This window comes from Emys orbicularis, chromosome 2 (assembly GCF_028017835.1).
Source record: "Emys orbicularis isolate rEmyOrb1 chromosome 2, rEmyOrb1.hap1, whole genome shotgun sequence".
Taxonomy (NCBI): Eukaryota; Metazoa; Chordata; order Testudines; family Emydidae; genus Emys; species Emys orbicularis.
Window position 1 is genome coordinate 235,594,664 of NC_088684.1, and position 72,089 is coordinate 235,666,752.

The 72,089-nt window shown below is 43.1% G+C and overlaps 1 protein-coding gene across 1 annotated transcript; it reads right to left on the reverse strand.

The window, feature by feature from the left end:
- Nucleotides 1-3,225: 3,225 nt before the first annotated feature.
- KLHL7 (kelch like family member 7) lies at nt 3,226-46,783 on the reverse strand. The gene is made up of 11 exons (XM_065398983.1): nt 46,659-46,783; nt 36,680-36,782; nt 34,158-34,251; nt 32,685-32,809; nt 31,597-31,772; nt 27,806-27,980; nt 24,877-25,019; nt 10,253-10,493; nt 6,825-7,026; nt 6,432-6,529; nt 3,226-3,641 (listed from the first exon to the last, which is right to left on the reverse strand). The coding sequence occupies exons 1-11, from the start codon at nt 46,776-46,778 to the stop codon at nt 3,358-3,360; spliced, it is 1,761 nt and encodes a 586-aa protein (XP_065255055.1). The 5' UTR covers nt 46,779-46,783; the 3' UTR covers nt 3,226-3,357.
- Nucleotides 46,784-72,089: the final 25,306 nt, after the last annotated feature.

Consider the following 72,089-nt stretch of genomic DNA (forward strand, 5'->3'; position numbering starts at 1 on the left):
AAAATTAGAGAAATGTGCTTCGGAATTTTACAAACATACTAGCAGTTATAAAGATCAGCCTGTTGAACCCAGAAAGTGTAGGATTTAATCCAGTCTATGAGAGTATATGTGATACTTTAGCCCCCAGAGATTCTTGAAAGGTAATGAGATCTGGAAGCTGGGATTTTACCAAATTTATATCGAACTTGGAGCAGAGCATCTTTTGGACATCCCATTTTCCTTTTGGCAGAGTATCCATTAAAAATGTAATTTTTTTTTTTTTATTAAAGTCATTGCTATCTTGATAGTCTAGCAGGGATGGGTCTGAAAAGGATAGGAGGTTATAGAAAACTCATGAACTAACTGAACTAATGTGCACAGCAGTACAAACTTATGCATACAAGTCTGTAGTTTTTCAAAGTGGGATAGTGTATACAGTATTGACTTTGATAAGTGTACGAGAGGTTAGCTGACAAGCATTAACACTTTAGCTTATTTGTCTTGTAAACTGAAGCATGGGGGAACTGGAAGATTATATTGTTGCCATGTTTACAGTGAAGTTTTTGATGATTTCGATACACTTACAGTACTGTATGCTTATAGTCCACAGATTTTTCAAAATCTTTTCCAACTTTATAAGTCTCTATAAAATTATTGTAAGGAATTTTATACAGTCAATTCCAATAGGAAGAAAGTCAATATAACTATCTTACTACTTTTCCACCCCAAATCTTCACAAATGGGTTGGCTTCCACAGTGCTTACAGCACATTTGAATGGGAAAACAGATTGGGAATTGATCCCAAGTGCCCAATCTGATAGTACAGAGCACTATTATTGTGAGGAATGAAATATGCAATCAAACTTCAAGATTCTGAGTTTTGTGATAATTTAGAGGTCTTTTTGTATAAGGCCCTCAAAGTGCCAAATCAAATATCTAGGCATCAATGTTTCTGTAATGTACATATGGCCTGTCTAATATTTAAAATCAGTATGCACTGAAATGATCATGAAGGTGAGGTATGAACAGCATGGGAATAAACCAGCCGTAGTACAGACAGGCGCTGTGCAAGTTATCTGTACATCACTCCTAATCCATTATTATACCCCTTGTGTTGCAAGGCTGGATACTTACAGTTATATAAGTAGAATCGTAGTTGTGCAATGTGCATCAATGAGAAAGGGAACAGTATGAGCAAATTCATTTTTGCTTGTGACCCAAGCTATATTCACTCACCTTTGGTAGCAGGAGAATCTCTGTGTCTGAGCTGTAGAAATTTCATAAGAACGTAAGAATGGCCATACTGGGTCAGACCCAAGGTCCACCTAGCCCAGTAAACTGTCTTCCAACAGTGGCCAATGCCAGGTGCTTCAGAGGGAATGACCAGAACAGGTAATCATCAAGTGATCCATCCCCAGTTGCTCATTCCCAGCTTCTGGCAAACAGAGGCTAGGGACACCATCCCTGCCCATCCCGGCTAATAGTCATTGATGGACCTATCCTTAAGACGATGTTTTAGTCATGGGTATTTTTAGTAAAAGTCATGGACAGGTCACGGGCAGTAAAAAAAAATTCACAGCCCGTGACCTGTCCATGACTTGTACCCCTAATTAAAACTTGGGCTGGGGGGCTGCAGGTGCTCGGGGTGGTGGTGGTCTGGGGGTGCCATGGGTGCTGGGGTGTGTGGCCCAGGACCCCTGCTGGTGCTGGGGGGTAGGCGGCGGCACGCAGACTGGGACCTCGGTTGGTGCCGTGGAGGAAGAGAGGGGCGAACAGCCTGGGTCCCCTGCTGGTGCTGGGGGAGGGGGGTGTTGGCGGGGCTGGCAGACTCCCTACCCGACTCCGCATGTCCCTGCAGCTCCCAATGGGGGAGGGAAGGCCACAGGGGCTCCCCATGCTGCCCCCACCACGAGCTCCGACTCTGCAGCTCCCATTGGCAGGGAATCGCAGCCAATGGGAGCTGCGGGGGCAGCACCTGCGAGCGCGGGAAGCGCGCAGAGCCCCCTGACCCTTCCACCTACGAGCTGCAGGGATGTGTCAGTCGCTTCCAGGGAGCCCCCCCCAGATAAGCGCCGCCCTGCACCCCAAGCTCTGCCACAGCCCTGAGCCCTCTCCTACACCCAAACTGCCCCAGCAGCAGCCGGTGCGGCTGGCACAGGGGCTGCCTGATCTGCTTGGGCAGCTCTGGAGCTAGCTGCACCGGCCGCTGCAAAAGTCACGGAATTTGTGATTTCCGTGATCTCTGTGACAGACACGTAGCCTTACCTATCCTCCATGAATTTATCTAGTTCTTTTTTGAACCCTGTTATAGTCTTGGCCTTCACAACATCCTCAACATCCACAGGTTGACTGTGTGTTGTGTGAAGAAATACCTCCTTTTGTTTAAACCCGCTGCCTATTAATTTCATTTGGTGACCCCTAGTACTTGTGTTATGAGGAGTAAATAACATTTCCATATTTACTTTCTCCACATCCGTCATGATTTTATAGACTATCATATCCCCCTTAGTCATCTTTTTTTCAGGCTGAAGAGTTCCAGTCTTATTACTTTCTTCTCATATGGAAACTGTTCCATACCCCTAATCATTTTTGTTGCCTTTTCTGAACCTTTTCCAATTCCAATATATCTTTTTTGAGATGGGGCAACCACATCTGCACGAGTATTCAAGATATGGGTGAACCATGGCTTTATATAGAGGCAATATGATATTTTCTGTCTTATTATCTATCCCTTTCTTAATGATTCCCAACATTTTATTAGCTTTTTTGACTGCTGCTGCACATTGAGTGGATGTTTTCAGAGAACTATCCATAATGACTCCAAGAGCTCTTTCTTGAGTGGTAACAGTCCACTTAGACCCCATCATTTTATATGTATAGCTGAGATTATGTTTTCCAATGTGCATTACTTTGCATTTATCAACATTGAATTTCATCTGCCGTTTTGTTGCCCAGCCACCCAGTTTTATGAGATCCCTTTGTTACTCTTCACAGTCTGCTTTTCACTTAACTAAAGTAAAGTAAAGATGAGATTTAGGCTAAACTACATCAAATGCACTAACATTTTCTAAGTAACTGGGTTGAGTGGTGTGGGGTGAGGGTGGAGGTTGTCTGTTTTTTGGCAAAGCCACCCAAAAAAAATATTTTCAAGAGAACTTGTCATGTGTTCTCAACTATGTTAGTGGAATCTTGAAATGCATCCCATCTTTTAAAACAAACTGTAAAAATTAAACTGGCACATACTGTATATACAAATGTGAGGACTGCATCTCAGTTTTTCAGATTATTCAGTTTAACAAGAATCAATAAAAGAAGCAAAGCACCAATGGCCATCTTTTCCAAGTCTCTGAAAAATGTCCTGACCTCTCCTTGAGGCCTTCATGTCTCTAACGTCTCTTCATTTGCTCCACAAGTATCAACAACACAGATTAAACAACTCGTCACTGGGAAAGCACGGACTTTGGAGTTGGCTACCCACTTGTCTGTTTCAGTATTATATTCAAGGATGTGCCCTAATCGGCCCACACCCTGAAAGCCAGCCAGGACATAGACTATAGAGCCCACAGCAGCACACTTCACTGTTACACCCTTCCACGGCATTGGTGACACCATCTTCCATTCATTCATCTTAATATCATAATATTCCACGTTGTCTAGGCCACCTTGAAATGAATCAAACAAGTAACAATTAACAGCAATATGAAAACGGCCACCACTTACATAAAAATCTCACAGAAAATGCCTTTGACCGATAGTAGTAGAAGGCTCTTTAATCTATCATACATCTTCTCCCTGTGGGAGTATTTATAGGACACACATATTTGTGTAGAGTGTGCATAACCACACATGTGGGTAATGTTTGTGCTGCTGGAGTTCCAGTTGTGTAACATTTCCAATTATAAATTGCTATTTAATGATTCTTCATTAAAACTTTCACTCTGGGCTGAAACTTGACATCCAATTTTTTTTTTTAAATTAAAATCAACCCCCTCCCCCCGTTTCTTAGAAGGCAACATGTTCTTTAATTGGGATTAGTTGTTTTTTCTTTCAAAAGAGGGAAGGGGACAGGGGAAGCGATGAAAAGCAGTTACAAGACCCCAAACATGAATGTATAGCATCTCATCCAAAAATCTTAAAAAGCACTTTACAAACAGTGCCTCAACACTATCACCCACAAGGCAGAAAGGAGTATTGATTCCCAGTCCCAAATTCTAACTGTTTAGATACACGGGATTTTAAGAACACATTATGACCTGAAGAGATATGGAATCCATGACCATGGCACTGTTATTATACCACAGTGACTGCACTGAAAGGAAGTAATTAGTCAATCAGGCCAATTTTCACTGAACAAAAAGTCAACTGCAAAATAGTATTTTGGCCTACTGGGTAAGTGGTGTATGTTTTCAAATTGGGTGTTCAACTAGTAGGCTCAAAGGGTGGAGTTTCTAACTCTGATTGTCTCATTGTGTGCACGTAAGATGCACCTACATATACCTCTTTGCGTTGGAAACTACCCATTACGTTGGAATACCGTTAGTAAATATTTTGGGAAAGTTTATAATTTGCCATTTAATTAGCATTAATCTGAAACAAAATATTCCAGTTGTTAGCATGAATAAGTAATAATAAGTTTAGCATTTGAGTAATTTTCATCTTCAAAGCACTTTAGAAACATTACCTAATTAACTTTCATCACTTCTGTGAGGTAGGTAAGTATTATTATTTCTGTTTTACAGGTGGGGAGACAAACAGAGGACAAGAGACTTGCCCAAGACTGCCCAGCAAATCCTATGTTACGTATTCAGGGCAGTCAAAACAGGTAGTTTCACCCTTTTTAATTATTGATTTGTAATAATCCTTTAGACTGTAAGTTCCTCAGGGGAGTGACTGTATCTTTCTCTCTCTCATAGAGCTAAGCACACCGTTGCCAGTTCTCAAAAATATCTAATGAAGAGTAATGAAGTTACCCTCTTGTCAAATGACAAGTTAATCCAGTTAACCCTGTTCTAGAATAGTTTCATTTAACAGTGGGAACAAGCTTCCCCAAAGTACTTACTACTGGCAGTTCCACCAGATCCAATTTCAAGTAGGAAAGTTTGGGAAGTATCTAGGATACAAGGAGGCAGAAAGAAGGGAGGCAACAGTGGAGGGAGGAGAGTATGTGTTTGCTGTCACCCCAAAAGCAAAGAAATGGAGATCAATATCATAAAAATGCAGTTTCTGACACTGCCAGTGTTCAAGAAGTTAAGCTACTAGAGAGCTTAGCAATTCTCCCAACCTAGCTGCAAGGGAAACCTTCCTCAGCTGGGAGGGAGGGAGGGGGGAACAGAGTGCTGAACAAAACAAATAGGTACATTAATTATTCTTAATGACTCAGTAATTCCAACATACCGCTAGGAAAGGAATTGAAAACAAGGGAAGAGGGTTTGTTGAAGAAGCTGCCATCTTTTGCATATGATGCAATAATGAGGGCCCTTAATAGCCTGAGGTTGTTCAGATCCCAGAGCTCTTTTCACATAAGAGGGGTGCTTACCCTTGTGTCCTGACTAAATTCCAATTTCAGCCTTTTAATAATACCTTTATGTGACTGCATGGTACCAGATTTCTACTAAGCATAAGGCACAATTCTAAACGATAGGTTCACTGTATCCTAATTTCTGACCTAGATCAGATTTTACAGTATGAGTATTCAAAAAAGGGAATATGATATAGATTCTGTTCTTATTTTGCATGAGTGCCATGCTGCCAAGCAATACATTCCAAAAATAGTAGATGTAGCTTTATCAAAAATTGTAGTGATTTGATGTATTAACAAAAACAAACTAACAAGTGGTCTTCCAAGTTACAAAGTAGCATAATACCAATTTTAACGTTCACGTTATCAAGATAACTCATCCACTAGTTTAGTTGGAAGACTGCAAACCAGTCTTTTACTCGTCTGCTCATAAGAGTCCTTCAGTTGCGTGAACATGACTGCAATGAACTTTCTCTGTCCAGTACTGATTAGCTGTTTGCTTCAACCTTCCTCCGACCTCACAGTCTCTTTACCTTAGCTTCACTCCACACCTGCCCCTTTAATCCTCTCCTGCCCCATCCTGATCCCTCCAGTTGATACCCTCTTAAGTAAATCCACCGCCCCAACCCCCAAAATTGTGGAACTTATATGCTGTTTACCACTATCACATTCTTCACTCTGCTAGTGTGTTTTACCTTTTCTCCCACCCTGTGTCTGTCTTGTCTATTTAGTTTGTAAGATATTCAGGACAAGGAGTATCTGTTACTCTGTTTGCTCGCTCAGTGTCTAGCACAATGGGGCCCTATTCCTGGTTGGTCTTTAGGTATTACTGTAATAAAACATGATTATTAATCATTAATAACTTGTATGTAAAAAAGAACATAGTCAGAAACAATATTTTGTGGATAAATTGAAGAGTTACAAAACTGAATACCTAAGCCATTTTGTCCACCCACAGCAAATATTTTGTCTTTTACAAACACCAGCCCATGATTCTTCCTGGCTTCTATCATTGGACACAGCTCAGTCCACCTGAAAAAAAGAAAAAAAATGAAGAGTTACTCACCTAGTTCTTGGTCATTTATTTACATTTCTTTCCCATCTTCTGGGATTGGGGAAAGGCAAGATATGGAGGAGGAAAGCTACCTAAAGCACAGACCTCCAGTTTGCAGCCAGTCAGTCAAATATCTTGGATTCCTATTCACTATTCCTGTCCTTTCTTCAGTAATTGCACAATTCTTCCTGGTTGTCTATAGTTTAGCTATTTGAAAATCGAGCAAGTCCACAAGAACTACTAGTGACAAAGGGCGTTAGCATTGGTACATACGTTTCTGTTGCTGGATCATAAACTTCACAGGAATTCAGGACCCTTCCAGAAACATTGTTTCCCAAGCTTCCTCCACATACGTAAATCAGGCCATTTGCCTCCACCATCCCATGACTGCAACGCTGAGTCAGCATGCTGGGCTTTGTGTGCCAGCTTTCTGTTCTTGTATCATAGCATTCAAATAAATACAGAGCAGAATTTCCTTCAAGAAAACAAAGTAATATTTACTTTAGCGGTTGTATTTGAAAAGAAAAACCTAACAATACTGAGTCAATACTTCAATCATTAGTTAAAGGGGAAAGCGGTTTTCTATCCCGTTCCTCTCTACCCCACCCCCCTAAAAACTAGCTGGCCTTAAACCTGGGATAAGTTTTGATATCTGTACTTTAAAATTTAATGAAAGTCATTTGAATAGCTCGGGGAGGTGGATTAAAAGAAGAAATGAACAGACACATGAGAGAGTACATTTACATGTAATTGATAAAATGATAGTTTATGTCAGCTTCATTATTTGAAATGTGCTGAACTCTTAGATGCCACAGTCAAATTGATAAAGACTTGTAAATTGTCTTTGCACAAATTCATACAAATCAACAGGATTCACATGACAATACATGGCTTGATTAATTCACTTCATAACGCTGGTCACAATGTATTATTTTTTGGAATGATGTGGTAGCTTACATCCATGTGATTAGTGACCATTTAACTACAAAGCTACCATCTGATATTGTACTTCTTTTCTGGGGGTGGCAAGATGGCATGTGCCTCTCACTTCCTAAAGGTCCCGTATCAGTGCCCTTCCCTTGAAAGGCCCAATCCAGTTCCTTCTGAAGTCAATAGAAAGAGTCCTATTGATTACAACAGTAATTCAATGATACTTTAGCATCAGCTTAGGTGCTTGTCTGAATCAAGGCCCAACTGAAGAAGGTTGGATATGGTTTCCTCTAGCTACTCTGTCATTTTAACTCTTCATTCCATCAGATATCATCACTCGACTGAAGGCAAGGTATTTCCCCCTCCTCTCTACCTCCAGGACTGAGCATGCTACTTCTGCAGAACTCCCAACCCTTGCCTGCCTTGGGAGGTAGGGATTCAAACCCTTGGAACCCATGTGGCAGAGCATTACATTTTCACTAGGCCATCAGGCCTGCATAGACTTCTATGAAACATACATGTATATTGTACATATTATCATCCGACTAGCCAAGCTGCACATTAACTAATTATGAAACAGGCTGTGTCACACTTTAGTTCCATTTAGCAGGGACAACATGGGATAATAAACAATCATAAAGCTAAACTACACACGGAATGGAGCATATTCTTCCTTTATATAAATACACACACATTAACGCTAATGGGAATTGTGCAAGTTAGCATTAACAGGAATGGCCATAGAACTTTATTTAAAAAAATCCGAAATACAACATCAGTTCTGAATACATTTTCAATACAATATAAAGGAATCTCTCTTTTTGTCCAAATAAAATAAAGAGTTCCATCACTTGCAACAGCTAACAAAAATTTTCAAGTTAAAACTAAAATGCACTCCCACCAAAGCAATAAGGGGGAAAGAGGCCATATTAGCCAAAGTATAGTCTACAGTGAATAAATAGAAATCAGCCAGTGAAATCCTCAACCTGGATTAAATTGGTACCATGTTTTTCAGACTCTTATCATAGCCAATCCAACAACACACAATAAGTTACTGACTTGTCGAGGAGTTTATTGAAAAATCTAGAATTTACAACTAAGTATTATAGGAAGATTAGGGAAAAAAACTTTAGACATAAGACAGGTAAAAATGTTACTTATTCACTTTGATCTTAAACAGGATGGTAAAAGTTTGTCACAGTTTGAATAAAAATATTCTTCTGGACAATTGGCCAATGTTTGTCAAAGATTCTAAAACACACTGCCAAAATTAATTCTAATAGAATAGTAAGAGGAGAACTAAATATCTTAAACGTTTATAGTGCTAAAAGGAGAACTATACATCTTATTTAACTGAAAACACATAAATCCTAGAACAGTTTCCTATTACAGGTGTATTAACTTCACGAGATGCTTGGCAAAAGAGCCTATGCAGTCAAAGTTTCGGACACACTACCTTCATGGACTGTTGTTTTGGACAGAGAAGGCTAGGCCTTACTCAGGTCTGAATATCACAGCATGAGATGAGTAAATGATTTGAAAGAGGGAAAACGGTTATTTCATATGTACAACACTAGATGGCAGCAATGAACTGTTGCCTTATCAATTGCAAAGACAAACCTGATGAAGTATTTTAAAATCAAATGCTATCTAAATATCACAACTTCTTATCAAGGTAGTAATATTTCAGTGTTAAGCACTGATGCTAATGGTTGTTTATCTTCTGCTTGCTTTATTCTGCAGCAAGGCAGAACTCAAAATGACTTGCTATGAATTGTACTGTCACAGCATTAGATATTTTGGCCGACTGCAGAGCTTTTAGCTCTCACAGCAATAATCTGTGAGATTCTACATACATTACATTGCAGCAATTGGTCTGATGAAGACCTTACTTACATCAGTGTAAATTAGGCATAAGACAATTGAAATAAATTGAGCTAATACTAAAGTGTGAAATCAGAACCAAGGCACTTGTGTTGGCAATAGTTTTATCTTCCTCTGTGGTTTACAGGATCTTTTTCACTGTTACACAGTCAAAAATCTGTTTCTGAAGGAGAAAGTTAGTTTCTGCCTCATTAACTGAAGTTAACAGAGAACGAGAGAAAAACAAACCAGCAAGAAGCAACTTTTTTCAACAAATAATCCTCCAAAATTGGGGGATAGGAAATCTTTCTTTCCATGAACAGTTAAGTAGGGTTTTCCCTCCCGTACAAATGGATAGCTTTTGAAAATACTATATAGTTACATTAAATGGCATTATTAAGATAGCTGATATTTGGGCTTCATATTTATTAGGCCCATTATAGTAAGACTATTAACAGAAATCTTATTCACACTAGCTACCCAAATGCAATGTCTTGGTGCTGCATTAGCTGTGACAAAAAAATCTTGGACTACATTCCGCTATTACTGAATCAAAAGTCAGTGGAATTCTCTGGGAGTTACACCAGTAAACAGAGAACAGAATTTGACCCCCAAAATGTATTTGCTTGCAGCTAATTTACTCCAGGCAGTTGTTGTAATTTCTTTATGATACAGATAAAAGATAGACTGTTCATTTTTACTCAGTAAAATAGCATCTAAAAATGCAATACAAATTGATAAAACCTCTCAGCATCTGGGAAAAGAGAGACCTAGTATTGAACAGAAGAACTTTATAGTCTAGTATTACAGCAACATGTATAGATTCTATTCAAACAAGGAAGTAATGGAACTAAAAAGCATTTAATGTATTTTTGGGTTTTTTAAAAAAAAAAAAGATTGTGTCTTACCCACTTCTGAACCACCAGATGTATAAATTTTGCCCTCCGCAGCACAGGCTGCAAGGCTATCTCGCGGCGTTGGAGGTCCCAGTTTGGAATACCAGCTGTCCTTCACCACATTGTAGCAGTCCATTCGCTTTATAGGGAAGAGTTGGGAGCCACCCAAAATATAAACTACATTATCCCAGAAGACACAAGCGGCATCTCTGCGCTTTTCAAAGGGACATCGGATGTCTGTCCAGCTGTAATCCTGCATTATAAAGAACAGGTAATGTCTACCTGGAGTGAGAGTTTTCAAACCAATATTTTCACAGAGATTTAGACATGATCAGTTTTAAGTTTCCTTTTCAAAACAAAACACCAGTACTGTGAATTGAAGAACGCTCCTCAGGCACATACGTTTTGAAAAATTCTCTTAGACACACATGCAGTTAGCTGCAACGAACCATGGCAGTACCGATTTCTGTTTTCTTATTCCTTTTGTGCACCCAAAACACCTTCCTGAGAACTGAGAATTTAATAAAAGCACAAAAAGTACAAAAAAAGATTTGACCTCCTACTACCATCATATCAGAAACTATACATGCTGTCCGTAAAATGGTTAAAGTTGTTTATTTTATGGGACTGGAAGAAGAGACATCTGATATAGAGAAAGAAGACATTACTACAGAATAAAAATATGCCCAGTTTTACAAAAGAGTGTTAAAAATTTGCATCTCACATAGAGCTCTAATTGCTGACAGCTAGGAGCTTGTTTACAGTTTTTAGCAACACGTTATACATAGCTATCCACAGTGGATAGCACTAATAAAAACTGATAATGCTGCTGGCAGAAATGTTAGCAGCCACACTGTCAGGGATCTGAGCTCTAACAGACTGCAAGAAGAAACAAGTACCAAACATGGGTGGTAATGAGCGGGGGACCTTCGCTGGGGAAGTCCTAGAAACGTCCAACCAAGGAGCTGACCGCACACTGTGATGGCATATAGTACAAGAGGCAGCTTTTAAACAGCTACATTTCAGAGCTTTAAAAGATTTTCACCAACAGCTTGAATTGCATCTAGTGGTGCACAGGGAGCCAGTGAAGAGATTTGAGCACAGGGATTACATGTGCATCACCCTACTCCATTCGGGTGGAGGGTGGCTGCGTTCTGCACTATCTAAAGTTGCTGGGTGGTCTTCAAGATAACTTTAAGTACATGTATTTCAAGGAGGTAGTATGAATGATACCTTGGTCAGACATGGAGAAAGAAATGTTACCAATATCTGGACTCAATGTAAAGGTAACAGAGCTAAGTAAAATCAATATACTGACGACTGCAGCCCAAAACAGCTTGCAATCTGCCTTAGAAGCATCTCACACATCAAGAAGGGTTGACAAGATGCATGAGGACCTTGGTGATAATGAGCAATGGGCTAACACTAATTTCTTGGGCTATGTGACAGGCTGGCTGGCCCCTCATGGGAAGTCAGGCTTAGCCTTGCCTGTGATGGATCAGTTCTCCCCCAGGTGGATCAGGTGGCTGAATTCAGTTTCAGACCCACCTGGGAAGGCATCAGATGAATTCCATAAACAAGCTGGGAGCATTCAGCTGGTGAGAAGAGCCGCAAGAGGAAAGTTCTGTCCTGTGACTGGCCCTGAAGGGAGAAAGTGGCAGGAAAGGAGGATCCTGTGGCAGGAAAGGAGGATGCTGTGGCAGGCCCTGGAAAGGGCCAAAACCCAGGCAGATGGCCAGGAGGGAGATTAGGAATCAGGATCCAGTCTGGTAAGAAAGGCTCCAGGGTCAGCAGCTTGGATCAGAGCTAGGCCTCTGGGGAAAAAATCTGTCAGTGCCCCACAAGAGTGGGGCAGAAGGGCCCCCCAAGGGTAGTGGAAGACCATTCTATTTTATGTCACCTTTGGGACTACTGTTTAAGTTATCAGTATGATGCTGTATGGAATTTGGGGGACACTTTAGGATATTATGAACATTAGTATTGTAAAATTGCAATGAGTTGTGCCAGATATGTCATGTAAGATATCTGCAAAAATGATATAATTTGCCAAATATGATAATCTCATTTATGTGTTTGCATCACCTTTGGGGTCAGAAGAACATTTTTGTATATGTGAGCAGAGTTTTTTAAATAACTTCTCACTGTACTGGACCTAGGTGCTGACTGAGAGCCAGAGAACTGGAATGCAATAAGGGGGCTGTGTGATTTCTTTTTTGCTTCTTGATAACCAGTGGGGGGGGGAAGGATCAGAAGCGCAGTCTGTGACTGGTTGGGGAGTTCAACTTCAATGTTACCCACAAGTCTTGGAAGCATCTGCTCTCCCTTTCGCAGCCTGCCCTGACCGTGGCATTTCCAGTGAGGGCTGCCCCAGGCACCCCGGGTCACAATCAGTAATGCCACATGAGGATGCTGTTTAGGTTGACCCTCCTGACAGCCTCCAGAGAAGGTATGCTACAGCACTGGAAGAAAACTAACCTTATCAAGGAATACTTAAACCTTAAGTTCTCTTGCTACTTTGTGTAAGATCATCCTGTTTTCTACCTGATTTCATTGCAAAAAGCTTCTCTCCCTCAACTGCAGAGGGGATCTAGTGGGTTTGACCCCCTTCAGCAGCCTCAATCCACAACTCCTATTTCCTCCAGAATCATGCTTCAGACCTTGTAGGGAAGCCCAGGGCCTTCCATGACCCTCCTCTGGGGTGACCTATTCGGCAGACTCATCATCCTCTAACTAGAAGCAAGCAAGGTCCTGTTCTGGCGATGAGGTACTGCTCCCCACTAATAGCCTGTGTCAGGCCTGGTTGGTTTTGGGGGTAAAGGAGAGTAAAAAAGGGAAGCCAGAAAGTTTGAACTCGATAGTTCAGGTTGTCAGAGAAAAAAAAGCAGACTCGGGGTAACGCATACAAGATTTGTGCTGACGGCTTAACAAGATGCCAAGATTGTTACCCATCTGTCATGCTATTCAGTAGCGTGGATTGGGAAGTAGTTTCCCCCCCCCCCCCTCCTGCACATGATTTAGATTTATTTTAAATGAAATATTGAAAACTGAAATATTTAATTAAAATGGTGCCATGGTGTCTCATGGAAGCTGTAGTTCAGATGCCTTATGCAATCATTCTCCTCTATGAGCTGAACTACATCTTCCATGATGCACCACTCTTTCCCCCTCTTAGTGAGGGAAAGGTATGCATCACAGGAGCCCTTAGCCATGGTGCATCTAGGAAAGCAGAATTTAACTTTAAAAAGGACACTTAATTGACTAGATAGCAAGTTGACAACAGGCAGAAATAGCTTCCAACCACTCCTCCTAATTTCTGTGCCAATGTGTGCAATCACATTTTTCTATTTTTAAATGGTTTTCCTCTTCCCTGTTTTATGACAAAGGGAAAAAAAACAACAACAGGAAAACCGACTAGCAGTCTGTACAGGAGAAAAATCTGCATTTGATGGCACTTTGTGTACTAAATAAACAACCTGAAAGAAATCTTTTGCACCCTGTTATTTACCATTGTTATTTGTAACACTAGTAGAGAAAACATTTTTAGGGAGACATGCAATTTTTGCAAGTTGATTGTGTCCCTTTAACTCTTAAGTTTCTTCACTTCTGTGGGATTTAAATTATATTTTATCTCCTACAATAGCAGATGTCATGCAACCACCATGTTGTTACTCTATAACATTTTTTTAGTATTCCTCCAAGGAGGATACTTAGTCTAGTTTGGAGAAGTATTATATAATCACAGCAAAGGATGAATCAGAGACATAGGGAAAGGCAGGACTTTCCAAGGTTAAACAGCAGCTAAATCCCAAAATAAGAGGATAGCAACATGGGACTTAATGATCCTTCTGTAACCTATAGAAGACTAACTGGTATCCCTGTGGGTTTATTTAATGATAACGCTCTAAGGCCCCAGTCCAGCAAAGCACTTAACCACCTGCTTTGCTGAATGAGGGCATTAATAATAGTGTTGGTTCCCACACAGAACTTAATTCCTTTGTGATCTGTCATCTGAAATTCCTTCCAAGTGGCGGTGGGTTTTTTTTGTTTTTGTTTTTAATATTGATGACAGGTTGAGGAGGATGATTAATCACCCTCTTTGAAGGCAATGCTCCTTCCCACCAAATAGCTTCCCCCTTCCAAATTACTGGATTGGAAACAACCTTTAGCAGTGTTTCTTCAATAGAAGTGTAGGAAACTCTCTACATTAAAGTTAAATATGAAGGACTACCTCTCTATCAAACCTGTGTGCAGCAGGCAGCATATAACTGAGTTTTATTCTTTACTAAGGCCCTGTAAAGATTTACATATGTGCTTAACTTTTTGTACTGTGAGCAGTCCTATGGATTTCAATGAGATCACTGGCAATACGTAAAATTAAGCATGTGCGCCAATCTTTGCGGGATTAGAGCCTTAGATGGTATATGCACACGGACACAGCATTTGCAACTCCAAGCACACTGGGGCCTTGATCCTTGCTCGGTGGCTTCTAGGCGATACCACAATATTAATTTAATAAAAGATTAATTACAGTGCTGCTTGAGAGACTTTTTAAAAGCTCTTTCAGTATTGTTGAGTAAATACAGAACTGCTCAACAACATATATCAAATGGAACATCTAATATATGGCTAGTTAGCAGCACAAGTGTATGAGCTCCAGCCAGTGTTTACAAAATGCTTTTACCCTGTCTTTGATTCTCAGATCCCCAATTACCCACTTGTCACTCCTCTTTACCGTCCCATCTTCAAGGCCATATAACTCAGGAGGAGTTCTTCTGACCAAGCAGGGCTGCACAAAGCTTCATCCAGAGTCAAATAATTCTGACCTTGTGATGGGCCAGAGTAGTTGTTGCAGAACATTGGAAAATTCAAAGGGCTCTTACTTGTAATATCTCATTTAGGTTTTGGTTGAAGATCACCTGACAGCAAACACAACCTTTCTTCAAGTTGCAAGTTATTGCCTTGCAGCACACACACATAGCATACATCAGGGGCTTTTACAAGATTAAGCCTTCAAAAAAATATCTAGGAATTTTGTACTAGTTTATATAGTTATTAATGGGTCTTCCCCCCTCTCCACTTTTACCTCAATTAACAGGAAGTACTTATCATGGAATTTAGCCTTTTTATTATTAGTTATGTTGGCAAAGAGACTGGATATACTCTAAGCCAGGGGTAGGCAACCTATGGCACGCGTGCCGAAGGTGGCACACGAGCTGATTTTCAGCGGCACTCTCACTGCCCGGGTCCTGGCCACTGGTCCGGGGGGCTCTGCATTTTAATTTAATTTTAAATGAAGCTTCTTAAACATTTTAAAAACCTTATTTACTTTACATACAACAATAGTTTAATTATATATTATAGACTTATAGGAAGAGACCGTCTAAAAACATTAAAATGTATTACTGGCACGTGAAACCTTAAATCAGAGTGAATACATGAAGACTCGGCACACCACTTCTGAAAGGTTGCTGACCCCTGCTCTAAGCCAAGATAACAGAACTACCAATTAATGACTGAAGCTGTAGTACTCAGAGCCAGTTTCCATTCTGCCTTAAAATAATTTCATACTTTATCTATGATCTGCGATTACGAGAAACAATTTGATCTAACACAGAGAGGTCAAAGCACATTTTAACAAGGCTGTGATGTATGCAATGTCAGAAAAAAATAACTGTTTGAAGAGGATGAATAGACTGATCAAAGATAGTAGGTATGTTTTCAAACATGGATTGCACCTCTCTGAACAACCTCTTGCTGGGAATTCATCATTTTACCCTGGAAATGATATCCTACCATACAAATCTCTACTCTGTTTCCTACAAAGACAGTGTTCATATATCTTTCTTTAGTATGTGAATCAAGTGATCAGAGAGGTAAAGTGCAATTAATTATTTAGGAATCCACAGTTCCTAACAGAATTCCATCTTTGGAGACAGAGAATTTAAGTGCTTTCTAAGAGCCAAGTGACAGATGCAGGTATAGGAAAGAGCAAGTCTGGTTACATTTTCCTGGATTTCAAGGGAGACTATCTGTGCACAAAAAGGAAGAGACATGGAATGAAATCCTAATCCTAGTGAAGTCAATGAGAATTTTGCCATTCGCTTCAAATGGAACCCAAGATTTTACCCATGGACTCCTACATTCTGAATCATAGGTTCTATGGCCTCAAATGGCCCGTCACAGTCCACCGAAAACACACACAGCATACAGCCATTTGAAACTGTAACACATATTTGATATGCCAATTTTACAGCAATACGTCTGGTATAGTATATTCCTTTGTGGTATTTTTATAAAAACACATCATATCACCCCAATTAATTTTTAAAATATATATCAATGTGTTTTAGGATTCGTGTGTGTGTTGGGGTGATAGTGGAAAGCATAGATAATCTTTCTGTAAGCAGCTGAGGTTACCAGAGTATATATACACTGCATACCATCTAAATTTACTCCCTTCCTGCTGTTTGGATTTATTAGTAACTGAAATTAAAAAATCTACATTATACCAAAAAAAAAAAAAAAAAAATCAATAAAGCACACGTTAAATGGATTAAGAACTGGCTAACGGATAATTCTCAAAAATTAGTCAAGGGAGAATCATCACTGAATGGGACGTTTCTAGTGGGATTCCACAGGGATCAGTACTAGGCCTCATGCTATTCCACATTTTCATCAATGATCTGGAAGTAAATATAAAATCACTGCTGATAACATTTTCTAATGATACTTAGATTGGTGGAATGGTATATGATGAGCACAGGGCAGTCACACAGAGCAACTTGGATTGCTTGGTAGGCTGGGTCCATTCAAACAAAATACACTTTAATACAGCCAAATGCAAAGTGATAAATGTAGGAACAAGGAAAGCAGGCTATACCTAGAGAATTGGGGACTGTATCCTGAAAGTCAGGGACTCTGAAGTGGACAACTTATCATGAGCTCCCAAAGTGACGCTGTGGCAAGCAGGGCTAATGCGATCCTTGGAGATGCATGCTGAGGAGTAGGAAGGCGATTTTAATTCTATACACAGCATTGGTGAGACTGTACTGTGTACAGTTCTGGTGTCCCTATTTTAAAAAGGCTGTTGAAAAACTGGAGAAGAGGGCCACAAAAATTATAAGGAGAAAATGTCTTACAGTGAGAGACTTAAAGAGCTCAATCTGTGTAGCTTATCAAAAAGAAGACTGGGAGGTACCTTGACAGGGACAAAATACGGGGTATTAAGGGCTCTTTAATTTAGTGGAGAAAGGCATAACAAGAACCAGAGGCTAGAAACTGAAGCCAGACAAATTCAGATTGGAAATAAGACACACATTTTAACAAGCAACAGAGAGTCCTGTGGCACCTTTAAGACTAACAGATGTATTGGAGCATAAGCTTTCGTGGGTGAATGCCCACTTCGTCAGATGCATGTAATGGAAATTTCCAGAGGCAGGTATAAATATGCAGACAAGAATCAGTCTGGAGATTTTAACAGTGAGGACAAACGACCAAGGGAAGCAGTGGATTCTCTCATCTCTTGAGGTCTTTAAATCACAACTGGTTGCCTTTCTGCAAGATGTGCTTCAGCCAAGAACAAGTTGTTGGGCTCAGTGCAGGCTTAACTGGGTGAAATTTAAGTGCCTACAATATACAGGAAGTCAGAATAGATGATCTAATGGTCCATTCTGGCCTCAGTCTTTGAATCTCCAAGTTTGGCTGGTTTTTAAGATTTTTAATTAAAGATCCTCTTCGGCCCAACAGTTAGTTCCCTGTGTTTCAGAAAGGCTCCCACTCCACTTAGATGCTGGCTAGAACTAACAAGATGCACCCACCACCGTGACTTAGGCCTGGTCTACACTAAGAGTTTATGTTGAATTTAGCACCGTTACATCGAATTAACTCTGCACCCGTCCACACAACGAAGCTATTTAGTTCGACATAGAGGTCTCTTAAATTCGACTTCTGTACTCCTCCACGAGGGGAGTAGCGCTAAATTCGACATGGCCATGTCGAATTAGGCTTGGTGTGGATGGAAATCAACGGTAATAGCTCCGGGAGCTATCCCACAGTGCACCACTCTGTTGACGTTCTGGACAGCAGTCCGAGCTCGCATGCTCTGACCAGCCACACAGGAAAAGCCCCGGGAAAATTTGAATTCCTTTTCCTGTCTGGCCAGTTTGAATCTCATTTCCTGTTTGGACATCGTGGCGAGCTCAGCTGCACTGGCAACGATGCAAAGCTCTCCAGCAGAGATGGCCATGCAATCTCAGAATAGAAAGAGGGCCCCAGCATGGACTGATCGGGAAGTCTTGGATCTGATCGCTGTGTGGGGCGATGAGTCCGTGCTTTCCGAGCTGCGATCGAAAAGACGGAATGCAAAGATCTACGAGAAGATCTCTAAAGCCATGGCAGAGAGAGGATACAGCCGGGATGCAACGCAGTGCTGCGTGAAAATCAAGGAGCTGAGACAAGGCTACCAGAAGACCAAAGAGGCAAACGGACGTTCCGGATCCCAGCCCCAGACATCCCGTTTCTACGAGGCACTGCATTCCATCCTAGGTGCGGCCGCCACCACTACCCCACCACTGACCGTGGACTCTGAGGATGGGATATTGTCGACGGCCGGTTCCTCGGACATGTTAGCGGACGGGGAAGATGAGGAAGGAGATGAGGAGGACGAGGCAGTCGACAGCGCTTACAACGCTGATTTCCCCGACAGCCAGGATCTCTTCATCACCCTTACAGAGATCCCCTACCAACTGTCCCCAGGCGTTAACCCGGACACAGAATCAGGGGAAGGATCAGTCGGTAAGTGTTTTAAACATGTAAACATTTATTTTTAACAGAACAGGAATATTAACAATATTAACAATGGGTTTTTCATGATTACTTTGCCCTAGGCGCTTAACGTTTCAGTCCTTGGCAGTGCAACTACTGAAAAAAAATCTAACAATGTCCGCTTTAGCATGATTGTTTTGCCCTAGGCGCTCTACTGTTTAGTCCCTGCCAGTGCAGCTACAGTAAAATCCGGTCTATATGTCCGGGGATAGAGCAGAAATCCTCCTGGGACATCTCCACGAAGCTCTCCTGGAGGTAATTGGAAAGCCTTTGCATCAGGTTCCTGGGGAGAGCGGCCTTATTGGGTCCTCCGTGGTAGGAAACGTTTCCGCGCCAGGAGACAATCAAGTACTCGGGTATCATTGCCTTGCAGAGCATGGCGGCATACGGCCCTGGTCTTTGCAGGCTTTCCCGAAGCATCCTTTCTTTCTCCGTCTCTGAAATCCTCATCAGAGTGATGTCGCTCATGGTGACCTGCTTTGAATTAGGTAGGGGAATGTTAGTATTGGGACTGCTTGCCTGTTCCTTTATAGAACTGTAACCGGCGGTTTACAACCACGCGGTGGAGGCGGGAGAGGAGCAGCATACAGGGATCTTTCCCTGGGACAGCCGCGAGGGGGTGGGACAGGGGCAGAGTTCATGCTTGCCGGATTGCTGGCAGCAGGGACTGGCATTGCTTTGAACGTGAAAGGAGGCCAGTGCTATTATTAAAGTTTTAAGCAGCCACAAGTCTACGGCTTACCATGTCAGCCTGTTACCCAAATTCCGCTGTCCTGTCCCGCTTGTCTGATCTGCACTGCAAGACCCCAGGCACTGAATGCGAAGGCCGAAAATTCGACCTTGTCCTGAGTGCGCATGTGATAGGTGCTGTGCATGGTCTTGTTCACAGAGAAAGACTATGTTCTTTGTTCACAACAAAATTTATCTTTCTGAGGAATTCACTCCCTTTTTCCCATCCCACAGCTGCGACTGTCTCCCGACCTACCCTGGCATCACACTCCCAGAGGCTAGCGCAGATTAGGCGTAGGAAGAAGAGGACACGGGAGGACATGTTCTTGGAACTTATGGGCTGCTCCTGAGCCCAGGCAGCCCAGCAGACCCAGTGGAGGGAGAACTTGTCCCAAATCCACCGATCACACATGGAACGGGAGGAGAGGTGGCGGCAGGAAGACCAGCAGGCGACTCAAACGCTGCTTGGACGAATGAGGGAGCAAACGGACACGCTCCGGCGCCTTGTGGATGTTCTGCAGGACTGGAGGCAGGAGGACAGAGCCCCGCTGCAGTCTATCTCTAACCGCCCTCCCCCACCACAAAGTCCCATACCCCCCTCACCCAAAGTCCCAAGAAGGAGGGGCGGCAGAGTCCGTGAAAACTCTCACTCCACCCCTGCAGACTGCTCAAGTACCAGAAGGCTCTCATTCCCCAAAATTTGGTAAGTCCTTTCCTTCCCGCCTCACCCAAGCCCCCGTCCCAGTTTCATCCCCCAGTTTCATGTGTAGTTGCTAATAAAAAATACGTTTCTGTTAATTACTGTTTCCATCATGTTCTTTTAGAGGAGAGTCTGTTTGAAGGGGGGGAAGGGGGTTGGTAATTGGACAGGACAGTCACCTTTACCAGGGTACAGACGCGGGGGCAGGTTCAGCAGCAGGGCACACACACATTGCAGTCACTAGTTACCCTGGTCAGTCTGGGAGGTGGTTTTCATGTTCTGTGTGTGTGTGTGTGTGTGTGTGTGTGTTCGGGGAGGGGGGGGTGGGGGATGCGGGCTGGCTATGTGACTTTGTGGCGGGGGAGGGCAGTTAGAGCTCTTATGCAGCGGTCCTTATCCTGGATCACAGAGCCACGCAGCAGGGGATCTGTAACTGTCCTCCCCCTGCCACAAAGTCACATAGCCCCCACACACAGAGTCCCGAACAGGAGGGGTGGCAGGCTCCGTTGAAACAACCAGTCCACCAGTGCGGAGCCTGTCATTCCTGGAGTTTAGAAGCGTCCTTTGCATCACTACACTACACCCGCTCCCCACCACAGTCTGCGTCCCAGGTTCAACACTTTACCGCGAAAACAGTAGTAAAGAAAACGGTGTTCATTAACAAATTTCAAGTGATTTTATTTTTAAACGTGTGTTGGAAGGGGGTGAATGGGGTATGTAACTGGAGAGGATAGTGAACATTTACTGGGTAAAGAAACGGGGGCAGGTTCAGCTTCTCTGTAAACAAACTTAATAGTCACAGGTTACCCTGCTCACTCAGGAACCTAGCTTTCAAAGCCTCCCGGATGCACAGCGCGTCCCGCTGGGCTCTTCTAATCGCCCGGCTGTCTGGCTGGGCGTAATCAGCAGCCAGGCTATTCGCCTCAACCTCCCACCCCGCCATAAAGGTCTCCCCCTTGCTCTCACACAGATTGTGGAGCACACAGCAAGCTGCAATAACAATGGGGATATTGGTTTCGCTGAGATCAGAGCGAGTCAGTAAGGTTCTCCATCTCCCCTTGAGATGTCCAAAAGCACACTCCACCACCATTCTGGACTTGTTCAGCCGGTAGTTGAAGAGTTCTTTTTCAGAGTCCAGGGCGCCTGTATAGGGCTTCATGAGCCAGGGCATTAGCGGGTAGGCTGGGTCCCCGAGGATGACTATAGGCATCTCCACATCCCCAAGAGTTATTTTGTGGTCCGGGAAGTAAATACCTTCCTGCAGCCGTCTAAACAGACCAGAGTTCCTAAAAACACGAGCGTCATGAACCTTGCCCGGCCATCCGACGTTGATGTTTGGAAAACGTCCCCTATGGTCCACCAGTGCTTGCAGCACCATTGAAAAGTAGCCCTTTCGGTTAATGTACTGGCTGGCCTGGTGATCCGGTCCCAGGATAGGGATGTGAGTTCCATCTATAGCCCCACCGCAGTTTGGGAATCCCATCGCGGCGAAGCCATCTATGATGACCTCCACGTTTCCCAGGGTCACTACCTTTGAGAGCAGTAGCTCAACGATTGCGTTGGCTACTTGCATCACAACAACCCCCACGGTAGATTTGCCCACGCCAAAGTGGTTCGCGACTGACCGGTAGCTGTCTGGCGTTGCAAGCTTCCAGAGGGCTATGGCCACTCGCTTCTGGACAGTCAGGGCTGCTCGCATCCGGGTGTCCTTGCGCTTCAGGGCAGGGGACAGCAACTCACAAAGTTCCAGGAAAGTCCCCTTCCGCATGGGAAAGTTTCGCAGCCACTGTGATTCATCCCAGACCTGCAGCACTATTCGGTCCCACCAGTCCGTGCTTGTTTCCCGGGCCCAGAATCGCCGTTCCACAACATCAACATGACCCATTGCCACCATGATGTCCTCGGCGCGGGGTCCCGTGCTTTGTGACAGGTCTGTGCCACTCTCAGACTTCAGGTCCTCACCGCGCTGCCGTAGCCTCCTCGCCCGATTTCTCAGCATCTGCCTCTGGGAAAGGTGGATGATAAGGTGCGAGGTGTTGACAACGGCCATAACTGCAGCGATGGTCGCAGCGGGCTCCATGCTCGCAGTGCTGTGGCGTCCGCGCTGTCACTGACCAGAAAAGTGTGCGAACTGATTTCCCGCCGGCGCTTTCAGGGAGGGAGGGCGGGAGTGACGGTTGGATGACGACAGTTACCCAAAACCACCCTCGACACATTTTTTTCCCCAGAAGGCATTGGGGGCTCGACCCAGAATTCCAATGGGCAGCGGGGACTGCGGGAACTGTGGGATAGCTGCCCACAGTGCACCGCTTCCAATGTCGACGCTTGCCCCATTAGTGTGGACTCACAAAGTCGAATTACTGTCCTTAGTGTGGACACACACGTTCGACTTTGTAATATCGATTCCACATATTCGATTTAAGTAAAATCGAACTACTCTCGTAGTGTAGACATACCCTAAGTAGTAATTACCTGTCATCTTCATGCAGAGCTCAAGCACCCGATATCAGAATGATGAACAAAAATCCTTGCATCGTGTAAAAGGGTTCTGGAATCTGCTGTGCTATCATACATGCAAACCTCTTAATTTACACTAAAAAGTATGCAGTTTTTAAATTTTTTATATCAAAGATTGATCAGTAAATGTGACAAGGTACAATTAATATGAATACAAAATTGGCTAAGAGACACCAACTTCAAATCTAGTCAATTTAAAAAAAAGCAGAGAAAAGTGCAATTTTTAAAATTGATGATGTCCCTTTATGATCTCTCCTCACACAACGTATTCCTACTTAATTACTTTATGCTAGTATTTCCTGGTATTTATCTGTTTCCAACAGGGATGGCATTGCTGATAAAGCTCTTGAATAAAGTTATATTAAATCAGTTTTATATCAAGTACTACAGAGAAATAAGTTTGGTACCATTAATAAAAATTAAGTACTGTATGTAAATAGGTAGTTTTAAGAATATCAAAGTTAACCTTCCTCTTTAAAAATTAAGTTCTTGGGGCCAGGACCATATTGTGACACTACACCCCATATTCTTCATAAAAATATTGTCATAATATGAATATGGCATAACTAAGATATGTTTTATGTAAGAGGGATCATGTGAGATATCATTGGAAAGGTTATGATTTACTGATGTGATTATCCAATTTGCATGCATGTATCATTTCTGTATCTGAAGTTAGGAATATTGACTATGTAGCAATTACAACTGAAACGCCCACCAGACAGTAGGCAATCAGCCTGGATGGTTTCATTAAGAAGGACAATAGAGCTTTGAAAATACTAATCTCCCACCTTCCTGAGAAGCTTCCTGGGATGCTGCTTTGACTCTACAAGGTCATGTGGTCATGTCACCTGGTACAGGGTCCCATCTTGAGCTGGTATTTTTCCACTGGAAAGGGGGTGGGCTAGGAAACAAAAGATTCCCGCCATATGTAAATCCTATTAAGGCTGAGGAGTGAGTTAATCTAGGCTTTTCTCGACTGCCTACCTGCCCAAGAAGGAAGACTGTTTCTTCAGGTGTTTTCAGCAAAGGAACTAGGCTGGGGGAGGTAGGGAGTGAGCCCAGGCGAGACAGATCAGCCTGTAAAAGGAATCCCTGGAGATTTAAGCTGCAAGCAGTGCAGTTTACCTTCAAGAAACTCTGCAACCTGCTTGAAACAACATTTAGGGTGAGAAATGATTATTTGTGGCCAGTACTCCTTAGTGTATTAAGCTTAGTTTGCGTGTTTGGTTTTATTTGCTCAGTAATCTGCTTTGATCTGTTTGCTATCCCTTGTACTCACTTAAAATTTACCTTTTGTAGTTAATAAACTCGTTTTTTGTTTATTCCAAAACCCATTTTGTACAATTCATAACTTGAGGGTTGGGGAGGAAGCTGTGCATAACTTCCTCCACACTGAGGGAGGGGGCGAATTTCATGAGCTTACGCTGTATACATTTCTATACAATACAGGACAAGACAATATAATTTTGGGTTAACACTCCAGAGGGTGTGTGCACCAGAGTGCTGGGCAATTCCCTGAGCTGAGCCCTCCACACACAGCGGGTTGCAGACTGTGTGAGATTCTACAGTTGGGTGTGTCCCCCATCCAGCACACTCACAGAGGTAGGGCTTGAGAGCCTGACACAGCAGCAAGAGTGGGGGGGGGACCCAGTCTGGTGGGACAGGTGGGCTCAGTGGGACACCAGCACATCAGGTGGGACCCCGGAAAGGGGGGTCCAACCTGTCACACATATCTTTCTCTGTATCTATCTGTACAGCACCAAGTAGGTCATCAGTGCTCAGTTAATACCACTACAACCACCACCACCACAACAAATGGAAATTACAACAGAGACACTGCATGTATTCTGACGCAATGGTTTACCTTTGGATTAAAGTATCTGCAAGACTGTGGCTGTGATCCTCCAAATAAGGCAATGCGGTAATCGTGTTTTTTCCTTCGTGGCCTCGTGCCCTCCACTAGCTCTTCTCTGTCCTCCGGAGACAGCAGATGATATCGCATTCCACCTACAAGGAAATCCATGCAGATTGGACAGAGAGGTATGTATGCATATGATAATTGTAGAGAAACAAATTTTAAGCTACATTTTCCAAATATCCAGCATTTTTCTTAAACCTACTTTTTTCACTCATGAAAATATTCATCAATTTTTTCCATTTAGGAGAGAATATATAGTAGAACAGGGATTCTCAACCTTTTTCTCTCTGAGGCCCCCCTCAACATGCTATAAAAACTCCAGGGCCCAGCGGGGGGTCGGGTGGGAGGCAGGGGCCTTGGGCATAGGTGTAGTTTGATTTCTATTGGGGGGGGGAGGCGCAGGGGCCAGGAGTCCAGGAAGGGAGTGCCACCCTCCACCCCCTGACTTACCTCAGCAGGCCATCCACCAGTCTGGGTTGGGGGGCAACCAAAAATTAGAACTCAAAGATGGGAGCTTAGCTCACAAAGTTTGAAAACAGCTTAGGGTGCAGGGAGGGAGTAGCTATGGGCTGTGTGCGGGCAGGGGGTAGCTCGAGGTGCAGAAAGAGGATAGCTGGGGCTGTGCACACAGGGGGTGGCTGTGGATGCAAGGAGGGGGGTAGCTGGTGCTGTGTGTGGGCAGGGGGTAGCTCAGGGTGCAGGGACAGGGGTAGCTGGGGCTGTGTGTGGGCAGGGGTAGCTCAGGGTGCAGGGACAGGGGTAGCTGGAGCTGTGTGCGGGCAGGGGGTAGCTCAGGGTGCAGGGACAGGGGTAGCTGGAGCTGTGTGCGGGCAGGGGGTAGCTCAGGGTGCAGGGAGGGGGGTAGCTGGGGCTGTGTGCAGGCAGGGGGTAGCTCAGGGTGCAGGGAGGGGGGTAGCTGGGGCTGTGTGCAGGCAGGGGGTAGCTCAGGGTGCAGGGAAGGGGGTACTAAGGGCTGTGTGCTGGGGGGTCCTGTTGCCAGAGGGGTCTGCCAGCCACGGAGTCGATTCTCCCCACCTGGGTGGCTCTTACTGGCTGCCTCTGCGGGAGCAAAGGGGGCTGGGATTTGGGAGATGAGGAGCAGCTTTAACCCGGGGCACCAGCAGGAGAGGAAGGAATGATGCGGCGGCCTGCTCCATGGCACCAGCCAGAGCAGCAGCTGCCACGCACTGCCTGTGTAATGGCAAAAACAACAGCCGGCACATTTTCCCACCAATAGCAGTTACCTACTGAGCATGCTCAGTACAACCTAAATAGGAAATTCTCCCAGGGAGCTCTTTGTGCCCCTATAGTGGTGGGGATCAGGACTTCAGCCCCCCATGGGGTGCCAGGGATTGGGACTTCAGCCCTGCACCTCCCAGCTTGAGCCCCACAGGGGGCGCTAGGCTCACGGTCTGGGTTTCAGCCATGGGGTCCTGCGGCCCCCTTGAAAGGGCTCGCGGACCCCCTGTTGAGAGAACCGCTGTAGTAGAACATAGGGATAGGACAGATGCCCAGTTTTAGGATCCATGTCAGACAGGTCTAGCAACGTCAAAATAGAACAAGGATAAAAGGTGCCTGCATGCTCTATTCGTTTAAAAATCTATCCATTTAGTTAAAGACATAACCGAAAGTTGCCACATGGAAACTGACAGAAGGAAACATGCATAGAAAAGGAAGTCCAAAGTAGAAGTATAAGGAAAGAGAAACCTGACCAGCAAAATTTAAATAGGGGATACAAGTATGCTAGGAAGACATTGACTTGTTTTTAGTCTCCAGCTAACACTACAGAGGAGAGGCAGCTGTTTGCGTTCCCCTTCTCATCAACAAAACCAAACCAAAACCTTAGTTTACCTGTGGCAACAGTATAAGACCTTTTCAAAGATAATCCAAGCACTTACTTTACTTTACTGTTTAGGAAATAGTCTGGTATGTCCAAAAATTTTACTAATATCAGCAGTGGTATAACTTGTCTCCTCAACCCTGCCCTGGGTTTATACCAAGAGCTCTAACCTCCATTTGGCTTTACTGAGAGTCAAGATCACTCAGCACCCTGCAGGATGAAGCCTTAAGTTTGTAAGAGTTAGGTTAGCAGGAAAAAAATGGCTGAGTGTTGCTTTTAAAGCAGTGCTATGTAGTTTATTCCAGCAGTAATTGAAAGGCTAAAATTAAATTTGGATTTTCTTTCCAAAAACCTGAATAATGTTTATGAATATCTGGATTCATCACTGGCATTTGATGAAGTTTTAAGGATTGCATTAGGAATACAGGTCAGGAAGGGGGCGTAGGAGGATTTGTCCCCTCCCTGTTTCATTTAAATAAACACAGACTATGTGAGAGATATTTCATTCAGCACCTTTAGAGTGCTGTATCTCTAGTCCCAATTGTCAGTCTGCATTAGTACCAGAGATGGGGAGCATAGGTTTAATTTTCTTAAGTCACCTAGGGAAGCTTCATAGACTCAGACATTTTGACATAAACATTTCTTATTAATTCCAATCTAAACCTGAGAAATATTAAAGTTATTAGCTAGTCTCAAAGGTACACTAACCCTCCCAATTATCCCTAATAATCTTGACAAGGAAGCCACATTTCATTACTTATCACTAAGTTGGGATCATTTATCGCTGACTTTCATTTCTTTTCTCATTATATCTGTTATTCTCTAATAGGTGCTATTTATTTGACAAGCAATTAATTAACTTCAGCTAAACTAGACACTCTAGAAGGCATACAGTTGTTGCCACATTTAAACTAAACTAAAATACAGTGAAAAATATTTTCATATTAGAGTAAGCAACAGTCAGAGAGCAAAAAAAGTTACGCATCTAAACTGATCGTATTTCATATTAAAATGTGCAACTCGGAGGCAACTTACTGATCACCATTTTAAGGCATTCAGGGTTATCCTGAATAAGTGGCTCAGCTTGTACGGTTTTACTTAAGAAGTTCTTCGATATAAGAGGAAATCTGACTTTAGCAAGGATGTCGACCATGTATGGCTGGCGGTTAGGTTCATCATACTTCAGCCACCTGACTGCTGCATCATAAACCTAAAACACAAAACCAAAACCCGGTAAAGTAGCTAAAGCTGCAAAACAGTTTTTCTTGTGTAGTTGAAATAGAGTTGCCAACTTGGTAATATTTAAAAAACGGACACTCCGGCAGGAGTGCTGGAACCTCCCCATCCCACCTCTTCCCCAGACTCTGTCCCCATCCACTCCTCTTTCCCTCTTCCCTCCCCCCACGTCGCTCGCTGCTTTTCCCCTCCCCCCCGCCCAGGTCAGGGGGGGGATTAGCCTGCAGAGCCAAGGTTGGGAGCTGGAGCAGCCCGACGCAGGAAGGTGGTGGCCCCGGCTGAGTAGAGGATGGCACGGGTGATGACCCAGCGCCTCCCCGCCAGCAGTAACCAGACTTTGGGTGACTGGTCAGTAGATCTGACTGGACACTGCCCGGTCCCCTTTTCGACCGAACTTTCTGGTCAAAAACCAGGCACCTGGCCACCCTACATTGAAAGTTCATCTAATTTATGATTCCAGAATGTGTAAATTTCACAAAAATATGAAAAATCCAACATACTTTAACAGAGTGGTTCTCAAACTTTTGTACTGGTGACCCTTTTCACATAGCAAGCCTCTGAGTGCGACCCCCCATATAAATTAAACACACTTTTTAATACATTTAACACCATTATAAATGCCGGAGGCAAAGCTGGGTTTGGGGTGGAGGCTGACAGCTCGCAACCCCCCCCTCCCCATGTAATAACCTCGCGACCCCCTGAGGGGTCCCAACCCCCAGTTTGAGAACTCCTGCTTTAACACTAAACTAAACTAAATAAACATATTACTTTAGGATAAATACAGCCTACGAAGGCTTCAGATTTTGAGAGGTCTATGCAAACCAATTCTATTTTCAAATGAAAGGCCCGATCCTGAAAATTCTCTCTCACCTGCATAGCCCCACTAATATCAAGTCTAATCATGAGCATAAGGATTTGTATGACCAGGACCAAAGCAAAAGGCAGATGTTATAATACAACACAAGATTTATAACCCTGCCCTTACCTGAAGTACCTTGTACCTGTTTTTTTTTTTTTTTTTTTTTTTAAATGTTTCTCGTCTACAGTGTGAGGGAAATCTCAATTATACTGGAATTGTATGTCTCAGAACATATTTATATTATTTTTATTCCACATTACCATAGCACCTTTGTTAGGAGGGCCACTTCAAATAAAAGTTATTTAAAACAATTAACAGCAGATTACCGCAAATGCAACATTACGGTAAGTTAACTTGGTAAAGAACCCAAGTATGCCGAAATGCAACATGTGGGCATTTTTTCTGTTGTCTTCTTGGGTGAAGTTTAAAGAAAAAAGCATCCAGGGTTTGCATGCTAAAATAATTGTATGTAAATGCAGCAGCTGTTTGTTCAAGAATGCAAAGTGTTTCTTTACTTTATCTAGTGTGTTTACACAGGACAGTTTCTACTTTAAATAATAGTTATTACTGTTCATGCTGTCACAACACATTTGAGCTGAAAACTGATCATAAAAAGTAATTAAGAGTTCAAACTGGATGGGTATTCTGCCACCAAACCCCTTTGCCACATTCTGAATTACTAAGGTCAAAGGACTGTCCTCTTGACCAGACTAAAACATTTCAGTTATAATCCCCTTTACCTATGAATTATAAATCAGAAAATAAGGGTGAATGAAGGAAGAAAGATAGGTTTATTACTAACCCTACAGGCTAAGTAAACCCAACAGACGTATAATTGCAACAGAAAACATGATATACACTTACTGATGGAAACATATACAGGAAAAATATGAAGGTAGTTTATAACTAAACCAACTTTCCTTAGCTTAAGCTAAATGCACTCTGGAGTAGTACACAAGCTACCGGGGTGTCCGGATGACAGGGGGGACAGCGATAGCTCAGTGGTTTGAGCATTGGCCTGCTAAACCCAGGGTTGTGAGTTCAATCCTTGAGGGGGCCACTTAGGGATCTGGGGCAAAAATCATTGCTTGGTCCTGCTAGTGAAGGCAGGGGGCTGGACTCAATGACCTTTCAAGGTCCCTTCCAGTTCTAGGAGATAGGATATCTCCATTATAAATAAATAAATAAATAAATTGTACACACAACAATCACCCTTCCTGCAGGAGTGCTTGGCTGGCAGACATTTTGGGAGTAAGTTCCCTTTGAGAACACACAACAATTTATGCAACTTCAATCTTCTCATATCCACTTTCCTAGAGGCTTTTTATGCAGGCTAAGTTCTTCCTACACAAAATCTTTTACAACCTAGCTGAACTGGAGCTCACCCCCTCAGCTTAGGGCTTTAGCTCTATTCTATTAGTTAGCTAAACCTGCAAACAAACAAACAAACAAACAAACAAACCAAAAACCCAACCCCCCAAAAAGTACTCCAACGCTTTTGGAACGTGCATTTCTAGTTTCTAGGGTGTTACTCTGTGGTCTCAGTGTTTCCATGCCCACAGCTAGAACTCTGAAGTTTCACTCATTTCCACAGCTTGTAGCAGTCAATTCTCATGTTCTCACCACCCAACATTTAAAAAACAAAAGACCACACACAGAGTTTGATATAAACTGAAGCTTCGTTATTTAGTCTTTGCCCAAGCAAATTCACATAGTTTTATGTAAATGCTTTATTGCAGCAGCTATATTAAGTAACCTGAACTAATCTTAGAGCCTGTATAACTTACCAAACCTTAAAGTCAGCAAGATGCCAATTTTATCTTAGCGCGCACACACACACACACACACACTGCTTTTTGTTTGCTACTGTGACAGGAAGTTGCTCATGGTTTCCCCTTAACCCGATTTTTCCAGTTTTCCTGTAGCTGCAAAGACTGGCTAGAAAACAACATGCAGAAGCAATATCTGCAGAGTCTTACATTCCAAACGGGATGGGGTGAAGGCAACTTTTAGGGCTATCAACAACGGCAGTAATTCCTTTCACTGAATGGTCTTCTGGCTCCTTTTAGCTGCCTACAAGCATTGTCTTGGATCTTCTCTTTCTCCATTTCCAGGTTTCTTGAGTGCTCTGTCCATTCCAGTTATATAGACTCCCCTTCCAACTCAGCTCATGTACTATGGCTAAGGGTACAGTTCTGTCACGGAGGTCACGGATTCTATGACTTCAGCGGATCTCCATAACTTCTTCAGCTTCAGCCCACCGCAGCAGCCAGCAGTCAGCCCCTGGAGGGGCGCCCAGTGTTAGTCTTCCCCAGGTATTTTTAGTAGAAGTCCCAGACAGATTGTGGACTTCCGTGAATTTTTGTTATTGCCTGCGACCTGTCTGTGACTTTTATTAAAAATACCTGGGACAAAAAACTTAACTTTAATGATGGCAATGGAGGTCATATATGGACCTAAATAGACAGAACTCTTTCCATAATCCCCTCCTTATTTCCTTGAAGCCATCCTCACAACTACACAGCTTCCTACACCTGAAATGCTGCCCCGTATTTGTTTTTGTCTGAATAGGACTGAAAGATTTCTGGGTCAGGGTTCATAAATTATTCCATGATCTATGAAGCACTATGGAAATAGTAAATGTAATACATTGTAAGTCAGTGTTTAAACCTTTCAATTGATGTATTTAGCTGGTAGAAGACACATTTTACTAAGAAAACTGGACTCTTACCTGATCTTCTGCCCTTACAGTTAGTGTGTCCTGGTTCAGGAGATGTGTCACACGTTTAACATCAAGCTGTAGAAACTCATCTGTCTTGTAAACTTCAGTGAAATGTTGATGGATAAAGTCATCTGCTGTGGCCTTCAGTTCTGGACAGTCTAGGCATTCTGCTAATACACTTATACCTATACAGGGAGGTGGAAAATATAAAAAGGTGTAGGACTTTTCCCAAAGTTTGTATTGCAAGAAGTTTTCATACACGCCAATGGAATAAGTATCTCTGAAATGATGGTATTTTTATTACTTACATAGCACACAGTTTTACCCATAGCACCCATAACTCATCTGCAAGTCAAGCTGAAAGAACTAAATGCTTCTCTTCTTCTGAAACTGGAGGCAAACACCAATTTATGGATCTATCTCAGTGGAAAGGAGGGAAAGAAATAACACCTCTACCCCGATATAACGCGATTCGATATAACCTGAATAAGCAGTGCTCCAGGGGGGCAGGGCTGCGCGCTCCGGCGGATCAAAGCAAGTTCGATATAACGCGGTTTCACCTATAACGCAGTAAAAAATTTTGGCTCCCGAGGACAGCGTTATATCGGGGTAGAGGTGTACTTCTATCACAATATAATGCTATTCCACTTTTGGTTCCCAATCCTGTGCAAGCCCATAATTGGATCAGGTTAATGGGTCTCTTCACAGGCAAAGCTAGTTGTAGAATTGGGACCTCAGTTTATAATGAAAACAACATCAGTTCCTTAAAAAGTGTCAAGAACATGACACTATAATCTTCATTTCTGCTAAACAGGATCCTATACTTAAATCCACGGAACCTCTTATAAGAAATATTGTTTGTAGAAGCTGCTCTGAAACTTGAGTTGATCTAGGTGGGATAAGTTTTTAGTAATATTATGCAGTTCATAAGTTTCCAAGTAAAGTCTCAAAAGTTTATGATATATTGAATGATATATACCTGATTTGTGCAAATTCTGTTGTCTTTTAAAAAGAAAAACACCCAGCTCCAAACATTCATTGGCATTTTTCAAAGAATACCTTTAAAATGATGCATCTGTGTTAAAGTAATCACTTACCAAGACAGTTTGAAGCATCCACTTGCTCTTTCAAAAAATCCACACACATTTTTTTCACAGGTTCTATTTGATATTGGTTTGCTGCATCTAGTAAAGACTGGACGTTATTGCTATTAACGGAAATTCTGCAAAACACATTTAGTACAAAATGAGCACCACAAACTACCAAGCTACTGGTGTTTGAAACATTTAAACAAAGTTACACAAAAACATCTGCAAAATTATTTCCCCACTCTTTCCCAGCCAGCTTTACCTTACATTTAAGGGTGAGATGTATTCTTTCTTTGGGTCCTTTCCTGCCCTCCCCTAATAATGTATGTAAGCATAACAATAAGCAAATAAAGACAGGTTGGAACCACTGGTCCTTAATTCTAAAGGATGATTCTTAACCTCTGGACATTTGTAGGGGCCTGATCTTGCAACCCTCATTTGTACAATTTGCCCTTATACAAGTGGTAGCAGATTGAAGGAACGGACCATCTCTTCATCAAGTGTCACCCCACAGTCCTTTTAGCCCAAATAAGCTCAATATAAACATTCCAGGTGACTGAAGTACTATTTAAAAGCAGAAGAGAAAAGAAATATTGTTATGAAGTTTACAGAACTACCCATCTAATCTTCCTAGAAACATTTGCCCCAGTCCTGCAAGCTATTCTGCATATGCAGACTCTGGTGACCGGCGCCCATGTAGAGCTCCACTGATGTTAACAGGGGCATATGCAAGTCCCTGCCCACAGACAGCAGCTTGCAGGATCCGAGCCTTTGGTATCTCTTTCACTGATATTTGCATCTATCAGTTTTAGGTGCTGTCAGACCCATGTTTAGAGACTCCATGTAGCAATGCAAACAGCACATTTAAGCACTTGGGAATGTTTATTTAGCAACAAAAGCAAAAACTTGCCAATTATATATTCAATTTTTTTTTTAAAAGTTCCTAACCTGGAACAACAGAAACCCTGTTTTATTAAGTTACATCACTATGGCCCTCATCACACGAGCACATTAGAGTTCAACTATACACACTTAAGCTATGTCTACACATGGAACTAGGGGTGTCATTCCATGCTCATGTACACGTACTTCTCTAGCTCGACTCAGCTTGTACTCGACACAGCTCAGATGAGAGCTAGCGTAAATATGTTTACACGAGCAGGGGAAATCATACTCCTAGCTCCTACTGTACATGTACACACACGTAGCCCCATTTAAGATACAAGTTTAAGTGTTTTCAGGATCAAGGCATACATTATTAATATTTTAGTTGGAATAACTATTTGAATGACTATGGTACAGAGAAAAAAGTTTACCAATGTTAACAAATTTTAAGGAAGACTTAAATAAGGAGCTATAAATAGTAACAAGTCGCTGAACTACACACGCTTTTTTTTTTCTTTGAGATTTTATCATTTATAAATAGTATACTAAGCTTTAAACTTTCTGGCAAAAATGACAAATTTTTAAACAACAAGCTACCTCGCAGTATAAGCAAACTCCACAAGCTGTTCAATAATGTCAGGCTCTGCATCTTTTAGCTCCACTTCAAAGGACTTTGATTCAAGCATATTTGCTGCAATGAAAAGTAACAATAGAACTACATCAGTCTAGCATTCTCTGAGCAGTTATTTTTCCACCAGTCACAAAAATCAGCAGTAAAGCAACTATGCCAAGGGGAAAATCTTAAAACAAAAACAAAACAAAACCAGCATTCCCAGAACCTAAATATTCACACATAGGAACTATTTAAATAGAAACAAAATTAATTTATACTTTACCATAATATAAAAGTTTATTATTAATATTCCAATAATAACTTCACTTTTGTAAGTTCTACTCACATTTACGAACATAAGAACTAGGGCTGTCGATTAATCGCAGTTAAGTCACACGATTAACTCAAAATAAATTAATCGTAATTAATCGCAGTTTTAATTACCCTGGTAAACAATAGACTACCAATTGAAATTTATTAAATATTTTGGATGTTTTTCTACATTTTCATATATATATTGTATTCTGTGTTGTAACTGAAATCAAAGTGTGTATTATTTTTATTACAAATATTTGCAGTGTACAAATGATAAAATAAATAGTATTTTTCAATTCACCTCATACAAGTACTGTAGTGCAATCTCTTTGTCGTGAAAGTGCAAATTACAAATGTAGATTTCTTTGTTGTTACATAACTGCATTCAAAAACAAAACAATGTAAAACTTCAGAGTCTACAAGTCCACTCAGACTTACTTCTTGTTCAGCCAATCCCTAAAATAAACAAGCTTGTTTACATTTACAGGAGATAATGCTGCCCTCTTCTTATTTACAATGTCACCTGAAAGTGAGAACAGGCATTTGCATGGCACTTTTGTAGCCGGCATTGCAAGATATTTACAAGCCAAATGCGCTAAAGCTTCATATGCCCCTTCATGCTTTGGCCACCATTCCAGAGGACATACTTCCATGCTGATGACGCTCGTTAAAAAAAATGTGTTAATTAAATTTGTGACTGAACTCCTTGGGGGAGAATTGTATGTCCCCTGCTCTGTTTACCCACATTCTGCCATATAGTTCATGTTATAGCAGTCTCAGATTATGACCCAGCACATGTTGTTCATTTTAAGAACACTTTCACTGCAGATTTCACAAACACAAAGAAGGAACCAATGTGAGGTTTCTAAAGATAGCTACAGCCCTTTACCCAAGGTTTAAGAATCTGAAGTGCCTTCCAAAATCTGAGAGGGACGAGGTGTGGAGCATGCTTTCAGAAGTCTGAAAAGAGCAATGCTGCAATGCGGAAACTACAGAATCCGAACCACCAAAAAAGAAAATCAACCTTCTGCTGGTGGCATCTGACTCAGATGATGAAAACGAACATGCGTCGGTCCACAATGCTTTGGATTGTTATCGAGCAGAAGCTGTCATCAGCATGGACGCATGTCCCCTGGAATGGTGGTTGAAGCATGAAGGGACATACAAATCTTTAGTGCATTTGGCTCGTAAATATCTTGCGACACCAGCTCCAAGAATGCCATGAGAATGCTTGTCCTCACTTTCAGGTGACATTGTAAACAAGAAGCGGGCAGCATTATCTCCTGCAAATGTAAACAAACTTGTTTGTCTGAGTGATTGGCTGAACAAGAAGTAGGACTTGCAGGCTCTGAAATTTTACAAAAATGATTGGGGTATGGAACGGCTTCCGTATGAGGAGAGATTAATAAGACTGGAACTTTTCAGCTCGGAAAAGAGACAACCGGGGGGGCGGGGGGGGGGGGAAATATGATAGAGGTCTATAAAATCATGACTGTGTTGTGAAAGTAAATAAGGAAGTCTTATTTACTCCTTCTCATAACACAAGAACTAGGAATGATCAAATGAAATTAAAAGGTAGCAGGTTTAAAACAAACAAAAGGAAGTATTTCTTCACACAACGCACAGTCAACCTGTGAAAACTCTTTGCCAGAGGATGTTGTGAAGGAGAAGACTATAACAGGGTTCAAAAAAGAACTAGATAAATTCATGGAGGATAGGTTCATCAATGGCTATTAGGCAGGATGGGCAGGGATGGTGTCCCTAGCCTCTGTTTGCCAGAAGCTGGGAATAGAAGACAGGGAATGGATCACTTGATGATTACCTGTTCTGTTCATTCCCTCTGGGGCACCGGCCATTGGCCACTATCCTCCATGAACTTACTTAGCTCTTTTTTGAACCCTGTTATAGTTTTGGCCTTCACAACATCCTCTGGCAAGGAGTTCCACAGGAAGATACTTAATCACATGAGTAGCCCCACTGACTTTAACAAGAGAAGATAAAAAGGGTAAAAAGCAGCGCTGCATGAGGGAAGGAGAGAAATTAAGGCGAGAGGAAAGTACAAGAGCTTTCCCTCCAATTGTTTAAGAGCCAGTCTCTATTATCTTCTTCAGAGACCCCTGGCAAAAAGTTGTTAACCTTTTTATTTTAAATATTAAAAACATTAAAATAAGCCAATTTTGAGAAGACTTACTAGTAAACATCAAGTTAAAAAAGTGACTGGCTGAAGCAAGCACAACACGATGAGCTGGGATCTTTCTTTCTTGTACCATGAGAATGACATCACAGAGAGTTTTCTAATAAAAAAGTAAAGATCAACTTTGTGAGAAATACACACAAGAATATTATCTTAAAAGAGGTTTTCAGAAATCCATTGCTTTCTCTGCTCTCCAGCTAGCAGGCTCATCACATAATGGTAAAGTAAAAACATAAGAACAATTAGTAGTTTAGATACGCCAAACAAAGGTGAAGGGATGATCAAAGTTAAGGCTTACATATCAATCTTGGTTTACCCTGTTTAGCAAGACAATAATGCACCTTTATATTGGAGACAAATAGATCACCCAAGCATCAACTCAAAAATATGCAAGTTAAAGGGACAGTTGTCAGTTTAAAAGTTTCCACAAAGAAATGATTTTTTACCTGTCATTGTCTAAGTAACATGTAAGATCACTGTTCTGAGAATTTTCTGTTTACTCAGTTTGGTTACCTGGTATATTTTGACAGCACTGAATGTCTAGTCAGACAGTTTTTCCCATTTGTGTGATCTTTCACACAGTGACGGGAAGAGAAAGCACCTGTAAAACTAGAAAAATTGTTGGAGCAAGAATAGTGTGTGGGGGTGGAATATATATAAATGAATAGAATTAAAGTTGGCATTCCTTTAAGACTGACTTTAAGAACATGAACACTGACTTGTGTCAGACTTCAATGGGACCCGAGGACATATAGCATCAGGTTCTTATTGAATTCACTAATATTGCTGTCTAGCATTAGAACTTCATTCGGAGGTACATGAAGTTTCCTTATTGCAAAAAAGTTAAACCAAAACAACCCATTAATAGAGTGGGAAGGAAGTGTGCATAGTCAGAACTAGATAGGGAAAACAGAATGATAGTTTAAATATCCGATTATCTGAGTTTCAGTCAGATCCCTAAATGCTCTTTTAGTAGTTTTTGGTTCACTCAGGAAATAACACAGATCAGAAGCACCTACAACTACAATAACAGAATCATAAAAATAATGCATATGTTAAACAGTTGTTTGAGTAACAAGTGTACACCAGAAAAGTCTCTTTGCACACCTGTAGCTTAAAATACTTAAGCAATAAAGACCAAATTTGGTCTTAAAAAAAATTGCTCCAAACCCAAGACCTTGTAGGTAAAGCTTCAGAGCAAGTTCTTTTACACATGAATTAGAAATTCCTAAACACATTTGGCTTAAACAGAAATGCTGTCTGACTTATGACAAGCACAACTGTAATATTCTGCATTTAATTCAGATGGTAGGGTCCAAGCAGGGACCAAAGCCAAGATTTTTAATGACGGTATTAAAAGCTGCCAACACTTTTGCACAACACTTTGGAAACATGACCTGTTGTCAACTACCCCTCCCTGCTTTGTTATAAAAAATAAGCATGCCGCCATTTGAAATGTACCTAGAGAAGGTGGGACTTCTATACAAACAAGTTTTATTTCTTAGTCAGATTTTTCTCTCAAAGATGGTCGTTAATTTTTTCCTCTTAAAATCCTTTCCTTCACCTCCCCCCCAGAGATGGCGGGAGTGTGTGAACACAAGCAAAACTAAATACAACCCTCTAGGAGAAGCAAACTGATTTCAGCTTCAGTACGAAGCCTTCTTTCCTCTACTGCACACACGCTTGTTAGAGCAATTTAAGATGTCATATTTGGAGCCTCCCAATCCGGACTGTCTCTTTTTAACTAAAATTGGAAGTTTTATGGGATGAGAAATATTTCCACACTCATTCATTCCCACCCAATGGTTCTAGAGCATAGGCACCGACTCCGTGGGTGCTCCGGGGCTACAGCACCCACGGGGAAAAATTAGTGGGTGCTCTGCACCCACTGGCAGCCAAGCTCCCCCCGCCCAACTTCCTCCTCCTCCCCTGAGTGCGCCGCGTCCCCGCTCCTCCGACTAGCTCCCAGCCCGCCGTTAGCACGCTCCAGGAGGGAGGAGGAGGAGGAGCGGGAACGTGACGCGCTCTGGGGAGGAGGCGAGGCCGGGGCGGGGATTTGGGGAAGGAGTTGGAATAGGGGCAGGGAGGGGGCGGAGTTGGGGCGGGGGCAAGCACCTGCGGGAAAGAGGGGAAGTCGGCGCCTATGTTCTAGAGCATCAGACAATAGTTACACCTCAAGGTTCTAATCTTTCAAATTCTTAAGCAGGTAGCTTCACTCATGTGAGTAGCTCCATGGAATCCTTTGGGTTACTCACTTGACTAACTTAAAATTGCATGCCTAAGAGTTTATTTTACAGACCATACATCTGATAAATTTTGAGCTGTTCTACTATGTGTACTGAATATAGCATTAAGAACATTGCCCTGCCACCATTAGCTGAAGCAATGGAAATACAGAAATAAAATTATCTAAATTAGTAAAAATTGGAGTGGAAATAAAAAGCGAAGTGGTCCATTTGTTCAATGAGAGGTTCTCAGCAGAAGGATAGCACATCATGGAGATGAATACTGCCTGAAACAACAGCTTTGAGAGGCGTGAATTGCTCCATTCATCACAGTAGGTATTCTCACTCCCTCTCCCCAGTGTCAGTGCTCATGAGCCTGTCTTATGAAAGGAGCAAGCCCATTCTCACCCACAATCTCAGCACTTTGTGCCTGGTGCATGCTCCAAACATGCCAGTTTTCAATGCCCTCTGGGCAGGGAGATGGGGCTTAGACCCCCACAGAGAGATAGGGTCCCCCAGTTGCCAGCTCACATGTGGAAGGGCAGCAAGAGAAACTTCCCAGAAAAGTTAGAACCCCTTTTAAATTAGCTGTACTACTCAGGGCTTATTTCCCAAAAACACATAAGCCCCCTTGAGAGAGGCAGACAGTGGCAACATGCCTACAGATTTCTGCCAAGGATAGGGTTTGGACTTACAGTGCATAGGTGCAACTCAGGTTCAATGGCCACAGCATTTCCCTTGAGCCATCAAATTATTGTGAAAATACAGTGCAAATCCTCATTTCAACAGAGCCCTAAGGCTTGTCTACACTGGCAATTTACAGCGCTGGAACTTTCTCGCTACGCCCCTCATGCAGGTGGGTTTTTTAGAGTGCTGGGAGAGCTCTCTCCCAGCGCTGTGCTGCGACCACACAAGCCACGTTGAAGTGCTGCCGTGCTTTAGTGGTGCCAGTGTAGACTAGCCTTTAGGGCTTGGCTACACTTGCAGCTGTACAGCGCTGTGAGGTAAACCTGTCTTCGTACAGCTGAGTAGGGAAAGCGCTGCAGTCTGTCCACACTGACAGCTGCCAGCGCAGTGGCGTGGCCACACATGCAACATTTGCAGCTGTGTTGGGAGCAGTGCATTATGGGCAGCTATCCCAGCATTCATGTGGCTGCAACGTGCTTTTCAAAACGTGGGGTGGGGGTGGGGGTGGGGTGGAGTGTGACAGGGAGTGTAGGGGGAGAGAGAGTGCTTTTTGGAGCGTGTCAGCACTCTATTTTGCAAGTTCCGAACTCTCGGCCCCCTGCTCATTCACTCACTCACTCACTCAAAGCAAACAGCAAACTGTTTGCTTTTTCTCTGTGGTACAGCTTTGAAACTGGCACTTCTGCATTCCTGCAACCGGTCACAACAATGGAGAGGATTGGCCACTTGACAAGGTGATCAGTACAGCGCTGCAGGTTGATTCCTGGTACACACTCACAGGGGAGAGTCGTAGCCACTCCGCTGTATCTCTTATGCTTCTCGGGGAGGTGGAGTAACTGCAGCGGTGTACCCAGGGAGATACAGCGCTGTACGTGCCTTGCCAGTGTAGCCGGTCAGTGAGTTACAGCGCTGTAACTCGCAAGTGTAGCCAAGGCCTTAGTCTTGCTGCACAGGTGCATTTCATTCTCTTTGGCTCCCCCTACTTTCCTAACTTAACCCTGAATACCTTCTACAGCAGTGGTTCTCAAACTCCCTTCCCTCCCACCCCCCCAAAGATACTATTTTGAGAACAAAATGGTGTCCTCCAGCATGTTCCAGCCCTGGTTCAAGGGACAGACCCCTGCATAAACCACGGTGGACCCTCAGGGATTCAGGGACACCAATTTAGAAACCACTGTTCTACAGCATAAACCTCCAAAGGGGCATTGAGTGTCTTGCACTAGCTGAACTAAATCCCAAGTGCCTGAGATCAGTCTGAGGGGAGGACTAGAGCCACAGTCTGAGCCCCAAGCATGGGCAAAACCCAGAAGCTTAGATTTTGTAAAATGTTGTATTTTTTTTTTTGGTGGTGGTGGTGGGGGGGGGGAGAGGCGCTACATCTAAGGAACACTTTTCTCAGATGACCTCTAACTTGGTCTACTAACATTACCCAGCACCCTTGTGTGTCACTGAAAATCTCAAGATAATCTGAGTAAGCATGCAGATTTTAACACACTTTGATGAGTCAGCCTTAAACCTGAAAGTGATGTTCAATCTTAACTACAGTGGTGCTGGTGCTCTGCTATAATAAAGCACCATGCACCCATATGCCAACACATTATTATTTTTTTGTGTTGTGGCAGCACCTAGAAGCCTCAATCAAGAATTGGGACCTCATTGTGCTAGGCACTGTATGTACATGTATTGAGAAGATGTTCCCTGCCTCAAATTGCTTACAAACAAGGGATAGCACCATTCAGTGGCCTCAAATTGGTGTTGTGAGTGAATGGCATTCTACAGAATAAATTTCTGTAATTGTCTTTCCCTCCTCACTGAGTAATGGGCCTATCTTGACCCTGGTCTTCCTCTTGCTTCTCATGTATTTGTAAAATGCTTTCTTGTTACACTTTATATCTCTACCTAGTTTAACCTTGTTTTGTGCCGTGGCCTTTCCAGTTTTGTCCCTACATGCTTGTGGTGGTGTTTTATATTCATCCTTTGTAATTTGATCTAGTTTCTACTTCTTGTATGACTCTCTTTTGAGTTACAGGTCATTGATCTGGTTAAGCTAGAATGATGCCTTACCATACTTCCTGTCTTTCCTATGCAGTGGGATAGTTTGCTTGTGTGCCCTTAATAATGTCTCTTTAAAAAACTGCCAACTCTGTTTAAAACAACCAACCAACTCCACAAAAGCAAACTTAATTCTAGGATTCAAGTGCCTTTGAGGTTGAGGATAGGAAGGCAGGAGAAAAGGTGAGAAGGCATAAAAGAAAGCAGCAGGAGCTGCAGGGAAAGAGAGGAGGAGGAGCCTCTTATGTACCTTTCTAGCACCCCCAGGAGCCTGGACTGATTAATACCAGCTTCTCAGGGAGCTTCCTGTTTCCTGCTGCTTCCCTGAACCCACTTGAGGAGAACAGGCACTCAACTGAAGTAGTAGGAGCCAGTTAGGCCCTTAAGACGCTGATATCTTCCCTCACTCAGGCCCTGCTACCAGCCTGCTTATTTGTCCCCTTCAATTGAGTGTTGAGAGCCACTATAGCTGGCACAGAACAGCAGTCATGAGTGAAAAAAGAAAACGCCCCTCTGGGGCAGCATTCAGAAAAAGAAAGAAAGGAAAGGAAGCTTTTCTATCTAAGCAGGAAGGAGCTCTCCTGAGATACATAGACACAAATGTTCACAGTGAGCCTTCCGGCCCCAGTGAGGATGTGAGTGGTGAGGAGATGCCTGATCTTCCAGTTAGTCAGAGTGCAGGTGACCTGGCAGCTACTGCCCCATCCATATCTCCATCTCAAATGGATGTAACCATGCACATTCCTGAAGAAAAGCGTAGATCAGAGAAGAGTGTGGTGGTGGAGGGGGAGTGGTGTGGTGGAGGCAAGAAACAGCTGCTGCTGAGTTTAGTTCCTTAAGTCTAGATGATGGGGTGAGGGATAGCTCAGTGGTTTGAGCATTGGCCTGCTAAACCCAGGGTTGTAAATTCAATCCTTGAGGGGGCCACTTAGGGATCTGGGGCAAAATCAGTATTTGGTCCTGCTAGTGAAGGCAGGGGGCTGGACTCAATGACCTTTCAGGGTCCCTTCCAGTTCTATGAGATAGGTCTATATTATTATATTATGATCCAAGACTGGGGACCCACTTGAGCAGTAGCCTGAGGGACTTTCTTGTACTGCATGGGCCACAGCAAGTGAAAAACTTCATGTTCCCCAAAGACAACAAAAATAGAAGTTTCCATCCAATACATTACTGGCATGAAATCCCCAATGGTGACAAAGTGGAGAGGCCATGGCTTATGTACTCAAAAACCCAGAATGCTACATACTGTTTTTGTTGCAAACTCTTCCAGTCTAATGTTCCATCCACGTTGGGTTCTACAGGAACAAAGGACTGGAAAAATCTGGCTAGAAATCTGGCATGCCATGAGAAGGCAGCAAATCACCAGAAAGCATTCCACAGGTGGAAAGAGCTTGAGATGAGACTAAGGTTAAAGGCCACCATAGACGATCAGCATCAAGAGAAGACTGCATCAGAGTCTCTTTATTGGCAAAATGTTCTGAAAAGGCTCATTGCCATTGTGAGAATGCTTGCTACCCAAAACCTAGCACTGCGTGGCACTTCAGATCAGCTGTATGTGCCAAACAATGGAAACTTCCTTAAAACTGTGGAGCTGATGGCTGAGTTTGATGCTGTACTGCAGGACCATCTAAGCAGAGTCACCACCCAAGAAATGTACACACACCACTACCTTTGAAAAACAATTCAAAATGAGATCATACAGTTACTGGCAACAAAAGTCAAACAGAAGATTGTGGCAGATCTGAAATCAGCAAGATATTACTCTGTTATTCTGGACTGCACACCTGACATCAGCCATACGGAACAAATGACTCTAATGGTGCGTTTTGTAACAACAACAGAACCTAGTGAAAATGTCCCTGCAAAGGTGAAGGTCAGAGAGCATTTTATAGAATTTATTGACATAGATGATACTACAGGAGGTGGTGTGACAAATGTGCTTCTTAAAAAGCTGGAAGATACGGGAATTGCGATAGCGGACATGAGAGGTCAGGGCTACAATAATGGTAGCTACATGAGAGGAAAGAACAGAGAAGTGCAGACACCGATCCGAGAGTTAAACCCTCGAGCTTTTTTTGTCCCATGCAGTTCTCATTCATTGAACTTGGTGGTCAGTGATGTAGTATCAGCTTCTAGTGAGGCTGCTGAATTTTTTAATGTAATTCAAAGCATCGATGTATTTTTCTCTGCATCAACTCATCAATGGCAAATTTTGAAGCAACATCTGGGAACATCCTCTCTGACACTGAAATCACGGAGTGCCACATGATGGGAAAGTCGAGTGGAGGTGATAAAGCCTATCAAACACCAAATTGGGAAGATAGATGATGCAATAGTTGCCATTATGGAGGTTAATGCTATGACAGGAACTGTTCGTGGGAGAACAGTGGCAGAGGGAAATGGAATCACCAGAAACATACATAATTTCAAATTTCTGTGTGGCTTAGTGTTGCGGCATGACATAGTGTTTGAAATAAATGTTGTAAGCAAGAGACTCCAAGGTGTTGACCTTGATATATCTAGAGCAATGGAACAATTGGACAAAGCAAAAACATACTTACCGGTCAGATGAGGGATTTCAAAATGTTCTGAAGAGCGCACAGAAGTTGGCAGAGGAACTTCACACTGAAGCGGTTTTCCCACCCATTCAAGTATTCAAGAGTCACCAAAGAAGAAGACATTTTGATTACAAGGCACGGGATAATCCCATAAGTGACCCCAAACAACAATTCAAAATTGAATTCTTTAACCAGGTGCTAGATTGTGCAATACAGTCAGTTGAAGAATGTTTCATGCAGCTCAAGGAACACAGCAGTATATTTGGGATGTTGTATGATATTCCAAAACTCCTCACTATACCTGAAGAAGACCTACACCAGCAATGCAGGGCACTAGAGACAGTGTTGACACATGATGACATGCGCAATATTGATGCGAGTGATTTAGGTGATGAACTGAAAGCCCTTGCAAGATACACTTCTACCCCGATATAATGCTGTCCTCGGGAGCCAAAACATCTTACCGCATTATGGGTGAAACCACGTTATATCGAACTTGCTTTGATCCGCCGGAGTGCGCAGCCCTGCCCCCCGGAGCACTGCTTTACCACGTTATATCCGAATTCGTGTTATATCGGGGTAGAGGTGTACATTCCAGCAGGATCAACTCCAAAGGCTGTTCTGGAATATATGTGCACAAATAAGATGACCACTCTCTTTCCAAATGCTTTTGTTGCTCTGCGCATACTTCTAACACTTCCTGTAACAGTTGCCAATGGAGAACGCAGCTTCTCCAAGCTGAAGTTAATAAAAACACATCTACGCTCCACAATGACACAGGAGAGGCTGATCAGCCTTGCAACCATCTCAATAGAGCATGAGCGGGCCCAGACTGTGGACCTTCAGAAAGCAGTTCAAATCTTTGCAACCAAGAAGGAACGGAAAGCACCACTTTGATTATTCAAACAGATAAAAATGCCAGTGTTTACTATGCAGACAAGAAAAGTTACATTTGCTGTTCAGGCATTTGAAAGTTAAGTGTTACTTAAAATTTTTGAACAAGGCATTTTAAGTTGTTAGTTCTCCTTTCATGGTACTGCTCTGCTACCTGCCCCAATAGAGGAGTAGAACAGGAAGAAGGCAGATGAGAGACCTTTCAAAGTTTTGGCCCAAGCAAGGAGGCAGGCATCATTTGAGCTCAGGTGCCAAAATGTTGTGGGCCAGCCCTGCAGTAGCTACCTACCAGGCTATAAACATGAGCATGGGCTTCTTAGGTAAGCAGTCAGATATAGCAGCCATGTAGATCAAGAAACAACATTTTGCAGGGTTGTCACCTAGAATTCTAACAGAATCTCAACTGATTCAGTTGACAGGAGGCATATTTAGTTTGGGATCCACATTGGGAGAATAAATACTAAAAAACACCCAACACCCATTCCACCTACACCAAGCATAAAGACGTGACTGTGCATGTCCATCTCAATTCCAACAGTCTCTGAAAAAGGGTTGTGTGTTAATATAGTTTCAACCTGAAATAACTCAGCCCTCTACTCAAACTTGATTTTTTGGCTTAGTGCAGAGAAGTCCTCAGATAAGAAAGTGGACCCACTGCAGTAACTCTTCCTGTTTTTGTATTAGCAACAAACACTGCATAACAATAACTGAACTTTCAATAGATACAGGAGGATGTTCACTGTGCCACAGTACATAAGTATGTCAGCAGCTATTTATTATTTTTACAATGCCCAAAGCAAGCTGAGTGCTGAGACTACTTATTGCTTGTATTTCATACAATTCGTTTTGTGACATCTTCCTCTCAAAGTCCAATATGTGCAAGGATTAAATAGAAAGGGGTTTTGTCCATCCCTAAACAATTTTTAGAAGCTCCACCAGATCTCTAGATTATTCTATATGAACATATTAATTTAATAAAGGATACTGAAGCCTAGCTGATAAACTAGTTTTGGCTGGGCTCAAACTCTGAATTGGTGGATTACCCCTATTAAAATACTTAAAAGCAGATGTTGGTTTAACACAATAACACTGAAAGTTGTCTTAAGCAACCACCCTATAGACAGGGAGACATCTATTAAAGATGAAACAAAATTGAATTGTCTAGTGAATACAAGTGGGATAGCAGGATTCCTGGGATCAACATCTGACCAGATGTGTGCCCGTGGGAAAATTACTTACATGCTTGGTGCCTGTAAAATGGGAACAATAATTCAGACCTCGTGTAGCTTACTTGGTTACAGTTTCCGGTGCATACTCAAAGCTATGCAGAGAAGTCAGTGGAAGCCCACACATGCATCCAAAAACAAAGGACAGGACTAATGATGACATGTTCTAACTACGATTACTGGGAAACTTGAGGTTGATATAGATCAGTTTACTAAGACTGGGTGGTGATGATGTTGGCTACTAGATATTGGATCCTATAGGGCAGATTTCACCACGAACAGCGAAAGAACACAGGACGTTCTGCTCCTTCAGCTGTATCTCCTGCCCTACCTGTTTTCGCATGGTATTCATGACTCCCATAAAGCTCGCCAGCAGTTTAGCTTCTTCCCGGGCTGCAAGTTTCTTCTCTGTTTTCTTCTTGTTGCTTTTTTCCGACCCAGAGGCTGCCATGCTCCTCTCCTCTCACCACCAAGAAAACAAAGGCTGACAGGACTCACGCAGGCCCATGCACAGCAGCCAAAGGAAGCCAATTATAACACTCCGAACTGCCCTAACCAAGATCCCAGACGGACGAGTAGGCTGCGTAACCACGCACTACAAAACCTCCTGCTGCTTCTGCAACCGGGTAGCCAGCAGGGCGAGCCACCTGGGCAATCACCTGCCGCAGGAGCCGGGCTGATCAGATCCCAGGAGAAGCCGCAGGGCCAACCAGCCCCTAGTGCAGACGCCTGGGAACGCAGCCTGGGGCCCGCGGCTGCAGCGCTCCGGGGATGGTGGGGGCGCGCGACACATCGATCGCCAGCGTTCCACCGATAGAACGTGAGCTCCTGAAAAAAATTCTACATAATTCCCAAAGGGGGCGGGGGGAGCGGACCGGCGCACACTAACGTCATAGAACGGCGCGGGGGTCTATCTCTAGTCTTCCTCCTATCCCCGCAGGCGCTCCGGAGCCAAACAAACAAAGGACAAGGAGGTAGAACGGGTCACGTGCTTGCTTTATTAACAGGGGCGGGGGAGGAGGGTTGAGTCAAGTGCGCACGCGCACGCCTGAATGTGCAATGCTGAGAGGACGCTGCGGGGTGGTGGATGCGTGTGTGTGCTTTGCAGAGGGGAACAGGGCTGTGCAAACCCCGCGCCTTTTACTGTGTTATCCGAGCTGCCAGCTGCAGAGCTTCGGAGGCATGCATTGTTTAGGGGAAAAGGTAAAAACTGGTTCCTGACGGGTTTTGTCCTCCCGCCCCCTCTATAAAAAAAACCCTTCCCTTTTATGGAGGAAACAACTAGTCGCTGCTTGGGCACCAATCCAGCCCTGAGCATACTGGCACTGCAAAACAGGGAACCTGCTACTGTGTGGTCACAATCACATTCATTAGCCAGAGCTTGAGAACAAGTGTAGCTGCTGTTCTTGCACTTAAAAAAAATTCTGATATCCTGGAACAATAATACTATAAATACCTGGATCCTGCCAAATTTTTGACTAGTCTGCCCCCCCCTTCCAATCTGGGTTTTAGCACATCCCTTTACTTTTAACTTTAATGTGGTGTTTATGTAAGGGGACTGTTACCCCCTTACTAACATTCAGTGGGGTGTTTTGGTTGGCTAGCTCCCAGTACTAAAAGGGGAAGGGTTGATGGGAAATCAGGACCCTGAGACTGATAGACCCCCAGGAACAGTGGGGAGAGGCCAGTGGTCCAGGTCAGCCTAATTGACAGGGCGGACAGGCTAATCGGAGTCAGGAGGCCAGGGGGGTCCAGTCCGCCGTGTGAGCTGGAGCTGCCTGGGTCAGACAGAGTGGGGCCGAGCTAAGGAGAAAGCAGGGGCCCAAGCTGAGCTGGGGAGCAGAGCCATGCCAGATCCAGAGGGACCAGAAAAGCAGCCACAGAGCCAGAGACGCAGCCCAGGGAGAGCAGATCCTGTGCTGGGAGCAGAGCTGCAGCCACAGAGCCAGGTGTGGTGAGCAACTGGGGCCAGCCAAGGGGGGACCTTGGGCAAAGGGCCCAGCGCAGAAAGACACCCCCAGCCAAGGGTCCTTGCAGGCCAGACTGGGAGGGGAATCTTAACCCGACGGGGAGCTGACGCTGGGAAGAAGGGTCCCACCACCCAAAGCCAGGACGTGTGTGGCCACCACAATTGCAAGTGTCCAACCCACAGCATCCCTGCAGCACAGCCAGGGCCTGAGAAGGAGACCTGGGACCTACAAGGAACAGACTGTGAAGTGCCCTGATGTCCAGAGACACTGTTTGTGATGTTCCCTGCCACAGAGCAGGGTGATGTGTTTTCCTTTAACCTTTCCCATTTTTCTTAATTTTAAAAAAGAATAATTGTTAATTAAACAACTTGTACTTGCTTTAAATTGTATGAAATGATCAGTGGGTCAGGGAGGTGCCCAGTGCAGAGAGAGTACCCTGGAGTGGGGACACCCTAGCCCCTGTCCTAGGTGACCACAGCAGGGTTGGGGGTTGAGCCCCCCAGGAATCCTGGGCCCAGCCTTGTTGGGGTTATGAGGACTCTGCCACACAGGAGAGTGGAGGGGAGTCCTCAAGGGCAGGGAGGCCTCTGGGTAAAGAAAGTGGGAGCGAGGACTCAGATCCTTTCGCTAGCCCACTTCACCAGGGTAGTGCAGAAGCCAAGAAAGTTCCCCACAATAGCGGGACCATTCCCCCGCTTGCATTTGTATTCTGCTGGATATGGCTAATTTTGGCTGCATAACTGTCCCGCCTCCCAGTTTTAGCATCTAAATTTAGTACATAAATATGCAGCATGTCCTAGTCCACCAGAAGAAAACAGATCTCAAAGTATCATGGTACAAAATCTAGCCGTTCCAAGTTTTTGCAGTGAAAATTTGGGTGTTGGGGTTAAAACTGGCAGGATACAGCTTTTACCTAGAGGATAGTCCCACTTTGACTTGTAAGTGCTCTACTTTTAATTCCATGCTGCCAAGGTTTTATAACTGAGTAACCCTGTGATTTGTAGGAGAAAGGGATTTATATATGACCTTTAGTTTAAGGAACATATTATATTTGGTGCCTAATATCCTTATACTGTACTAAGTCACTATATGATGTACTTGTCCTGTGCTGCAGCAATAATCGTGTGTGACTTTGTAGTACACAAACTGTTTTGTATAGAAATCCATATTATACTATAGAAATCAGATTTGGTATTTTAATATATTTATCCTTTATTTCATTTATCATTAGGAGGTCACCCTAGGATAAGATAGTGACAGAGATATTACCTGGCTTTCCCTTTTATCTAATACATTGTAAAAACAGAAAAGAGAAATGTACATATAATATCATTGCCATGTTGAGTCTGCCATCCCAGGCTTATCCTGGCAATTATATTACAAATGGACCAAAACTGAGATCTTGAATCTGCCCCATTTCAAATTCCAGGGTGTACAGATCCAAACCTACCTATAAAGTTTAGTTTCAGAACAAAAACAAAACCAGAAGAGGCCTATTTCCTAGTTGGGATGCACAAGAACAGCTATTCTTCCAATATATAGTCCTAAATGGTGGAAAACTCATAAGAGCAGTTGATCTTGGTGATATTGACCATTCATGTGGAGGAGAACCCTAGATCAGTTAAACTCACAAGATTTCCACCATTGTTGGATGAAATCTTATTGAAACAGCTCAGAAGAGTTGGGTACTTTTGAACTCCAACCATTGTTTTTGATTGGTAATCTGAACCTGATCTGGATATAACAATACATTTTCTGCCCATTTCTAAATATTATAGACTCTTTGTTGAAAATCTCTTATTAATATAGCACCACTAGTTCACATCCTGCACATTGTGAGGTGTGCTAAACAATCGCAGAAACAAGGTGGTTGAGGTAATATCTTTTATTGGACCAACTTCTGTTGGTGAAAGAGAGAAGCTTTCCTGGGACTGATATGGCTACTGCATACAACAATGGAAGATAATCTCAGGTACAGTAAGTACAAAAGAAGACAGAGTGGTGTGAGTGTATTCTATCTAAGTCAGGGGTGGGCAAACTTTTTGGCCTGAGAGCCACATCTGGGTATGGAAATTGTATGAATGCTCACAAAATTGGGGGTTTGGGTGTGGGAGGGGGCGAGGGCTCCGGCCTGGGATGTGGGCTCTGGGATGAGGCCAGAAATGAGGAGTTAAGGGTGCAGGAGGGGGCTGCGGGCTCTGGGGTGGGGCCAGAAACGAGGAGTTCAGGGTGCAGGAGGGGGCTCCAGACTGGGGTTGGGGGGGGGTGATGACGCCAGCTGGGGGTGCGGGTTCTGGGGTGGGGCTGGGGATGAGGGGTTGGGGGTGCAGGTGGGGGCTCTGGGCTGGGACCGAGGGGTTTGGAGGGCGGGAAAGGGAGCAGGGCTCAGGGGAGGGGAGCAGGCTCCGGGCAGCGCTTACCTTAAGCAGCTCCTGGAAGCAGCAGGATGTCCCCCTTCCAGCTCCTACGCAGAGGTGCGGGCAGGCAGCTCTGCGCGTTGTCCCGTCTGCAGGTGCCACCCCCGCAGCTCCCATTGGCCGCAGTTCCCGGCCAGTGGGAGCTACGGGGGCTGGGCTTGGGACGGGGGCAGCTTGCGGAGCCCCCTGGCTGCCCCTACACATAGGAGCCAGAGTGGGGACATGCTGCTGCTTCTGGGAGCCATGTGGAGCCATGGCATGCATGGAGTGGGGCCAACCCCCGACTCCGCTCCCCGGCTGGAGCACTGGAGCGGGGCAAGCCCTGGACCCTGCTCCCTGGCGGGAGCTTGAGGGCCAGATTAAAATGCCTGGAAGGCCAGATGCGGCCCTGAGGCTGTAGTTTGCCCACCCCGATCTAAGTACTTATATGGCCTGTATCAACATAGTGTCTGAGTGCCTCATGAGTATTTAAAAATAGAAACAACAATCTCTGTCTCTTCCTTCCTTTCCAGCCAGCGGGGAGAAATAGCTTTATTAGTTCATGGTGGGCTTTGTGTGTGTATATAATGTATTGAAGACAACCTACCATAAGTCAAAGAGATGAGTTTTATATTTACAGCTGAATACAGGGAAGTTAGTAGCTGGAATGCATGAGAAACAGATGGATGTTCATGGATTCCATCTTCCTCTTTTGATGAAAACCAGATAACAACATTTTCCATATACAAGTAAACTAAAAGACAAGGGGGACATTTTTTCATGAAGAAAAAAATGTGTGCCAAGGTCCTAGATTTCATGATGTGAGTAGGGTTTTCAGCCTTAAGAGGAACATGGGAAAGCGTACAACATAAGGCACACATGGAAAGTCTTTTATTCAGAATTTTGGGGTGGGGATTGGAAGAATACCTGTGTACTTCCAATCCTCTTACAGGTCTGTCGCATCGTATGCTGGGGTTACGTTCCGCAGTCAGCGCGTAAAGTGAAAATCACGTATAGTCAAAATTACATTGAGTGTAATGGCGGGCGGAATCGCCCGCACTACAGGTACAGTATTAAAATTGTTATTTTTCTCTTTTTGTTTTTGCCGACCGTGTAAACCTGAAATTGCGCATGTTAAATGCGCGTAAGATGCGACAGTCCTGTATATGGATCTGAAACATGGACATTGCTTAAAGAATTCATCAGAAGGCATTTTATATGCATTGGTAACGGCAATTACAGGGCATAAGATGGTTTGATTTTATCAGTAATAGGGAGGTATTATTGAGAACTGTCCTTGAGAGGATAGAAATCATTGGTCACCAGTGGCAGGCACTTTTTGGTTATGTAGCCCCATCGGAGATAAAGTGCTCACAAATTGAGCCCAGAAGATCAGACTTGAGGTCAGGAGGGGACGTTGTCCGGCCACAGGCTGGCGGTAGCTACAGTCTTCAGCGATTGACCTGGCTGCACCAGATCAGTGATAATCCAATGAAGCTTTCAGAGGCCTGGAATAAAGTTGTACAATGTGACCAGGGACATTCAGCACCATAGATCCTCACCATGTAAGCATGGTGGTGGTGGTGTTGATTGGAAATCGTAGAAGTGATAGAGCTACCCATTACAAAAATAAGAAATTGGCAGATAATTTAACTGAAAAAGAAATAGGCAACTTGCAGTGTAAATTGGCATATTATGCAAATTAAGATAATTTTATCATAATAATTAGCACTGGTATGGCACATTATGTTTTCAAAGCCCTGTACAAACATTAACTGTGTCTTATACTCCAATCCACAAACTGAGGTTATAAGAGGCATTTAGATCCCCCCAAAAGAGTATTTTATTCACAGGATTGGGTGGGAAAGTAGTTGGACTGGTACAAACGACATCTTTTTCAGAGCAGTCTCAAGAACTGCATCGTATTACATTTTGAGCTTTCAACTAATGCTGCTGAACAGGTTTATGCATTATTCCTGTGTATCCTGAAATGTTTGGTTACTCCAATAACCTCTAATCCATAGCATTGTAGAAACATCAAAACCAGCCTCTCTGTTGGGGCAGCAGTAGTGTAGTGTGCTGGCATGCAGACAACTAAGGTTTCTGTCCTGCATTTATTCTGGCAGCTATGTATGCAAGATCAATGCTTCATTTTTGTACTATAAGAGGAGGGTGGAATGGTTGGGTCATCCCATGGGAATCTCAAAAATTATTCCGGTGTGTCTAAAGATTAAGATGTTTAGAAATATTTAAATTTGAGCAAAACTCTGTGATAATACTCATATGAATAGGCACAAACATTAAATATTAATAACATCCCCCTGTTGAACACGAACTCTGATTTTAATGTCCCTGGTCTTTTCATGGGTGTATAGGAAGTAAAGTGGGACCACCACCTTGTGTGCCCTATGCAAGGGCCGGGGACAATCGCAGCCTCTGCACTCAGGGAAGGGCAAGGAGTGCTATGTATCCTGAAGTGTAAATTTCCCCAGAGAGGTCAGGGAGATCGTGGGTCTACTGCTCCACTACAACAGTCTGTGGAGCTGGCTCAATGTATTCAGAGGAGCAGGTTTCATATTGCGTGTGTTCTTCCATTGTGCATCAGGAAGATCTCACAGGAATTGCCCCAATCAGAACTCCACCTTAGTTTTGTACTGTCACAGGGTGACTGGCTCCTTTAAGGGGAAATGGGACCAGCTGTGCCTGTTTCATAATTAGTGGCTTCCCGGCCTAAAGGGGTAGGACTAATTGGGATAAGGTGGGAGACGGATGAACATCTGAGCCTCAGGAAAGGGCAGAGAACACAGTTTGGAAGAGGAACCAGAAGGAGCTATTTGGGATTCTATGGCCTTGGAAGAATCAGGGCACTCAAGGGAAGTTACCTGGGACCCTATCCTAGAGCAAGGATGATTGAAAGATAGCCTAGAAAGGCTGAGATTGTGAGAGGGATTTAGGGAAGCAACCTAGGAGCTAGTGCTCTGTCCCACAGCAGGGAGGCCAGAAGACAAGCTGATGAGCCCAAGTGGGGCAAAAGAACTTCTTTGTTGGGACTTTTGTTACCCTGAAAGGGAATGGAACTCTGATGGTGACATAGCTGGAGAGCTGAGCCCTGTGAATTCCTAGGAGAGAGAGAAAACCCTGGGGAGGGAAAACTGAGGCAGAGTTCTGTAAAGCCACCTGAGGCCATGAGGAGGTGCTTAGGAGGTGGCTGCCTGACCACAGGGACATTTAAAAATGTCAAAAATTGCACAGCAGTCTTTGTGGGGGCAGGTTGTTGATGGGTGCCAACTTTCTCTCCCCATGAAAAAACATTGCCCCATCTCTCTTGATCCTTCCTTGCGATCTAAGGGGATTTGTATTTGAACAGTGTTTCTTGGTTGAATTGGCATACTTCTTCTTGCACAATTTGTTATTAAAAGTTTTTCTAATGGCTTGTCTTGAATGGGTGTTTCATTGTTACCTTGAGTAAATGACTTATTGTCTGTTTCTAGTGCTGTCGATCTCTTTGTTCTACACTTCTTTTTCCTTTTTCTTGCAGAAATAGTTCCTTAGTTTTCTTCCTACGCAATTATGGCTTATGAGTCTATGGCCAAAGGAAAAGGGGAACTTCTTTTCTCTTACAACTCACTGAGCTGCAGTTTGCAACTGAAGTTGGTGCTAGCTGTTTAAATAGCACTGGAGTTTTAAAAATGACCTTGGTGCGTGTGTGTGTGGGGGGGGGGGAGGCGGGAAAGTGGGTTTGTGCCCTCTTTTGCTTCTTCATGATGTAGAAGGAACACCTGTACTTAATTTTTTCCCATCTTTCTTTTTACACAAGGTGTTCAAATTTTGTTCACTTTGTCTTTCCTGGAAGACTCCATGGTTAACTGGGAGAACTAGTGAGTTTGTGACAGAGATACCTGATTATCTGAGAGATGAAGTGATTTGTATTCAGACTATGTGAACCACTTTGTTTTTTAGTCCCAATTTAAATGAAGAGCCTGGTGAACAGTCAGAGGAAACACTCTTATTAAAGTTCCAGTGACTGATATCAATGGTTAAGTTATCTGCTTCTCTCTGATAGTTCAGTATGTTCAGTCAAGCACTGCTCTTCTTGTCACTGACTACATTCCTGTTCTAGCTTGTTGTGGAATAACTTCTTCTCAGGGCCACCCTAGGGAGGCAACTATGACAAATACATGTAAATGTTCTGAAAATAATCCCCTTATGGGAACAGATAAAACAAACTATTACAAAAGGAGGAAAAAACCCTGAATCTTGCTTGGCTGACCTCTTGGTCAACCAGCTAATGGGTGGGGTGAAGTTATTGCTGTAATCGTACTTATTACACATTATCCTCTCTGATCATGGGTGTTTGACTTAGATTAAATGTTTTTGTTTGGTTTTGTTAGTGTATTAGCTAGTTCAAGTCCTTTTCTTAAAGTTAGCTTGTTCACTCTCTGAGGAAGGATAAATATCAGTGTCATCTACCATCCATATTGCTAAACCAATTAACTTCCCTGGACCCACCCCTACAAAAACAACATTGTAAGTTGTAATGACTTCAAACACTGCAGAAATTTATTACTAGTTATGCATTATAATATCATAATTAGATGCAGCAAGACAATGTGAGCATCTCTGAAGTATAATGGCCTGGCAGGCTACTGGTAATGCAACATGCTGTCATGTGGAAGACTAACATGTGGGTCCAAGGTCAGGTCTTCACTTTCTGGGCCAGCAGGATATAGGGGTACTGCAGAGGTTCCAGACAGAACAAGGGCCAGTCTTCCTTGGGTGGAGGGAATATGGGCAAGTAGTCTTGGTGATGTAGGATTTGTAGTAAGGCCAGTTGCTGAGTGACAAGAAAAATCCACTGGAGGCTGAGGTGTGTTTGACAATCACCTTTTCTGGGTTGGGTTTTGTTGCAGGGGTTCTGTATGATGTCCAACTTGGCAAAAGCTTCTACCTGCATTCTTTCACACAGTTTAAAAAGTAAACTCAAAACTACAAAATACAAACCAAACTGGGTCACTCCTGTATTTCCTCAGCACTCCCTGCCCTGACTTCTAGAACACAGAATGCCCATACTGCTGTCTTCTGTCTAGAACTAATCCACCCTTCTTTTAAGGGACTTAGCTGCACCTAATCAGATGCTAGCTCAGGATATCTCCGTGTTGTGTCTAAACTCTAGGAGGAAATGAGCATTAACATACCCAATATATAAATAGGGGAAACTGAGGCACGGTGAGGTTAAGTGGCTTGTCTTAGCTCTCACAGTGGGTCAGTGTCAGAATTGGAAACAGAAACAAAAAGAATATAGAGCCCCATTCTCTTTCTCTTTCTGGACCAGAAACTGTTCAAATATTTTCCACAAAGTGGAACAGCTTCAACAGGAGAGAGTGAGAAAAACCCACTACAGAATATCCCACAGCCCAGTTGTTAGTCACTCACCCAAGTGGAGGGAGCCCCATGTTCAAATCCCCGTTCCAATGAATATTCAAGAATTTTATACAAAGTGGAACAGTTTCAACATGACAGACTGAGAGTGACCCACCCAAGAATAGCCTATAGCAGGGATCGGCAACCTTTCAAAAGTGGTGTGCTGAGTCTTCATTTATTCACTCTAATTTAAGGTTTCACGTGCCAGTAATACATTTTAACGTTTTTAGAAGGTCTCTTTCGATAAGCCTATAATACATAACTAAACTATTGTATGTAAAGTAAATAAGGTTTTTAAAATGTTTAAGAAACTTCATTTAAAATTAAATTAAAATGCAGAGCCCCCCGGACCGATGGTCAGGACCCGGGCAGTATGAGTGCCACTGAAAATCAGCTCACGTGCCGCCTTCGGCACACGTGCCATAGGTTGCTTACCCCTGGCCTATAGCCTGGTAGTTAGGACACCCACCTGGAATGCGGGTGAGGGAAGGGGAGACCTGGATTCTAATCTCTGCTCCAGGCCAGAGCAGAGATTTGAACCTGAGTCTTCCCTCTTCCAGATGGGTGCCCTAACCACTGGGCTAAAGGCTATCCAAGGAACTTCACCTACGCAGCTATGTGTTTTGTGAAGGATACCAAGGTCCCCTTGTGAATTTAGTTATTTTAAAAATGGCAAAAACTATTGAGCAAATTCATGAATAGTTTCAGGCTGACTGAAACTGCATTTTTCATGGAATAAACTATTTGGAAAATTTTGCTGAGCCCCATGTGGGATGCTTTCCAAAAAAATCCTTCAAAGACTGAACTCTGGCCTGTATTTCAGCAAAGAGTTACACTAAGGTGCAGGAAAGGGGAGTGCACCAGTAGCAGTTATGTTAATTTAGCCCATCCCATTATACAAATTGATTCCTGCAAATGTTGGATTTCAGCATAGAAAAATGTTTCTACAAACAGTTTCAACTCTGTCCTCACAACTGTATACTATTCTCCCCAGATAAAACCAATATATCCTTGATCTCTTTTGCGTCTCACCTGATCCTATCTATGAGATGCTCCTCCTTTAAAAAATAAAAAGGAAAAGAAAGGAAATTCCCAGGTGAAAAACTTACCTTCATTAACTTCTCAAAGAATAATGATCAGTTAAAGTAAGGTGGATAGAGATCTGAATATCTTACAATTCATGTAGATTGTTATGGATTCCTATACCTGCTGCAGTCTCAGACTGTATTAACTTTTCTGCAGATTCTGCATGAGGTTGGTGGAGGAACAATGTATATCTTACATTGCCTCTCTGCCTTCCGAACCCTGCAGAGAACTTCCATGTACCAGAGATTAAGAATATGTGCCATGGAGCAGGGCTGACCCCCTACTTTTGCACAGGAACAAAGAGATCTTGTGCACAGAAAAGACCTTCCATATGGCAATTTGTGGGGGACGGAGAAGAATAGCAACAATCTGGCTCTAGAATTTTAAGACAAAGCTGTTCTTAAATCATAATGGTTACAATGATAATTATCTGCATTTGCAAAGCATCACACATCATAAAAGGATCTGGGTAAAAATTTTTAAAACAGTAGCACACTGCCAGAAAATGACAAAAAAAGGACAATCTTCATATATCCTGGACCACCACCATAATTTAAAGGAACTCAGAAACACTATTTCCCCATGAATACATCCTTGGTCCTAATGATATTTCTGTAAACGTTTTAAGTAAAACATGTTTTCCATTCCAAATGTGTTCTGTAATTTGATGCCTTCAAAGAAAGGATGTATGAGTCATCTTCATGAAACATGCAATTGAGGCGAGTCACTGTGTAACCAACTAAAATATCTAAGTAATATTAACAGTGTTATGTTACTTATGTAGTTGCCCAAGGTTTTAAGAACCAAATCTGTTCTTTTTACTACAGTAAGAATTACTGTTGTGTTTTTTTATGTGGAAAGTGAGGCTAACATAACTACAGAATTAAGATCAAAATTTAGTTTGAAAGACAAGTTACTGCAGAGGTATTCTCATTAGAAAACCAATGAGGCATTAGGCATTGACCTGTGACCCACCATATCCAATATTACTTTTATTTCTTGTTCAGTACTTGATGCTTTAATATCTGTTTCCTGGCTTAATTCTAGCCTGGGCTGTCAGATTGGATGGAGAATTCAGTGTGTTTTTGGGTGGTTAGGATTAGTAAAATTTCAGATTTTGCCTGGAATGCTCCATTATTTCTAACTATTCCCCTTTTTCTGTTATGAGAGTGAAATTTACTTCTTCCTGTACCAGACAGAATAAATGGGGTGATGTGCTGAAGGTTGGAGAGGATGAAATTCACACCTCAAAACCTATGGGCAAGGTATGAGGCTGCCATTCTGTATCTGTATTGCTACTATTTCAGCCTAAGAGCTGGAATAGCAGCCACTGCCTGCTGCACCCCCAGTGTAGGGCTTGGGTTACAGTAGACCTATGTAAATACAGAGCTAGCAGAGAGGGCACATTGCACAGCTTGACTCCCCACCCAGTGAATTCAGAGGGCTTAAATGGTGCATATGACCTTATATGGTTCCTCTGCACTTGAATGAATTTCATCCTTGATGTACAGACACAGTAGACATGGAGATCAGCACTGAGCTGTGCAGGGTAGATTGTGGTCAAATCAAAATTTATGTCGTGGCTGCCATCTCACAAGATAATCCATTATCCACTTCTTTCCTAAAATCAACTTTGGCATAATGTTTGTAGCTGGGAAAAAATGTGTCTTTTTAGAATAAATTTTGCATCATTTCACCTGACAAGATGGAACTTTCAGCATCTGCGCAGATGAAATGTTGTATCTTCTTGCTTCATTTCAATCCTGGTAATTTAATTGGAAAACCTTTTAGGCTTCCCTTTCCAAAGACATTCTGTAAGTGACGTGGATGTATTCTGTGCTGTCCTAACAGATTTATCACTAAGTGAAAGGCTCTAGCAGTCTGAACAAAACTATAACATTAAACACAGCAGAATCTTCTTAGACTGAATGAATTCATTCACAGAAAGCTTTATTATAAGTAATAACTGTGACTGAAGTTGCAGTTAGCAGTGTGTAGTGTATTGAAACAATAATGGAGTTTCACCTATCACAGTTCACTATGAGCATTTTTATTGTGCCATTTTTATTCTTTGAATTACTTGTAAGTAGCTATATTATTTTATTAATTAGGTATATTATCATAGCCCCTCGGAGCCTTAGTCATAGACCCGGATTCCATTGTGCTGGGCACTGTACAAACACAGAATGAAAAGATGGTCCCTGCCCCAAAGTGCGTACGATCAAGGTATATAATACTGTCAACATTTAAGACGCGTCTTCCCTAAAAATATGTTGCCAGCATCAATATTAAAGATTGTTAGCACATCTATCTCGTAGGTGCTCATAACCCCTACTGGCTACAGTGGGAGCAGTGGATATATATCTGTCTACAAATGGCTCTATTTGGCACTAGGTTAATACATGCGCTAGAAGATCTCATGAGAATACATCTGTATGCTAGATGAGTGAGAGGGCTGTATATTGCAGCTGAGTCATTTTGACATCCATAAGATGAAAATGACAAAAAAAAACTAGCCCTCTCATCAGTTACTCATTACTTTCTCAGCAGCTGCTCAGAACTGACATTGTTCCAAAGACTTTGTTTGTTTAGCATGTTGTCTGATACAGCTCTCTCTTCAGTTCTCATCACAGAACTCTGTGGCGCTCGAAAGTTTGTTTCTCTCACCAACAGAAATAACCGTAGTTCAGTAATCCACCTTGTCTCTCTCATATCCTGGGTCCACCTAGCTACAACAACACTGCAAACAGCAATGAATATTAGCAACAAATGGGAAAGAACAGGTTAAAGAATATTTAGATAAGTTGGATGTATTCAAGTTGGCAGGACCAGTGAAATTCATCCTAGGATACTTAAGGAACTACCTGAAACAATCTCAGAACCATTAACGATTATTTTTGAGAACTCATGAAGGATGGGTGAGATCCTAGAGGACTGGAACAGGGCAAACATAATACCAATCTTTAGAAAGGGGAAGAAAGAGGACCCAGAGAATTATAGTCCAGTCAGCCTAACTTTGATACCTGGAAAGATACTGGAACAAATTTGTAAGCAATTGGTTTTTAAGCAGTTAGAGGATAATGTGTAAGCACTAATAGGGTAATAAGTAATTGCCAACATAGATTTGTCTAGAACAAATCATGCCCAAACAACCTCCTTCTTTGGCAGGGTTACTGGCCTAGAGGATGGGGGAAAGCTGAATGTTTGCTATATGATGATTTTAGTAAGGCTTTTAACACAATCCCACATGACATTCTCATAAGCAAACTAGGGAAATGTGAACTAGATTAAATTACTATAGGTGGGTGAATGACTGTTTGAAAGACTGTACTCCAAGACTAGTTATCCATGGTTCACTCCAGTTGTGGGGATGTATCTAGTAGGGTCCTGCAGGGGTCTGTACTAGGTCCAGTACTATTCAGTCTTTTACTTAAAGATGTGGATAATAGAGTGGAGAGTATGTCTAGAAGCAGGGCCTACAGCAGAGGCAGTCTGGAAGCAACATAATGAGTGCAGCTGGTCTGTAATAGGCTGCCTGATAGGCTACCCCACCTGATTGGTTGGAAGAGTCAACAGACTGGCTCTTAAGCCCAGCAGCAGTGGCAGGTTAAAGGCTTCAGATGTTTAGGTGTGATATTTGATAGCTAGCTCACTTGGAAGGATCATATAGAAAAAATTAGAGATAAGTGTAAAGGCAGAATCAGCTATTATTTAAAAGTATTTCTGGAACTTCCTGGGGTGTGGGAATACTAACAGAAAGCTAAAAAGACTAATTATTGACTATGGGTGCCAGGCTTTCAGTTTGGCATTGAAAATGAATTTGAGAAAGCTTGAATCAATCCAAGCTCAGATGTTGCAAATTGCATGGATGCCTTCATCACAGTGCCTCTGTGTGTCTTGCAGATAGCTGCAGGTGAAATGTCCATTACTTTAAGAATGAAGCTTTTAAACTTAACCTTTTGGGCTAAAGTCATTGGAAACACTAAATTAATATATGATGAATGCTGGGAATTAAGTGATTAACGTATAGGGCAAAAACTCAAAATGTCTCATGTAAGTAGGGTTAAAGCATTACCGTTACCGTAACAGGATGTTAACACCCTGATTCTTTTTGGTTCACACCTCTTAGCTAAAGGAATAGAATAAGTGAGATTGTGAGCACAGAAAGAGGTATATTTTTAATGTGCTTTCTCGGTTTATATTGTATTGCATTCATTTAGAAAATCAGCTGTGGTTATCCTTAAATGCTTCCTCACCCTATAACCTAATTGAGGATTAGAACTCAAAATCCTTCTATGTCCTGGTGATTCCCATTCACTAACTTCAGACTATCAGGATTATTTCTCATGATTAAACATAACCATTTTTTTTTACCTTTTCCTCATATATCAGGTTTTCTAAAGATCACGTTTTCTAAATCTTTTATCATTTTTATTGCTCTCCTCTGAACTCTCCCATTTGTCCAAATCTTTCTTAAAATGTGGTGCCCAGCTGGGGCCTCACCAGTGCTGAGTAGACGGGGACAGTTACCTCCTGTGTCTTACATACAACACTCCTGTTAATACACCTGAGAATATTACCCTTTTTAGTAAATGTATCATACTATTGACTCATATTTAATTTATGGTCCACTATAACCCTGAAATCTTTTTCAGAAGTACTACTGCCTAGCCAGGTGTTCCCCATTTTGTAATTGTGTATTTGATTTTTATTTCCTACGTGAAGTACTTTGCCATTGTCTTTATTGAATTTCATCTTGTTGATTTCAGATCAGTTATCCAATTTGTCAAGGTCCTTTTGAATTCTAATCCTGTCTTCCAAAGTGCTTGCAACGCCTCCCAGTGTGGTGTCATTTGCAAATTTTATAAGCATACCATGTCAGCGACTGGGATGTGGGCAGTGGTTGCTAGTGGTTGGAGCAGGAGTCAGGAATCAGAGCCCCCGAATCAAAGTCAGAGGCCAGGCACCAGAGCCAAGAGTCAGAGCCAAAGTCAGGAATCGGAGCTGAGAATCAGGATTGGGTTACCCAGAGTCAGGCAAGACAGGAGCAGGGCCGGGAACAAGCAGGCAAAGGAGCTGTTACAGCCATAGACGAATGCTTTGAGCAGCCACTGAACTTCTTTTTCTTCTTCTTGTGTTTTATGGTGAAGCTGAATCTCATGCTGCATCTATGACTGCCAAGCACTGGACACCATTGTGAGGCACTGGACCAGCGGCTGACTGCTTCCTGACTAAGTAACGCTGCTAGGCAACCAATGAGCCCAGCTGCACTGGCCCTGATTGGCTGCTGGTTTAGCAGCCCTGCTTATAAGCCTGACCCCCATAGCAGATCAGTGGCTGGCTGGCTCGCGGCCCTGGCCTGTGGGAGGGAGATGGAGGATTTTCTGGCCCCGAATGAAGTCACTCTGGAAACTGAAAAAGAGTCTATTAGAGAGTGAGAATGGAGGGGAGGGAGGGGGAAGAGAGTGGAAGCAGAATCAGATGATGATAATATCATCAAAAAAAGCAAAGCCGAGAAAGGAAATAAACCAAAATGTTATAATTGTAAAATCCATAGTTAAAGAAATAAGATTAGGTGTTAATCATGTGAAAGTAGCTGACTGGAATAAAAAAAGCATAGGGAGAATTGTAAGAGCTGGGAGACACTGAGATGGTGATCTTTTAGCTGAATGTAAAAACAAAGAGCAAGATGATAAACTGCTAAAAACTAAAATACTAGGGAAAGTTAAAATAAGTTGCCAGCTACCGAAGTATGTGACTGAAATAAAGGGGGTAATACACAGAGTGCCATTAGAGCTGACCAATGATGAGATAACCAAAAGCATAGGAGAAGTTAAAGTGTTAGTAAGTAAGTGACTAATTAGTAAATGGGGAGGAGAAAGAAAGTCATCAACAGCTGTAGTGATTACATTTAAGGGAAGGACTCTACCTGAGAAAGTAACCGGGTTTCAGATATTCAGAACCAAGTCATAACACCTTGGTGGAGGGGGATATATAAGTGCCAACAGGTATGAACATGTAGCAGTTGTTTGTAAATGGAAAACAAGATCTGGTAAATTTGAGGGAGGGCATTCCTATGAAAATTGTATAGAAGGGACAGAGGTCAAATGTTGTAACTGTGATGGTAATCACAGACAGTCTGGCTTATAGGGGTGAATTGCAGTAAGTCAAGCTAAAGAGCTACAAAAGACAAACATTGTTAATATATCTTAGTGGAACCTGTGAGGACATTCTCAAAGTATCAGGTGGAGAAAGAAGAGACAATCAGCACAGAAAAAGGGGAACTGTAGACAGCCTCATTCTATAAAGAATATGAAACCCTGTGGAAGGAATAGGCAATGATATACTAGTAACGAAAAAAGAAAGGTTTATTGTATTTATGATAGAAATGATAAATTGTACATCACAAACTGGGGAAAAATCAGAAAAATGAAAATCATAACAAGGGCAGCAGAAAAATATGTGTATGTTAGCAACTTGTCAATGGACCGTATTCATGTAATTTTGAATGGAATTAATGGTGAAATATGATTAGTATGGGGATATCAATCTTTTGTTGAAATGGACACAGTCCGATAGCACATGGTCAAGAACTAAAAGAAAATATAATGGAAAATTAAACTAGATGTCATATGTATCCAGGAAACATGGTGGGTTGAACAGCTTGCTTTTAGAATTCCAGGGTATACTGCCTTTAGGCAAGACTGAAAACTAAGAAGAAGAGAAGGCATTTATATTTTCATAAGGGAAAGATTAAACTACATAGCAGCAGAGAATAAAGAATTAAGACTAAAATATAATGCTGTTGAGATCCCAATGCAGAAGAATAATATTTCTTTAAGGATTTACAATATATATATCCCGTATGGGAAATTAGAAAGTTCAAAGTTACAAGAAATGGAGAAGAGTGCTAAAAGACCATATATCATAGTCATCATAAATTGTGAGGAAGTAAGGGAGCTGATAAAAATGGTGCATGCATAGAAAAGTTATTTGATGAAAACCATCTAGTGGTTTTAAACAATGGCACCCCAACTAGATTTAATGCAGCAGACGGTAGTTTTTCATGCTTAGACCTAGGAATTATAACAATAGAAATTGCAAATAAATGCAACTGATAAATATATAAGGAAAAAGGAATGGGGAATGATCATACCCCTATACTTAATATTTTTCAAGGGCAAGGTAAGGTTGAAGGTAATGGAAAATTACTCACCTGGAATTTTAAGAATGCTTACTGGGAGCTATTTATAAGTGAATGTCATGAAGTTGTGAATAATTGTGTGAGTGACGACATAGAGAATTTCAATGATAATGTAAGAGAGGGATTAATAGCATCAACTTCTATAGCCATACCTAGGACATTGAAGTAACCCCCAAACTAAAAACTCACTTCCATGGAGGAATGAGGAGTGCAAAATGGCAGTTAAAGAAACATGCAAATACAATGAATAGTGAAGATCTGATGAAGTATAAAAGAAGTAAGGCAATAACAGAGAGAATTAATAAAAAAATCAGAGAAAGAGTTGGAGGAAGAACGGTGTGTGGAAAAACAAAGATACGAAGACATCAGAAATATACGGTCAAATTAGAACAATGAATGGAATTCAGACTGGGAGTAGCCACATCCCAGGTTTTATTGGGACTCTCAACATAGTTAGAAGTTCTGATAATGAGAAAACAAAAGTTTTAGCAGAAACTTTCCAAGGGGTGAGTAATGATGAAAACCAAAGTGATGTTTCCCTCCAGATTAAAAGATTGTTAATTAAAGAGAGTCATGATCTATTATGTTGTTGGGGTAAATATGAAGATACTATACAGAATATAATATGCATATTAAAAATGGTGCACCTCAAGGAAGTGTTGTTTAGTATTATTTAATATTATGATAAATGATCTCCCAAAACAAATAAGTTCCGAGTAGGTGTCACTCTATTCGCAAATGATCCTGCAAATCCGTGTGTTAGGAGCAGGAATATTGAGGTGGCAGAAAAGAGAATCAACAAAGCGTTATGAGACCTCTGACTGGGGAAATGCATGGGGTTTCAAGTTCTCCAGTGCTAAAACCAAAGGATTGATCTTTACAAAAAGAAAATTTACAAAGGAATGTAAACTGTATCTGTATGGAGAACAAATATATATAGTTACAAGGTTCAAATTCTATGGGGTAATATTTGCTACTAAATTACTTTGGAAAAATCATATAAACTATGTTAAAGATACATGTAAGGCAGCGGTTCTCAAACTTTAGTAACCCGAGGACCCCCATTTTGATTTTAAATTTTCCCCAGGACCGCCAAGCCTCCGTGCTCAGCCCCAGGCCCTGTCCCCACTCCACCCCTTCCCCCGAGGCCCCACCCCTGCCCCTCCTCTTCCCTGCCTCTTTCTGCCCCCTCCCCCAAGTTCCCCTCCTCCCTCTCTCCCAACCAGCACCTCCTGCACTGGGGCAGGAGAGTTGAGGGAGGGAGGGGAAGGAGTTGATTAGCGGGGCCTGCGGTCCCCAGTTTGAGAAACACTGATATATAGGAAGGATTGACCTGCTTAAGTCTTGCTGGGACTAATTTGAGGGTGGAAAGAAAATACTGATGATAGTATACAGAGCCTTAATCAGACCAGTTATTGACTATGGCTGCCAAGCTTTTGGGTCAGCATCAAAATCAGATCTTAAACAATTAGTTTTAATACAAGCCCAGGCACTATGAATTGCATGCAGTGCATTTATTACAACACCTATAGGCATGCTACAGACAGTGTAAGTGGCATTTCACTAGAAGCTACGAATGAAACTACAGGACCTAACTTTCTGGCCAAAGTTAATGGTAACTACAATGATGAAGGTACCAAACAAATATGAGGATTGTTGGGAATTAGATAGGCAAACTGTATCACATAATGTTAGAATGCCACATGTCGTTTGATTTAATGTGTGGATGCAGGAGTTGAAAGACAAGGAAAAGCTGAACAAAGTCAAAACTTTTAGTTATGGGAAAATTAGTTGTGGATGGAAAGCCACATGTCCAAATGTGGATTTAGATTTATTTTATAAACTTAAGGGTAAAAAAGAGATCGGGGGTTGATTTAACGGGTTTTCACTAGACCCGGTAAATTGACCTCCGGTGGATTGATCGCCGCAGCATCGATCCACTGGTAAATGGAGACAAGCCCCTAGTATATAGATGAAAAGTGGAGTTGGTTTTGTCAAATATATACAGATGGGTCCAAACAAGAAAAAACAGGAAGAGTAGGAACGGCATATTGTATACCAAAATTGGAAATTAGTACATCTAAAAGGATATCTGATTATGCAGCTGTCATAACAGCCGAACTAGTAGCAATAATGCTAGCATTAAATTGGATCTGGGATGTACGCCCAGCAGCAGCAGCAGTCATTTTTTCAGATTCAGTCTCAGGCCTCGTGGCAATCAAAAAGGGTGTCTCAGTACACAGAAGTGATTTAATCAGTGAAATTGTATTTCAAGTAACAGAGTTAGTACATGTAGCATTAGCATGGATCCCCACATATTGGGATAACAGGAAATGAAATGGCAGACAAAGCAGCAAAAGTTGTAAGAAATGGAAGGATTAACATAGAAATAACCTTGAGTAAACAGGAATTAAAAAGCTGAGTACAGAAAAATTTAAAAGGAGAATGACAAAAAATTTGGATTAATGAAAAAAGAGGAAGATGATTTTTTTAATTGTGCCCTATAGTTGAGGCTTATGATATACTTTAGGGCCTGGATAAGACTAATGAAGTACTTTTGTTTAGAGTACTATATGGTCATTGGTTTCAGAGGGGTAGCCGTGTTAGTCTGTATCAGCAAAAACAATGAGGAGTCCTTGTGGCACTTTAGAGACTAACAAATTTATTTGGGCATAAGCTTTTGTGGGCTGTAACAGGCAGGCAACTCCCATCTTTTCATGTGCTGTATATTTATACCTGCCTACTGTATTTCTCACTCCATGCATCTGATGAAGTGGGTTATAGCCCACGAAAGCTTATGCCCAAATAAATTTGCTAGTCTATAAGGTGCCACAAGGACTCCTTGTTGTTTTTATATGGTCATTGTGGCTTAAACAAAAATATTTTTCAAATAAGGAGGCACTATGATGGAATATATGCACTCTGTAAAGTGGAAGAAACAACTGATCACCATTTATGGGTATGTAAGGGCTTTGATAAAGAAATGGAAAATCTTTTTGAGAAATGCAAACATTTTAGGATTAAAAAATTACATTGTTATTTAGTAAAAATTATTAAAAATACACTGTTCCATTATCTGAAAGACAAAGGGCAGAGCGAGAGGGTATAAACCACTAAGTACAGAGGAATTATAGTTGGTAGTGGTTATAGACTATTCAGTCAAGTCTGTTTTGCCATAAAAAGGAGAAAAAGAAAAGAAAGATCAGTGGCTGCTCAACGCATACCATCACAGAAGCTGCGCTTGCCCTTGTTCCAGCCCCTGCTCCCCTCTGGCTTCAATCCCTGGCTCTGCCTCTGGCGTGCGACTCTGGTTGACCCTTCTGGTTCTGGCATCCTTCTGTCTCTCTGGTACTAATCCCTTGCTCTGCCCCCAGCTGACTGCTCCAGTTTACCCTCCAGTTCTAGCATTTGACTTGTTTCCTGGACTCTGCCTACCCTGGATTCAGCTCTAACTGGTAGGCCAAATCTCCTTTCCACCACTAAGCCTGACTGTCCATTGCCCAATCGGTTACAAACACAGATAATTCAAGAAAAAATGGTTACTAACCTTTCCCTAACTGTTGTTCTTCAAGATGTGTTGTACATGTCCATTCTATTGTAGGTGTGTGCATGTCCCGAGCACGGTCGCCAGAAATTTCTCCCTCAGTGGTACCCGTCAGGGAGGCTCGGGCGCCCTCTGTCGCCATGCGCTCATAGCGCTGGTATGAAGGACTCAGCTGGCGACACCCCCCCCCCCCAGTTGCTTCTTTACAGCCAATTCCGATGTTGAGGCGTAGCAGGGCGGCTCGTGGAATGGATATTTGCAACACATCTTTAATCAAAGAACAACTGTTATGGAGAGGTTAGTAACCATTTTTTTCTTCAAGTGCTTGCACATGTGCATTCCACTGTAGGTTACTCACAAACAGTTGAATAAGAGGTGGGATCAGAGTTTATGGGCATGCTGACTGCAAGACAGCTCGACCAAATCTTACATTGTCCCTAGACTGCTGAGTGATGGCATAGTGAGAAGAGAACGTATGCGCTGATGACCAAGTTGCTCCTCTGCAAATATCCTGAATAGAGATCTGTGCTAGAAATGCTGATGATGATGCTTATGCTTTCGTGGAGTGAGCAGTTAGGATAGCTGGAAGTGGAGCACCGGCCTGTTTGTAACACTTGTGGATGCACGATGTGATCCAAGATGAAATTCTGTGAGCAGAGATGGGAAGACCCTTCATCCTGTCCGCTACAGCTACAAACAGCTGGGTGGATTTCCGGAACGGTTTGGTCCTTTCTGTGTAGAATGTTAGGGCACGCCTAATGTCCAATGCTAGAGCATGCCTAACATCCAATGAGTGAAGTCGCTGCTCTTCCCTGTTTGCATGTGGTTTTGGGTAGAACACAGCACGATGGGATCCTCGGGGTACAACCTGGAACTGTGGGACCACTATGCTCCCTTAACTCTCCAGCCTGGGTTGTCTCACACAATGCTGTGCCAGTGACAAGCAGCAAAACCCCTCCAGGCACTGTGACCGCTCAGGCATCAGCATGTGGAGCCACACACCCAGCTAAATTGCATGAATGCTTCCTGAGCCACTCATGAATCATACAGAGTGAGGCACCAGCAAATCACCCCAGCCTTGCACCTCAGAAATATACCATCTTACACTGCTGAAGATTCTCTTGGACAGCGTAAGCTCCTTAATTAGTTCATCACTCCAACAAAAGGGCAATGGACATGCAAAAGCCCTTGTTAATCCGAGCTGAGATTCCCCAAGCACTTAAACCAAAACCACGCTTTTTAAAGTAAAATATAAAACAGATTTATTAGCTACAGAAAGATAGATTTTAAGTGATAAGTAGCAGGCATAGAGATCAAAACTGGTTACCTAAGAAATAAAAATAGAAATGCGGGCAAATTCTAACTTTCATAGACTAAGCAAGATTTGAATCAAACAATCTCTCACCTTAATAGATGTTACAGGCAGCTCACAGTTCCTAATACACAGACTGAACTCCCATCCAGCCTGGGACCAATCTCCCTAGTTCAGAGGTGGGCAAACTTTTTGGCCTGAGAGCCACATCTGGGTATGGAAATTGTATGGCGGGCCATGAATGCTCATTAAATTGGGGGATGGGGTGTGGGATGGGGGAGGGCTCCAGCTGGGGGTGCGGGCTCTGGGGTGGGGCTGGGGATGAGGGGTTGGGGTGCAGTAGGGTGCTCTGGGCTGGGACCGAGGGGCCCAGGGTTGGGGTGCGAGAGGGGGTCAGGGGTGCAGACTCCAGTTGGCGCTTACCTCAAGCAGCTCTCAGAAGCAGCGGCATGTCCCCTCTCCAGCTCCTACGTGGAGGTGCGGCCAGGCAGCTCTGCGTGCTGCCCCGTCTGCATATGCTGCTCCTGGAACTCCCATTGGCCACGATTCCCGGCCAGTGGGAGCTGCGGGGGCAGCGCTTGGGGTGGGGGCAGCCCCCTGGCTGCCCCTATGTGTAGGAGCCAGAGCGGGGACATGCCACTGTTTCCTGGAGCTGCGCAGAGCGGGGCAAGCCCCCAACTCTGTTCCGGTGGGGCAAGCCCCGGGCCCCAGACCCTGCTCCCCGGTGGGAGCTTGAGGGCCGGATTAAAACGTCTGAAGGGCCGTATGTGGCCCCTGGCCCGTAGTTTGTCCCCCTCCCCCCCTCGCCCTAGTTCAAAGTCTTTGTCTTCCAGATGATCTTCCAGGTATTGAAATGGGAGGAGGTGGGAGGTGGAGGCCAAGTGATGATGTCACTGTCCCTCTTTTATACTTTCTTCCACCCTCATTGTCTACGTGCCTTCCCTGAGCAGGCTCTGCAGGAGTGGATTCTTCTTGATCAGACATTAACGCCTGTCTGGCCAATGACAGCTGCTCCTTTGTTGCAACTGAAAGGCTGGCTATGGGCATCTTCCAACCTCACAACACATTTCACTAGCGCACACATAGCAATATTTCACAACTTCACATACAATGATAGCACAAACAATTCACCAGGATATTAAGGTTCAACTGATCAAGACTTTTAAAATGATACCTCACAAGGCATGCATTGTACAAAACATATCAAAATCATATGACAGTAGTGAATACAGGGGTTCCAGAGTGCTACATTGAGGTAGAGTGTCACACACAGGTAAGATGATTGCCTGATTGCTGTGAAACCACTTTTGGGAGGAAACAAGGGTGAGGATGTAATTGCACCTTATCCTTAAAAAAGACAGTGTAAGGAGATTCCAATGTGAGGGTGCGGATCTCCAAGACCCTTCTAGAGAAAGTAGTAAGCACTACGAAAGCCAGCTTCCATGAAAGGTACAATAAGGGGCACAATGCCACTATAAGACCAGATTTAGGTCCCAGAGAGGGACCGGTTCTCGCACTTGGGTGTATAATCTTTTTAGGCCCTTGAGGAAATGGATAGATGTGAAAAAACAGACCGGTTATCCACCCAAGGGTAGAAAGCTGATAGCTAAATTTTGCTGTTTCAGGTGTAATAAGTACTCAAGAATGACCTGCAGCAACAACCGCTTGGGTGAGACTCCACATTGGGAAGCCCAGATGGAGAACCGCTTCCATTCTGAGAGGTAAGTAGCCCTGGCGGAGGGCTTTCTGCTACCTATTAGGACCTGACGAACCTACTCTGAGCAGGCTAGTTCTCTGGGGTTTAGCCATGGAGCTTCCAGACTGTCAGGTGGAGGGAGCTGAGGTTTGGGTGGAGTAGCCGATTGTGGTCCTAAAAAATCAGGTCTGGGTGTAGAAAGAGCAGGATCAGAGCTACCACAGAGAGGCCTAGCAGAGTGGCGAACCAATGCTGATGGGGTCAAGCTGGGGCTATTAGAATGACTTGTGCCTGGTCCCACTAGTTCGTTAGCAGAACCTTGAGCACAAGTGGGATAGGCAGGAAACTGTAGTACAGGTGACCTGTCCCCGAGAGCAGGAAGGCAGCCATGAGTGATCCCAAACTGTGACCTCACAGGGAACAGAATTGGTGACACTTTCTGTTGTACTGGGTTGCAAATAGATCTACCTGGGGAGCCCTCCACTGCTGAAAAACGACCCTAATGATGTCCGGATGAAGGGACCACTCATGGTGACTGCAGAACGACCTAATGAGGTGATCTGCCAGTTCGTTCTGTGCTCCATGCAGGTGGAAAGCCTCGAGGTAAATTGAGTGGGCTATGCAGAACTTCCATAGTTGAATTGTCTCTTGACACAGGAGGGAAGAACAAGCCCCTTGCTTCCTGTTGAGATAGAACATGGCTGCCGTGTTGTCCGTAAGAACCAACACGCTCTTGCCCATAACGTGAGGCAGGAACACCTGACAAGCCAGGCGAACTGTCTGAGCTTTCTGACATTGATGTGCAGAGAGAGCTTTTCTGGAGACCAAAGGCCTTGAGTCCTGAAGGGTCCCAGGTGAACTCTCCAGCCTAGCGCCAATGCATCTGAGACCAGAGATATTGATGGGGGCTGGGGCTGTGAAAACGGAACACCCATGCAAACAGCAAGTGAATCCATCCACCAGTTGAGGGAGGGAAGGACTGGGGGCGGTACTGAGAGAACCAAGTCCAGATGGTAGTGGTTTGGCAAATACATCAAGGCCAGCCATGCGTGGAGGGGTCTGAGGTGTAGTCTTGGTTGCTACATTACATATGTACATGAGGCCATGTGACCCAAAAGCCTCAGACAATTCCG

Excerpts from the sequence above, each read along its gene's own strand:
- KLHL7 (XM_065398983.1), bottom strand. The coding sequence starts at position 46,778 with ATGGCAGCCTCTGGGTCGGAAAAAAGCAACAAGAAGAAAACAGAGAAG. Across the intron at positions 32,810-34,157 it reads GAGTTTGCTTATACTGCGAG|AATTTCCGTTAATAGCAATA; the intron begins GTAGCTTGTTGT and ends TGTGTTTTGCAG. Across the intron at positions 6,530-6,824 it reads TATGATCCAGCAACAGAAAC|GTGGACTGAGCTGTGTCCAA; the intron begins GTATGTACCAAT and ends TCTTTTTTTCAG.